Consider the following 72,089-nt stretch of genomic DNA (forward strand, 5'->3'; position numbering starts at 1 on the left):
ATTTTTCTGTTGTAAAAGCTTTCAATCATAACTGTATCTTTATGCCTTCAATTATAATACGATTAAATAAACAAAGTCTTCAACAACTGTAGTTAATATGTAGGTTTTGTATTTATTGCTAATTGAAGTACAATCAAGTTAAAAAATAATTATTCTTAACTTTTGCTTTTATAAGAGTATTAGATAGAATTATTCATGTTATTTTGTGTAGTGTATAGATCTGTTAGTTAATAAAAAAAAAATTACTTCTAAATTATGAGAAAAAGTAAGATTAAAGCAAATTTGTAAATAAATTAAAATTGTAAAAAATGGAATATCAGACAAAAATGTTTACATATAAAAATTTTCGTTTTTTAATATTTTAAAGTCTAATACGGCTTGAATAAATATTTTTATCTGTTTTTTTATGTCATTTGTAGCATATCAATCAAAAAAAAAACAAAAAATTCTGTTGCTTTTTGTGTAGCCAAAACAATTATAAAAGTTTTTTTTTTTTAACAAAGGGAATTTTTTCACAAAAAACAATAGTCTAATATTTTGCACTACATTAAGTATTTTATAAAACTATCATACTTTTTGCATCTATAAAACATTTATAACAATGAAGTTATTAAAAAAAAACTTATATTGTTTTATAAGTAGCAATGAAAAAATTTAAATAAGCTTCTATGTTAAGTAAGCAATATTTTCATCAGTAAAAAATTGTAAATTGTTTTTTTTTTGTAGCTGATTAACTTAAGTTAATGTTAGTTTACAACTTGTTAAGCTACAGTTTTTAAACTGACAAGCATTTAAGGTTTATTATAAATTGTACTGAACTTACAAAAAATTTTACTTTAAGTGCCAAGCAATAAAACGATAAAAATAAACTAGAGCTGATTCTGATTAAATACTTTTTAAATGTAAAAAAACATACAACGTTATTTTAATTATTGTGCTTTCTTTAAATCAAATTTTAACGAAAACTATTTTTTTAGTTTTTGATAAGTTAACAATCTAGAAATGGTTCTTCGGTTTGTTATGTATCAATATTTGTAATAGAGTTACATGTTAAATGTTTGAGTTTTAGTATATATCTGATAATTTACCTAAGTCAAAAAAAAAATTACTAAAGGATTCATAAGTCTTAGTGCGTTGTAACACTGACATTATTCATTTAAAACAAAACAATTTTAAAGTAAAATAAGTATCACTATTGCATAAAAGTGTATTTATTACTTATATTTAAAATTAAGTGATCAAATTATTTTACTGATTTAGTTGAACGGTTTTGTATGTAGTTTGCATTTTGAATGGGATACGCTCAGTTCCAAACCGCGCACAGTTCTCACCTAATCAATTCTGAAAACCGCTTACCAACCAAGAGTTAGGGGTAAAAGTGATAGAAAAAAACAAATAAAAAAATTTAAAAAAATTATAATAATTAAAAACTAATTTAAGAAAAAAAAATCAAGTTGGAGTTGTGCACGGATGGGAATTGTGCGCGGGTGGTAATTTTAAGTATTCCACTTTGAACACAGCGCTAAAGTACGTACTAAACCGGCAGTGCGCACTCAAGAAATTAAAGTTTTATTTTCCTACTTTAAACCTAACACAATTATGTTGGTATCAACTAAAGTATACATGTTACTGTTATACAAAAGTCCCAAAAAACAAAAACATTCACTACAAACACAGAAAAGTGTTTTAGAAGTAGTTTGTTTTTATTGTGTAATTTATTTTTAATTAAGTCATAGTGTTTTGATCTGCCTTATATTTTCTTCTACCTTTATTTAGATTACTGATGAAGTTGTTAAAAATTCTAATAAAACCAAACTAGAAAATAAATTTAAACCGTGCTGTAACGTTTGGCAACAATAGTTTTTGATCTTTCGAAGAAAAAAAAAACAATATTAATGTCACACATCAAGATACTAATGAAAATAGTCAAATGTAATAAGAAGAAATATAAAAAGAAACAAACCGTTTTACTGAAGAACAGCAAGCAGTAATTAAAGAAGAGAATGTTACACCAGATGAGGATGGTTGTTTGTATAAATAACAAAAGTTTATAAGCTACTGATATCATTGACAAAATATACACAAAAGCCTATCATTCTATAAGGATAGCTGTCTTCAGCAGAAACGCAAGAAGCTGTTGGTAAAAATAATCATGCAAAGTTTCAATCAGCTTTTAAAAATTTTCAAAATACCTTGAACTTGCTAACAACAAAAAGAGTCTGCTAGACACAAACGACAAGTTACATTAACAGACATTTTTAAATTGCATCTAATTCTAAATAAATTTGAGTTGAACTTTTCATAATATTGTTAAATATCTAAACTTTAATATCGCTTTTTTATACGCTTTTTACAATTATGTTTTAATCATTTGGTATGTAAGTTTTAATTATACCGTTTATTATATTCGTATCTAAATTTTGACATGACTTTTAAAATACTTTTTGTTTCTATTTTTTAATAATGGGTAATGCAAGTCTTAACTGCATTGTTTGTTATAACGTTAAGTAAATAAACTGTAATATTGGATTTGATACATAGTTTGGGAGTTCTTTTTTTTTTTGTGATTCTTGTATTTTTTTTCAATTTAACAAGAAAATTAATTATTAACTATAAAACTTTTGTACTACTACGTTCAGGTTATTCTTTTTTTATTTCAAAATAAAAAAAAATACATTGAACACATCGTTTTTAACTATAAAAGTGCGTGTTAAACTGATAGTGCGTACTCAAGTAATAGGTAAATCAATAAATATTTTTCAACACACAGTGCAAGTTAAACTGCTTTATGGTTATGGTGGTTTTTATTAGCTTTATCACAATTTTAAACACTTAAAAAGCGCTTAAACAAATGACACTAATAAAATGTACTTGAAATTTGAGTATGTTTTAATAATTAAATAAGAACTAAAAGATACTCCGATGGATAGTTTTTACTTAAACCTTTATCAACAAACTTTAAGATATTTTTTAAAAACAAATTAAACTAATTTTAAAGTTACTTCGAATTATTAAACTAAAAAAATCTAATATATGAATAAAAAACATGGTTAAATAGCTTTTAAAGTATTTTTTTAATAGTATAGTGCATGATATTTACGTATAAAGATAGTTTGAAAAAAGTAAAAAAAAAAAAAAATTAATACAATAAATTAAAAAATAGTAACAGGTACATATTTTAAATTTGTTTATTTTTTCTGGTTTTTAGTAAAAGTTTTTCTTTTAGTATATACAACCCAATAGCTAACAAACTATATTTTTTAATGAAAATTAAAGAACTATAAGGGGCAAGGGCTTCAATCAAATATAAACCTTTATGTCTTTACTCGAGATTTTGAATTTTCTAAATCTTTAAAGTTTACTGGGTAGCTTTTGTTTCCAATTGTGAGTTTGTGGGTAAGTTTTGAAATTTCTGTTGTCTACTTAGATTGAAATTAAAATTTGTGTTCGGGTTTACTATTAACAGTTGTAAGCTGATGTTTTTACTTTTTTAGATTTTGTTTAGTTCAATATGTGTTTTCGTCTCATTTTCTTCCACTTTTGCTTGATATATTAAACATTCTATCAGCGATTTCCTTTTTTCCATGGTCATACCAGACTGTTTTTTTCAATTGCAAGATTTATTTATATTATCTCTTGAATCTAACAACTGTTTCCTACAGATTTTTATGATGGTCATGAAACAATAATTTAATTTAGTGCTATTTTTGATTAGGTATTTATTAAGTTTATAATGGTTTTAAAAATACTTAATGATGTTATTTATTAGTTTTTCTCTACATTTGTGCTAACAGATAGTAAATAAGGAAAATCAAATCATAAGAATTTTTATTGTTTAAGTTAATGTATTTTCTTAAAAGATAAACAGTATTTTGAAGGTATAAAAGTTAGTTGGTGCGTTATGCCGATACGAAAATATTTAGTTAGCAAATCGCATCAAAACTTAAACGTTTTAAAATGATGTTTGATACCAAAGACAGGGTTTACCAAAGTGAGCGGTACCATCCCTCTAGGGGCAATTTAAGTAAGTCGGGGGGAAATAACTAGTAAAGGGGCAAAAGGGGAGAGGGCGCTTTAAAAATTTTGGGCCGTCATAAAGTTTTAAAACTTACTTTAAATATTCTTTCTTGAGTTGCAGATGAAGAGTAAAAAATAAAAAGGTTTTAGGTGTTTTTATAAGTAATTTTAAAAATTTCACTAGATATAGTTGAATTGAAGCTAAGGAGCAAAATAAAAAAGTTTTATGTGTTTTTGTTAGTATTTTTAAAACTGCCACTAAGTATTCTTGAGTTGCAGATGAAAAGCAAAAAAAAAAAAAAAAAGAAGGTCTAAGCTGTTTTCAAAGGGTAGTTATTTGAGTAGTCTTGTTAAAGAGCGCCATAGCCTTTTAAATTGTTTTAAAAGGGGCCATTTGAAAAAAGTTTAGGAAACCCTGCTTTAAGGTATACATTTTTCTATAAGGTCTTTTTGTTAGAAAGTCATGATAAAAGAATTTAAAAAATGCCTTAATACTTTATTAAAAATACTTTGCAATGAATGAGTTTAAACGTACAAAGCAGACTAATTTATCGTTAAGTGTTTTGTATAAGTAAACCAGCAAAACGAAAAGAAAAACAATACTTTAATGAACTTTTGTATAATGTAGTTTACTAAATAAAGAAAGAAAGTCGTACTCGTACGTAACGTAACTAGTAACTACTTAAGATATGCGTAGAGTAGATAGACTTTCAGGCAAAATTTTACTCATACTAATACTAACATAGTATTAATGAAAAAACTTAATAAATTTTTAAGAAATTTAAAGTTTTAAAAGTTAAATTGTTTATAAGTTAAGTTAAAAAAAAAATATTTTAGATGTTATAGTAAGCTAGTGTCCATTGTTAAATATTTAAGTTTAACAATGGACATCTTCAACGCCACCTTGTAGAGAATTTTAAATAAAACATCCCCTGTTGCAGCTGCACACTAAATGTTCTGGGTAACTGTAGTAAACAATAACAAAAACAAACTTAAACAATTTAAAAATGGACTTATAATATGATAAATTCTTCCTAAATGATAAAAAATGCAAAACTTATTGTAATGGTTTGATATATTAAACTCTTTATTTTTGAGATAATTTAAGTTGTGTTTACGCTCCTCCACTTTAAGAAGGACATCTAGACCACCTCAGGCAGGTTTAATTTGATAATTTATAACTAAAATTCAGTTATGGTAGGTTTTAACTGTAGAGAGAAGAGGAAGTCTGATGTTTTTCTACCATAAAAAATATAAATGTATGCATTATATTAATTAATTATACAAACTATATAACTGATTATGTTTATTATATATTTAATCTTTTCTTTATAAATCTTACAGATTACATTATTACAAAATTATTATCATAAAAAACATTTTATGTAGTAACTGTAAAAATTAATTTGTAATTAGAAACTTATGGAAAAATTATTTTTGTACTTTTTCACCAAAAATTAGACAAGTTAATATCATTAAGTTACCTTTTGGTGACTTTAGCTAGTTTTTTTAATAATCACAGCTCTGTTTTAATTTTTCCATATTAAATTTAAAATAATAATGCTAAGAGTAAATACTTAACAAAGATGTTAAATATAAAAATAAACTCCTAGGGAATTATTTCTTATTTAACAATTATACATAGTTTAAATAAGTGGTAGATAAAATAAACACTAATTAGATTTAAACACAATGTTTTTATAGTTTTAAGTTTTTTTTTATGACTTTTGAAAAAGTGTAGTTGTTTTTTTACTGGACAAAATCAGACTAGTCAAAGCATTCTAACACTAATTCTTATTAGTTATGGTTGAAATTTTGCAGACATGTATTTAATGTACAGTTATGAGCTCTTTTGTAATTTATTGTTCTCTATTATGTTAATCAAGATTTTTAAAAATCTGAACTTTATCTGAAAAGTACCTATATTTGCTTTTTCAAAATATAAGCCAAATTAAAAACACTCTAACACAAAAAAATATTTATAGAAACAGTTCAATTTTTGCAAATATGTTGTTAAATGTACAGTCATGAACCCAGTCGTGTAAATAGTATATTAAAATTTTTATAACTACCTACACTTTCTCTTAAAAAACCATCTGTATTTGCTTTTTTAAAGTATAAGCCATTACTAAAGTACTCTACCTTAATTAATTCTTCACAAAAACAACTCAAATTTTGCAGAAGTATTATTAAATATAACTGTACATTCTTGAAATCTTTTATTTTTTATTGTTCTAACTAATAAATGTTATTGGCCATTTGAACTAAACCTTTAAAAACACCTATATTTGTCCAGTCTGATTTTGTCAACTGAAAAAACAACTATTACTGAAGGTAATTAACTTTGAATTTGAAATGTTAAAAAGATATGTACCAAATTCTTAATAGAACATAAACAATTTAAATAGAATTTTAGATTCAGCAAGTAAGTAAAGTTTTAAGAGAAAAATCCTATTTATTCAATTAGATTTTTCAGAACTTTTTCAGTCAAAAGTTTTCAAACAACTAAAAATCTATCTCCTTGTATATTTTTGAAATATAAGATACCAAACTCGCCAATAAATATTTTTTCATGTTTTAAATGTTATAACTTTAAAGCAATTTGTTGGAAGTTTTTTATACAGAAGCTTTTGTATACTTTAATTTCAAGTTAAGGAAATAAAAGTTAATTTCTGTATTTTCTTAAGTAATAGTAAAAATATTTAGTGATGGAACTATTAATTAAAATAAAATACTATTTCTTTTGTCGACCTTTAAGAGTTTTTTGAATTAATTTTACTTAAAAGTTCTACATGTTTTGTTTTTGTATTAGATGCCTGTGAATATTAAACACCTGTACACAAAATTTATGCTACTTTAAAAAATTGAAGTTGAAGTGAACTACATAAAATTTAATATTTTTAAACCTTATGGTATTTAAATTTCCTTGAAACATTAAATATTTTTAGTTTTTGATAAAAATAAAAAGTTAATTAATCAAGTTAAAATGTCACTTAAGTAATTGTGTGGTTAATAGAACTGTATTAGTTAAAATGACATAATAGTGTTAAGTTTTAATAATGAGAATTTGATAGTGAAAAGAGCAGATAAACTTTATATCTAAAAAAATGGATAATAACAATTCTCTTGGTATCTAGTTTGTTTATCTTTGTGTATGATTAAAGAATACAGTCTCTTGCATTGTGTTTTTCAGTATTTATTTTTTTTATGTTTAGCTGACTTGTTTTTGTAAGTGGTTTTTAAGTTTAAAAAGTTTTTATATGAAAAGTAATTATTTATCTACCTTATTTTAAAGAAAATTATATTAAAAAGTTGTAATTATGATAATTAAAAGTACAAACATTGGTTAATTATTGGTAATAATATGTTTAATTGTTAATTTTTGTTGTTTTAATTTATGCATGCAATTGCTAACAATTATACAACTTATAAGTATATCAGGGTTATCAAACACTCAGGCTACTCAGGATTACTTAGGCTAGTTTGTAGTTTTTAAAAAACTTAGCCTGACTGAGATTAGTTTGAATATTTTTCCTAAATATCAGGCTTGTTTTTTATAGTTTTAATTTTTCTTTTTCCTTGAAACTGTGTATTTATTAAACCACATTTTGTTAATTTCTTATTTTTAGTTATATAAACTTGATTGATTAATATTAATTTTTGTTAGCTTTTCCAGCATACTATTTTTTTCAATTTTCTCATAAATTCAAGCTGGCTCAGGGTAAGTTTGGTGTAACTTAGGCTAGTTTTTTGCTTAAAAGATTGGTAACCCTGGTGTATATTCATAGCTTCTAATCAAACTTTTACATTTTGTTTGATAAAAACAATTTTAGGTTTAGATATAATAATGTTTGATGAACTTTTAAAGTACATATATGAACAAAATCAAGAATTGGTAAAAGAATCAAAAATGGAAACAGATGAAAATTCAACAAATGTGATTGTCACAAATGTACCTAAAAAACTGTTTACTAACGAGGAAGTCAAACAAGCATTTAGAGACCTTTTTAAACGTTATACACCGGAAAACTTTGTATTTCTACCCAGTTTCAAACGAGTAAGAGTATCATTCAGAACTCCTATAGACAGCCAAAATGCCATAAAAGAGCTTCAAGACTGCTGTTTTCATTCAATGCAGCTGAAGCTGCTTTCTTTGAAGACAATTGCTTTTGGCAAAAGTAACCAAAGTTTGAGACCTCCAACGCCAGAAAAACAGTTTTTGATTTCCCCTCCTGCTTCTCCACCTGTGGGCTGGGAGCAAGTTAGGGAGGACAAGCCGGTTGTGAACTTGGATCTTTTGGTTGCAGTTGCTGAACTGAAGCCTGGCATGAGGCACGAGCTTCAGCCTGCAACCGTTTCAACTCCGCAAGTTGTTGTGGATATATGCGAGGAAAGTCCTTTTGTTGGAAGGGGCCATGGGTTGAAAATTCCACAAACTAAACGCCCCAATAATAAGTAACGAGTTTCTTTGGTTTTGACTGACTAAATTAAGACTGCTTAGTAATGTTGAATCAAAAGAAGTTTATTTTTATGTTTACAAGCAAAAAAAGTGCATTGTAAGTGATAATAATCACAAATTTAAGTTTTAGGATTGTTTATACACTACAAGTCCCACAAAAATTTAACAATATCTTATGTAAGGCGAATTTTTTTTTATTTTATTAAAGTAAAAAAAAGACAAAAATACATTTTTATATTGAAACATGTTTAAGTTATATGTAAAGTTTTTCCTTCTGTTTTTTTTAAGAAAACTCATAAATTCAAAAATTAACTTTGTAAATACATGTTGATTTGTAAAAGAAAATTGCCACAACTTTTTTATTGTAACATAACATTATAAGTTTTTTTATTATTTTAAAGTTAAGTAAAGATGTTGTTTTAAGTTAAAGTTTAGAAAGTTTCTGTAACAAAACTGTAAAAGTTGCATGCCGCTATATTTTGAAAACTCTAGTTTTTATTTAAAAGCATAAATAAAAAAAAACTGCTGCTAATTAAAAAGACTAGTTAAATAATTTCTGTTTTTACATGACATCTTTTGTTAGTTTTAAGAATTGGAAGCACTTAAATCTATGTTAGTTTTTAATGTTGTGAAAACTTGAGAAAAACTCTTAGAATACTTAGAAGAGTACTTTCATTAATTTTATTTTGATAAATACAAAATAGTTAATTTTTGTTGTTTTTCTGCATCTTATTAGTTTTTTACATTTAAAAGTATTTAATTAAACAATTAAGAAACTGTTTCACTTAAAAATTTAATTTTTCAAATAAAGCAAACTATTACAAAAGATAAAGTTGTTTTACTATTGTAAATCTGAAAATAGTAGTATACAAGACTTTGAAAGTTTGTGTTTCATGTTTGTAAAATGTACTCTGTAAAGAACTTTTCATAAGTTTTAAGTTGAAATATTTTTAACAGTTTTTGCTAAATAAAATATACATTTAAGGGTTAGAAAACAGTTGTTACTTTTTTTGACAGTTGTGTATTAAAGTATATCTTCCATAAGTTTATAGTTCAGTTGTTGTATTTTTTTCACTAGAGTTAAAAAGAAACAGCATGGCTTCGGAAGATACAGAACTACTGGTAAGACTTTGTGTAAAAATACAAATTATATATATATAAGTTAAATATAAAGGTATAAATGTAAATTTATCATATCTTTATAAGAATGAGTAAATCTAAATTGTTTTTAGTTTTTTGTTCGGAAGATTAAAACTTTATTCAAAAAAATCTCATTGTTTACAGAAACTTAAGTACTGAAAAAAACATTTTAAAAAGTATATGCCTTAAATGTATAAGCTTTAGAAAAATATTCTACAATTTTTTGCAGTTTATAAAGTTAATGAGTTATGTATACTTTATTCTTTTTGTATAAACAACTTCATAATTTACAAGCTATTTCCCTAGGATCTCTATGATTTTTTTACAACTTTAACTGAATAAAAAAGTTAACGCACTAACATTCAATAAAATTGCAGCTATAGAAGTCTATCTAGTTAACAAAGAAAATTTTGACAAAGTAGAGCCAAAAAATTACTTTTAGTTGTTGAATAATATATTTTTGACTAAAAAAAAAATTGATTGTAATTATAAATTTAATTATAATAAAATATTTTTGCAGATTTTATTATAACCTAAAGTAAATTTAACATACTTAACAAATAAAAACTTATTTTTTCGTAAATTTATAACTTCTAAAAAATTGCTTAGAAAATTTAAAATTTTTTGTTTTTAATTACCACATACAAACCTTAATAAATTGTAACATTGCGTCTAACATAAGTAAGTATTCCATGAAGATTTTTATTATTTTTCAGGGTACACTTAACTACTTCATGCTTGAAGGTTACTTCAGACGTGTACAATCAACTGTAGCTGAAGCAAATAAAAGACTAGGATTCGATCCAGTTTTAACTTTATATAAGGGTCTAAGCTTATTGAATGAAAGTAAGTTATGCGCATTTTTAAGTACTTTTTCTATCTTATATAAAATGTTTTAGACTGTTCAGAAAAAATTAAAAACACTACTAATGTGTGTTTAATCTCGAAGCAGTATACTTTTTAAGTAATAATCATTGATGTTTCTATAAAAGAAGTATTACAAATATTACTAGCCAAAAGAAATTGTTAAATCTATAATAATGTTTCTAGTTATACAAATTTATTTTTGAATTTTAATGTTGTTATTATATTTTGAACGTAGTTTAGGTTTTTAGTTTAATTTTTATAAAGTATTTTAATTTTTCTCATTGACATGCAATTTTATAGGTCAACCACAAGACTGTATAAGAGAAGTTAGTTCGGTGAAAGATAAAAGTGTTGTAGATGTAGCTAAATACGTTCTTTTAATTCAAGCCCATAAAAGATGTCAAAATGTAGGCGAGTACTTTTATTTATTTTTATAACTTTTTTAGTTAAATTTTTACTAACTATATAACTAATTTGAGAATTTTTTGCATTTTATGAAGTTTTTTATTTACAGTTTGAACAAAGAATTTTTTTCTTTGAAATTTACATAAGTTTTACTATCAATATGTCTTCTGATATTAAGATGTCATTGCTTCACTTATGAAGTTGGTTTTAGCATATGTTAAACTAATAGTTATTAGTGTATAAAAGTTAAAAATAAAGTAAAAATAATCAGTTAAAAACACTAAAATGTTCTAAAAATTTTTTAACTGTGCATATTAGTACAGACGGTTTGTTACTCTTTTCGAAGTTTATAGTAATCATAACTGACTTTTAGTAAAACTTTAAAAAATTACTTTTTTAAAGTAAAACCCTTGTTTTGTTTTCTATCGATAATGATTTTCTTATTAGGTTCAACAAAAATAAAATACTTGGATTTATTATTTTTCAAGAGCTTTTATTTATGTTTCTATGTTATATTAGGCAACCAAGTTTTCAAAACAAAATGTTTCAAAAATTATTAAATTGGTAAATTTTATTTTGGTTTAAAGTACTTTGATTTACATTTTGTAGTTTTAATGTTGTTTTCGACTGTTATAAACTTTTTACCAAAATTATATGTAATTATGATATTTACATGCACCTTAAAATAAATTCAGTTGCTAACAAAGTATTTAGATTTTAGACCTTTAACTAAAAACTAAACTAAAATTAAGAATATTAATTTCAAAATCGTAAATAAACCATTGTATTTATTAATGTTCAAATACATTACATAAGTATTACACATTACCATTTTAAAATTCTGCAGACATAGAGATAGCTTTTTCAAATTAATTAAAACTCTGTAAATAACTCTGGGATAAGTTTAACAAACCAAGTACTCTGAAAATTTTGTCACTAAAAATATACAAAACAGTTTTACCTTATAAAATTGAGTATTTAGACTTTTCATAGAATGATTTTTTATAAACTATAGTAATCAGCTAGTTGATGTTGCAGACAGAGAGAGAGTGGGACAGTTGGATGCTCGTTTGAAGGAGATCCGCCGCAAGTCTTCGGATGTTCAGATTTATTTTGCAGCCGTCGTGTACTGGCATGTTGGCAACTACAAGCACGCTCTTGAGTATGCCGACCGTCTCATCAAAAATAATGAAAATTTCAAACAAGTGAGTATAGATATCAGTGTCATGTCAGTTATATGATTAGTGTTTATTTTTAGTTGATAGTTCGGCTTAAATTAGGTTCTTGTTTCTTTAAGTTAGTTTTAGAGTTTTGAAATATTATTATTATTTAAATATATAGAGAGTTAAATACATGATTAGGTATTTTGTTATAATTTATTTTTTACTAATGACTGTATACTTGTATAGATGTGATGAAGTCACTATTAGATCTAAAAAAGATCTCAAATTTTTATTTGAAATGGAGTAACTTTTCGAAGCTTCAGAGTGGTAACAAAAATAACATTGTATGACTTTATTTAACTAAATATAAGTCCAATTTAAATTGAATAAATAGCTAAATAACTTTTATTGAAAGTTATAGAAATATCTTTTTAAATGTGTGAGAATTAAAAAAAAAAATCTTCTTAATTTAGTTAGTATATGTTTTTGTTGTGAAGTATGAGATGAAACATTTACAGTGAATGACATTTTCCGATTAACAAGGTGATATACTATAAAAAAATATATACTTCTAAAATCAAATAGCAATATATCCATAGCTTTAAAATATCAAAAAATAATTTATTTCGTTTTTTTTTCTATGCTCCAACAAGTAGAAATTAATCATGAATTTTTTAATGACAATTCATGCTCTTATTATGTTTGATCTTACTTTTATTTCGTTAATGTTTGAAATTTGTTTTACTATTTTTAGAAATAACTTTTGTTTTTGAATTTTTAAGCTAGTTTTACACTTTTTTATAGGGTATTATCTTAAAAGCATGGATAGAAATAACTTCTGCGAAAGAACCTTACAACAAAGATACAGCTAAAAAGTATATAAATTCCATTAAGAAAAGTGGAAAAGCATTTGATCAAGGTCTTGTTGAAAATAAAGATCCATTTGGGTTGATTGGAAGAGCAAGGTATTTAGTTCGGAATCTAAGATAAACTTAAAGTTAAATTAAAGTAATCAAAGTCAGGTTTTGTGTAAAAGTATAGTAAAAAAATCCTAAAGTTAATTAACATTTGAAAAATTTTAAGTTGTTATTGAAATGAACTTAATAAAAGATTTCATATAAATTGTAGTTACAATTTTATAAGAAAATTGTTATTGTCATGCTATTTTTATTTAACTTTTATGCTCTGTCAAAGTCTTGCATTTCTACTTGAAATAAAATTATTCTTTTTGTAAGATTTTTTAAATGTACAATAAAAGTGTATTAAGTTTTATTATAAAAAACCTTAAGTTTGTCAAATTTCGTATTTTTTTATTTATTTGATAATAAATTACCTTTTTTTATTAGTTTTCCATTTGTTAGATTTTTGGATTTCTGTAGTTGGCTAACTTGATGATTATATTTGTATAAGTTTACTATATAATGGTTTGCTTGTATATATATATGTTTATTTTTTAATACCTGCTAATACTCTTAGAAGTGAAACATTTTCATACTAAATAAACTCAACTAAACATTAATAATGTAGTTTTTGCTCACTATTTTATGCTAGAGCTCTTTAAATTTGTCCAGTAACTCAGTCTAAAAATGTATATACACTAACATGTACTTTTGTGATGATTGAAATTTTCCATTTTAAAACATTATGCAAATTTTGCTTTGTGTAACATGTTAAGTATTTTTATAAAAGATTGCACTACTGTTTTGAACAGTTTTTAGCTGTATAACATTTTGAAACATAATAACTAAGCCTAAACAAAAAAGTACAATAACTTTTGAATAACTAATTAACTCGCTAAGCCCGCAAAGTTGTTATTTACCCTTTTATAAAAGTTAAAACAAAAACTAGATTCTAAAAATACATACACAAAACGATGAAAGTGATAACTTTTGAAAATAATGACTTTTTAGCACGAACTACCTGATTGTTAAAAAAAAGAATTTTATAAACTTTAATTTTAATTTCGACAAAATATGTTTAAAATTTTTAAACTAAATTTAAACATACTATTATCACAACTTATGAGTAGGTGTTTGATCCGTGCAAAAAAGTTTTCTCCCGCCATGGAATCGACCAATCAAGTGATAGTGTCCTTTCCTGATTTCGTACCTGCTCATGCGGAACGAATGAGGTGTTATCTCGCTCTCTTGAACTGGGATCAGATGCTGGATTCGGCAAACAGGTTGGTTTTTTATTAGTTTTCACTAGTTAATGTCAGCTTGATGAAAATATAAAGTTCAGTAGACATTTGAGAACCTACAATCTATAAGTAGTACTACTTCTTAAAGAATTAACCTTGTATTTTGTGAAATTGTTTGTAAATGAATTTTATTAATAGTAAGTGCAGAAAATTTCAGACTTGACATGGAAGTATGTTAACATAAATCGAGTGTTGATCAGCTATAAATTAACTAGAAATAATTTAAGTAATTAACACCAAAACTTATGAATTGTTATTTGGTAAACTTTTTAAAATGAAGTTTGCTTATTTTAGTGAATATTCAAAAACAAACTTAAAATACTTCTCCAATGCATAAGTAATTTAAGTTGTTAAGGTCGTAACTAAATAAGGTTTTCTGATTACTTTTTTAGTTATTTTTAAATTTAAAACTAAAAGTACTTATGGTTTTAGTTTGTCTTCAAAATAAGTCTACTAACATTTGTTATTTTTTTTTTATTATTAGTTATAATTTTTTAGTTACTAATGAAAATATATTTCAATACTAGTTTAAAAATTTTGTATAAAGTTTTTTTGCTCAATAAGGGTAAAAATAAAAACAAAATCAATTTGTAATGTATTAGATTTTAACTTTACTGAGCCACAAATAGCACAAAGCTTCACATAATAAAAGCATGAAAGTTTATAGACAAAACTTAAATGGGATTATACTACGGTGAACAGAGTGGGTTAGCAAGACTTTTATAAATGTAATCTCATATACCGATTCACTTACAACTTTTTGTACGTCATTCTGCTCGCTTTAATGACGTCATATTAGCGAATTTACTAGCTGCACAGATTTTTCGTCGCCATTAGCCCAAGTTAGTGAATTTCTCGTTGGATCTTAAAACTTAATTTGCTTGTACATAGCTGAATAATGCAGATGTAAGCTTTCCTTCGCCTTACATTTTAGTTGTTTATCCAATGCAAATTAGGTAGCTTGTGTTTTTTCCGAAACACAGAAGCTAGATAAAGGTATTAGAAAACAAAAAAAAAGAACAGTTATAGTATAACTGCTAATAAATTTTACAAATACATTTGTCAACAAAGCCTTTTGAATAAATATGTTTCATATTTTTTAGGTTACTAAACATGACGACACAATATCCAGAGGCATTGATACTTATTACTTTGCACACAATAACCCAAGCTGGAGACTACAACTTGGCTGTTGATAAACTTAGTGAACTAAACCAAGTTTGTTTTTGTTCCATAGTATTTTTTCAATTACTCCTTTAACGACTTAAAATTTAAACTTTTTTAAATTTTAGTTGTCTGTTTTTAGTTTTGAAATTAGTGAAGTAAAAGTTTATTTTATGAGAAAAACACAAAGTTTTTTTTTGTTCTAAGGTGAAAAAAAAAAGTTTATTTTAGAGATGTAAATAATTTTAAATATATTTATAAACCAGTAAAACTGTTTGGTTGTACAGGTAAGCTCTAGAACAGAAACTGTGCTTGTTGTTGTAATAAAAAAACATATTTCAATAGTTAAATACAAAGCACTTTGTCTAATAAAAATTTAAATTTTAAGGCAATAGATAGATTTGAGCCAATGAATTCCAAGTTGTACTACGACTGCGGAAAGTTATTTGCAACACTTGTAAGTTTAATACTATTTACAACACAATTCATGTATTATATTTAAATTTATTTATACTCAAGGTTTATATGATGCATTAATAAGTATTAAAATTCAGTTTGAAATAATATAAATGTTTTGCATAAACTTTGCTTCGTTTAGATTTATATAATGTATTAAAAGTTTTTGGTTTAAGTTTAGTAAAAGTAGTTGTTTGAATCACAGGAAAATTATTTATTTAGCTTAGAAACTTGAATAAAAATTTTAAAAATAAAAATATTTCAAGACTTTTGTGATTATAGTGATTTTTAGCCTCGTTGAGGAATAATTGTTTCCATTAGTTGGTTTGAATGTTAAAATGACCAGTACTTTGCCATTGTGTTGCTTTTATAACATTGTACCCATGTTGAATTTCATTTTCTATTTCTATTTTATGTAAGGGACTTTTTAATGTTACGCTTTAAATTATTTCTGTTTGACGGCACTAATATAGAATATGGATAGAAGTAAATTTAAAGTTGTTAAAGTTGCAATATTAAAGTACATACAATTTTTTGGTTAGAATGTATTTGAAGTTCTTTTAAAAGGACTTCAGATGCGTGTGTGTTATATCATTACACTAATTTAATAAAATATATTAGTTGATTAAATATAATCGAAGACTTTACTGACTACAATATTAAAACTTTGAAAAGTAGCTCGTCAACGATTTATAGGAATTAAGTTTTGTGCTTTGTAATAATCATTAAAACTATTTTTTCTGCTTCTAAAATATTTCGATCTTGATATTTATGTTTTTAATTAAAACAGCTTTTTGCTGATAATGTAAGCTGAAGTTTGTCATTTTAATTTAATTTTTATTGATATGAGTTTTAAAAATACGAATAAGTTATTTTTTTAATTTTTTTATTTCCTTTTTTACTTGTAAGTTTATAATAGCTTCTAAAAGGTATTCCAACCCATTTTTAAATAAGCTACTAATCCTTGTAGGTATGTTAAGCTGTTTTCCATGTAGTTATATTTTGTGGTTTTCATCTTATAAGTTCAGGCACCTAAAAGTGTTTATTTTACAATAACAATGTTTAATTTTGAAGTACTTTACGTGAAAAATGTTAAAAATTGAAGTTTTTAGTGACAAACAGAAGTATCACATAGTATGTTATATTTCTTTGATTTTACCCTTTAGGTTATCTGTAATTTACTCGCGCAACTTCTTAACAGCTTAATGAAGTTTTAGCTGATGAATTTGTCATTTATACGTTTAAAAACACTACTTTAGAAAAGTAAGCCATTTCATTTATATATTTAAAATAAACACAGTTGTTTTAAAATAGAAACAGTTATCAGTGTTAATACTAACAAAATCTAACTTATTGTAAGCGTTGTTATTGTATTTTAGTTTTAAGTAATATTAAGAAAAATTATTTTGCATTAAATTAATCAAACAAGTAAATAGTTTTTTTTTTCAAACTTTGAGTATAAAATTGGCTAACAGGCCGGCAAGAACATGCATATATTGAAGTTAACTTCCAGTATGATCAGTCATGCCATGTCAATAGAACCTAAAGTTAAGTACAATATTGAGTTAGCTAAACAGCTCTTTTTAATGGTTCGTCAAACTTCTGCAATATCTCAATGATTTACATAAACAAAGTATTTTTATTTATTAAACTTCGGATTGTTCTTTTTGAGAAGAAACGATTGGAAGTTTATATATAATATTAATCTGTTTAAATATAATTTAGTTTTGGTTAAAAAATTCAGCTAGTGTAAGCTTGTAGAATAAAAATATACACAATTTTTTTGTTTAAATGTTATTGATTTTTAAACTTAGTTTTACCAGATTTGTTATTAAATTTAAAGAATATTAATCTCTTAGTAATTAAATTTTCTGAAAATTTAAAAATACTCTCTGATAAATGAATAAAATGCTTACTGTACATAAAAAATAAAATTATTTTTTTATATAAAAAGTTGCACAAGTCATATATAAACTAAACGATAAAGTATATAGTATTTAAATAAACACATATATACAACTTGTTAACTTTTATCTATACATCTGTGGAACTTTAACAAAACTTGCAACTACTCTAATGCACTATAACATCAGTAAAAAGTTAAAAAAAGTAGATTTACAACTTTGTCAAGTTATACTGCACTGTTTACGTAGTAACTTTTTTTACTTCACAAGCTAAATGTGTAGTTTTTAACTTATTTCAAGAAGCCGCTGTTGTTTCGTTTTTCAATTATTCTGTCTATTTTAATCCAAACTATCCAAGGGCAAGTACAAGGAAGCTGACGGTGAGTACAGGAGGTGCATGGAGCTCGATGAGACGAGCGTCAGCTCCATGCTCGGGTCGCTCTACTGTCAGCTGCACATGAAACACAACTTGCAAGACATGAACGACCAGCTAGAGTTTCTCAACGAAGTGGCTAAAAACGACAACATTGAGTCTGTTAGTTTGCACTGTATTCAAACAAGTTTTTTTTTTGGTAATTTTTTTTAAATAAGATTATATACTTAGCTTGTGTTCATACTGAAAAAAAAACAAATCAGTTTGTATTGTGTCAGGTACAATTTTTCGCTTCTTTTCATTCTTTAAACTTAAGATAACACTTTTAGGAATTGTGCTTGTTGAGGGCCATGCACGGTAGATTGAGCGGCAGCGACTCCATGGCGATGGTGGATTTGCTGGAAAGATGCACGAAACTTCACTTCACCAGCACCACACAGCTCCACATGAGCACCAACTACATGCAGGCGTTCGACCTCTCCTTTTGCATGATGCTCGTCAATGAGCTTTTCAATCATGTGCCTTCTCAGGTAAATTAAGTCGTCGTTGTGCGTTTGACTCTTCGTATCTCAGAGAATTTTAGACTTTAGAGTGATTATAATAAGCTGCCAGCTAAATAAATACGCTACTTATAAATAGTATATCCTCCAATTAAAACAATGTGTTTGGTTAAAATCAACTATATAGCATAACTAAGTAGGTTTTTGTTTTTTAAAAAAGTGTCTTTTATCTATTTAATCTTACGACAGCCGCTTAATTCTGGTGAAACTCCATCAACAGCTCTGAAATGTTGCGATCAAATTTTAACTACAATTAACAAAATTGCTCCAGGAATTCACCAAGCGCTTTTCTACAGAGCTAAAACGCTATTTATATCAGGTTTGATTAGTAATACGTTGTACAGCTGTTTTTTTTATTTAAAATAAAGTTTTAGAAAGTAGATATAATATTTATTTAAAAATACTATTTTAAAATTAATTTTTTGTTTCTGTTTTAAAGAGGTTGTTATATTTATTGTTTAATAAATTTTCAGTCTTTAAGTTATAAAAAAAATACTCAAATATTGTTTAACTTTATGGAGGCAGTAATAAGTAAACAAAATAGCTGTATTAATACAGGTTTTGTTTTTGTCTTAAACAAGCTCCACTTTTCACAGGTGATATGGACAGCGCGGGACTGATATTGGACAAATGTTTGGAAACCGACGTCACATACGCACCAGCTCACCTCCTGAAGGCTGACATCCACTTGCAGAAAGGAAACCTGTCCATGGTTGGAAAGTACCTCGACACTGCTCTCAGCTACAACTTTCAGGTTTGATTTTAAATTGAAATAAAGTGATAAAAAATTATTTTTTAAGTAGTTTTTTTTTAATAAATTTTTTAATAATTATGGCTTTTAATAACTTTTTATTTGTCCTTATAAATTGTTGTTTATTAACTTGATTGCAGTATTTAGATAAAAAAATAAAACATGAGATTATAAATATATTTTAAGCCTTATCATACTTTTTTAGTTTTATTTCAAAGTTAAACGCTCTAAATAGTTTTGTTGAAAAATTTCAGAGTTTTTTTTTTGTTTCAAACTCTTCATACTATATAGCGTTGGCAAACTAACTCTTATCAATGCTAACTTTACACGTTAAAACCTTTTAAACTTTTTTATTAGGATTTTATTTGAATAATTTAATTTTTGCTTTTTTTCAAATTCTTCACACTGCACAGCGTTGGTTAACTAACTCTTATTTATAGAACTTTGAATTTTATGTATTTCACAAAAAAAAACCCACAGATAAGGGAGCACCCAAAGTACCACTTGCTGAAAAGTCGCACGAGCCTGCACGCTGGCAACGAGCACGAAGCCATCACCACTCTGAAGATGGCCATGAACTTGCCGGGCGTGAGAACGCGGCACGAGAAAGCGCAAGTTGAGAGCGGCGACCGGCTCGATATTTTCCTGCTCCTCGTGCACGCGCTGCTGAAGAACGAACAAATAGTTGGTTTCTTGTTTTAGTTTGAAAAACGGTCGGATAACATTTAAGACACAAATGTTTTGGGCTTATTAGTTGTTACATACCTAGAAATAAAGATGTGTAAGCAAACTGTTCCGACTTTTAATGAACACATAGTTGGTTTTTTGTATTAGTTTGAGAGTTTATGAAATACATATTTTAATATTCTGGTTGTTGCAAACATAGTAATGTTGATGTAATTTGTCGTGGTTTTCTAGATTTTTATACGTATTGTCTTCAACTTTCGTTATTTTATCGTACTAGAAGTAACAACAAATAGCTAGTTTTTGGTTTTTGTTTGAGAGTTTGGTTAAAAGTAGTCAGGTAACGTTTAGAAAAAAGATACTTTTGGCTTTTAAGTTGTTACATAGCTAGAATTAATGGCGTGTGAACAAATTGTTTCGACTTTTAATATTTTTCATTACATTGTAAAAGATGGTAATTTTATATTATATAAGAAAAATGGTTTTTACGCATTTGTTTTTATGTATAAAAAATTTGTGTAGTCCAATTTTGTAAAGTTACTGTTGAATTTTTATACATTTTTCATTTAAGTAGAAAATATAGTTTGTTATAAACTATTTTTTTCTTTTATGTTTAAAAAAAATACTTTGGGTGAAAATGTTAAAAAGTCATTCTATTTATCTTAACTCTGATCTTAATTTTGTTTTTAAGAGACTTACTGTTATTCTAATGCTACTACGGTAACTTCAAAATACTTTTTAATAACAAGTTTTAATGCAGTCATGTTTAAATTTGTTTTGTTTAACAAATATATGTTTCGCAGCATGAAGCAGCGAAGGTGATGCAAGATGCTCTCAATTCATTCAGAGGAACACCAGAAGAAGTTTGTATTTTATTACCGTGAATATCTGTTTGCTTAAACACATAATGAACTTTTTCCTCAAAAGCTGATTTTGCAGTCAAAACAGTCTTACTAGTTGTTTTTTATGTAATTTTACTTTTATTTCATTCCAAAATTAAGTCAACATAATTTCTAGTCGATTTTGCACAATATTTAATGCCAATGAGTTATTTTTACTAATGATAATATAATAATTATCAGTTTAAAATGAATGTTGTAAGTAACTGGTATCCAGGTGCGAGTGCAGATAGCTAATTCTGAACTGTCGGTTAAACGAGGTGATATAGAATCTGCGCTGTCCACACTGCGAACAATAAAACCCAACCAACCTTACTACGTGCAAGCCAAACAGAAAATGGCAGCAATATTTCTCCAGTACAGAAAAGATAAGCAGTTGTTCACGAGTTGTTACAGGTGAGTAATTGTTTTGACAGTTTACTTAATAAATTAATTTATTAGTTTAATACACAACAATTTTTTAGCATCCGTTGTTTTTAAATTGAATCTTAATTATTTTGCTCATCAAGTAAGGTTGTCGAATGTTTTTATAACTCATATTTTATTTTTTTATTTATTTATAAAAAACGAGTGGCAACCCTGTTATTACATAACTTACCATAATACAGCCTAACCTTGAACTAGTTTAGTCATTACATAGATTTTAAAATAAAGAAACCAAATACTTGCATGATTTCGTTTTACTGTCCATTCCTACCTGACAGAAGTTTTCGTTAGTCTAATAAAATTTAATATACTGCAAAGTTACTGTTACCAACGAACTAGATGTAGTTTTAGCTGACAGTAAGCGCTATTCGTGAAACTAAACAAGATCTGTGTAAAGCTTTGGCTTGGAATCACTCGTTTAAAACTATAGTGTTAGTGGATCTTTAAAGGTTAAAACGAGAGAGGAAGAAGCATTATAAAATTTGCTATTTGCTAAAACATAGTGGTATTACGGAAACAGGATCATCCTTTTCCTAAAGTTAACCTAAACAAAACTTAGAAGATTAAATTCGAGGCCTGTAGTGTAAAATCTCTAAAACGAACTGTGCGAACACCTTTTTTACTACAAAACTATATAGAAATATATTAGAAAAGTTTTCTCTTCGTTGAATTTTGTTTTCGAAAAAAAAAAGACATAAAGAATACTTTTAAAATCAGTGAATAGAGACCATTGGAATGGAGGAAACTTTTCGTTCCTAAACCGATGAATTAACATCTGGCGGCATATTGGGTGAAGATTTTGTGGTGACTTCAAGAAAAAAATAAGTTATATAAACTATACGACGTAAAGTTTTATTTAATTTAACTTTATATAGAAGAAAATGAAGAGTCGGCGCATTACTTGTAAACTGGATATTGTATCGCTAAATTAATGTATTGACGAGCTCCAAGTTTTCAAGCACATTTTTAGAATGTCGGTTAGCCTCGAAAGTCTAGTACTTACCATAAGGGTCTTAGAAATATAAGAATACAATGTATACCAGGTCGTATGGTTGTAGCGGGAAAATAAATTTGCCTTCTCTGTCGAGTTTTGAAAATTCAGGACTGTCAGTTTATCTGCACGCTGTAATGAAACTAACATTTCATTTTAGTATTTTAAAGCTTGTGAATAAATATGGAATTTTTTGTAACAATAAAAGCTTTTCCAAAACATTTTTCATTATTTTCAAAACAAGCTTTTCCAAAACAATTTTTATAACTCTTAAAACAATTTTCTAAAACAATAAACAATATTGTTTACTTAAAGGAGTTACATTTATTTCACTGCTTATAAAACGGAATTTTAATTGCATTTACTTGCAGTAGCAGTAGCAGTTTCGGCAGAGCATTCGGCAAGTGTGCTTTAAGTTAAGATGCATTTTAAGCACGTTAGGTTTAAGAACTAATGTTTTCTTGTGTGTTTAACTTTAGTTCTCATATAGTGTGATGTAATTGTATCTTTATGTTGTTTAGTTTATGTAAATAAAATAAAAGTGTTGTTTTGATTGTTGTATTAATATACTTTAATAATCCATATTACCCCTTTAACATCTTTGTAACGAGACAACGCGACTAAAACGTATGAGTAACTACCACTTATCCGTCACGAAAGTACGGCTGCGGTAAACAGTTCATCCAAAAAGTTTCACACGATAAATAAAATACATTCTTCATGTCAAGCTCAGTACTGGAAAGTACAGCAAACTTGGTGCTCCAAAATACTTCTATTATATATCTCACCCTTCATTTCCCATATTCACAAAAAGTTAATAAGTATTTTTTTATATGCAGGTATTGAATTTTTTGAATATTTTGATATTGCTTTTAATATATAATTATTAAAGTCTCATAAACAGCAGTATTAAACTGTTAATGTTTTCCAGACTTAAATACTGATTACAAGAACGTTAACGAAGATATATTATAGGTATGATACGAAAAAAGGCTATAAGCTACAATGGGTTAATTAGATTTTTTTTTGTTTTACTAATAAATGATAGTTATTAAAATAATATGGATCAATTCAATGTAAAAAAGAGTATAAACGTTATTGAATGATTTGGTTTATCTCAAAATGTTTATGTTTTCCCTGCATAGAGTTTCGTCCAACTAGTGCCAACTAGAAAGACTGAGATGTTATTTTATTTAAACGCTTTAAAATTTGACCGCTAGCTGGCGCTAAAGTAACATGGTTAAATTATATTTGATAAATGAAATACAAATTAAGCTACTCACAAACTCTTGTTTGTAACTTTTCTCTAAATTTACTTAGATACCAAACAAAATAGTTTATTAAGTTATCAATAAATAAACAGTTAATACTTTTTACGCATGTATAGTACAAGAAAATAATTGTTATAAACAGAGAACTGCACGACAAAAATCCATCGATTCACACTGCTATGCTGTTAGGCGATGCTTACATGAAAGTTAATCAGGTACTTACAACTTATAATATATCAATTGTAGTTTTAAATGCTATCAAATTAGTTGAATCAATCTTGTGTCGGAATTCTTAACATTTCAATCTCTGTTTGCTTTCAAGTTTAACAACAACATTAAACGAACTTGTAACATACCTTCAGTAAGCTTTTTACAAATATTTACTTTTCGATTACCCAATATTTATCATACCCGCTGCTGATTTATTGTTAGCACCGTACGTTACGTGTTTGATCTTTTAAAACCTAATAGATAAAGTGTTTATCTGTTATGTACCTTTAAAAACACATTTCAAGCTTATTAATTAGTTGCTTTTTATTGTGCAATTTTTTCAGCCGAACGATGCGGTCAAGGTGTATGAAAATGCTCTTCGTAAAAACCCAAAAGACGGTGAGTTAGCGAAGAAAATCGGTCAAGTTCTCACGACCACTCACGATTTCAAAAAGGTGTTGCTCGAAAATATATATTAGTTGTAAATTTGTGATATTAGGCGTTTTCTGAAGATTGTAAGTTTTTTTAAATATTGAAGCTCTTAAGTTTTTAAACTAAAGTTGTTTTGTCTTGCTCTTTTAGTTTACACAAAGCTTAGATAAAATTCAAACACACTATTTTTATTAAAAGTAAGTTATAATTAGTCCAAGCTGTTATTATGGCGTGAGGAAAAGTATTACAAGTTATGTTCCTTAAAATTCTAGCGATGAATTGTTCTTAGAAAATTTATTGTTTGTTATGTCAACTTAGTTTTGAAAAGGCATCTGAAATCAGCTTGTTGTGATTGTTTAGTTGTCTGCGCTACTAAATATTAGTTAATGACTGCAAACAAACCATTAGGAACAATTTTGATTACATTTTTTTTTCCACTTTGCTTGTAATGTTGCACTTCACGATGAAAATTGCAGCTTAAATGCCCTGCTAATTAAAACTCGGTCAACGGTGAACGAATTTGCGCTTTGTTCCCCGTTACGTTCTTTTGTGTTGTATTTATGTTTCAAACTCCATTACGTTCTGGATTTGTTTGTCGTTATAAAACTTCGCCAGAAGTAGTTTAGACAAAACTCACTTTTGATTTATGTTGATTTTTTTCATAAATATCGCGTAAAAATAAGTTGCTTTCTTGTGAAATTTTTGGCGCTCGTCGTCTTTGTTACAGTTTGTCACACGGAAGCTGGACAAAGCGCGCAAACATGTGACTTCTCCAACACGCATTTCGCTCCACTGTTTGAACAAACAAACAGTTTGATACAAACATCGCTTCTGCGGCCAATTTGTCTTTGTCCTTCAACAATTTCGCTACTGCGTCTGTAGACGGGTGAACTCGTTTGGCCCGTCTGTAATAAATATTGACTTTGCCGCTTGCATTTCTGACTACGTGATAAAACGCATTCATTTGTTTTTTTTGTTTTTTTTAATTTGTTAATGGCATATGTCACGTAGTTTAAGTTAAAATTTTTGGTTAAAATCTTGTTGTTTAAGAATAAATCCTTTTTTTATCTGAAATTTAAAATCTGTTTAAAGTACTTCTCTTATTTTAATGTTTTTGTTTCAGGCCATCACTTACTACGAAACTGCAATTAAGAACGGTCAAAAATGGCTCCGTTTTGAGTTGGCGCATCTTCTGATCAAACTGAAAAATTACAGCAAGGCCGAAAGAGTTTTGCAAGCTGTGAGTGTATATTAGTTCAAAAGTTATTTTATTTTTATATTAAGCAGATAGCTAAACGACAAAACAAACCTTTATATTTTTGGTGTTAAATTTAAGCGTAAACTAATTTTAAATTGCTTGCTGAAGGGCGCACTTAAGAATATTTCATTACCGAACTTAAACTTTATTTTAAGTTTTTGTATAATTTGCGTGTAGTTGTGTATTGTATGCGATAAGTTTATTTAATAAAGTTACAACCAGTTTTGTTTAATTCTTTTTTTTAATCTAAAGCAGTAAATTTTTAAACTTTTAGAAAATGATATCATTAAAAAGAAAAATATCTAAAATTAAACCATTTGAAAACACATTTAGTGCTCTTTTAATCACAATACAATAGAACTGTAATTTCTACATCAAAGTTCTCATTTGTTTATTGAGTTTGTACGCGAAATGAAACCAAAACGCCTGAAGTGCTTGTATTTTCGCCGCAACAACTGAAAGTGTTGACCGCTAAGCCAGCAAGTGAACACACAGTGTCTGGGCGGCTGTAAAAATCAGCCGTTTTAAGTCTACCATTTGAACGAGTTCGGCAGGATAGCGCTCAAAATTGAACCCGTGGAGGTTACTCGGGTTCGCCAGATTACAAAAGACGAAAACATTCGAATACACACTTTTTAAAGCGAGCGAGAGCTGTTTGCGGCGCGCAATAAACACGCAAACTTCAAACCGAACAAGTCCGAATGTGCCTGGCGGAATTGGAAAATTATTTTAAATTTGCGGGCTAGACACGTCAAAAAGTTTCAACTGCTTTCATTTCAAGTGTCTTTCGTTCAAGAGAGCGCTGTGTGTTTTTTTTTCAAAAAGCTCATTGACTGCCGATGATGCTCGTTTCACCCAGTTGTTACAAAACCGTCGCGTTTCCATGGCGACGGCTTATCGCGTCGCTCGAACGTTTAATTGTGTTTTTCGCTCAGGTTTTAGGTTACTTGAAGCATAAGTTGGTGATGATGTCATTGAAGCATTGAAATTTTTTAGTTACTGTGTACTGAATATTATTTTTTGCTGTTTCAAGTATTTTGTTTATTATCATTTAGGTTGGAATTTTATCTGTCATGTATCTTATAACTTTTAAAGTATCACTTTTTTATTGCCGTTTAATGAAAAACTAGATTGTGTAAACAATAATTCACCGTAATTTTTAAACTTGAACTTATTATTCTCTTGCTTTGTTTGTTTAGTTCTAATCAAATATTAACAAAAAGTTTTGTTTGTTTGTATAAAGGAAATAAGCTAAACTCGAATACTCTTTGAAATATAGAATGACTAGACGAAAATGTTTCTCCAATTTACTAGATTGTTTTGTAAATTTGATAGATACTTATGTAGCCTATAGCAAAATATATATTTTATCAAGAAAATTTGTGTTTATTTTAAAGAAAATAAAACTAACCATATACAATAACTCTTCTCCAAACTTCATCGGTGTCATATAATAAAACTGTAAGCTTAGAACTTATTTCCCATTCCTATGAAATATTAGTTGCATTTAAAAAAGTATTCAAAAAGTTATTAAGTTATTAAGATCCACAAATGTTATATACAATTTAATAAAGTTAGTTTTATCGTGTTCAGATGAAAATTGTGTCTTGTTCTGATAACATTTCAGATAACACTTTACCTAATTGCCTCCACGCAAAATGTTGTTTTTACGAAAGTAATGATGAATGAGCGTAGCTCTTCAAATAAAAACAACTATTCAATCATACTCCAGCCGAGTTCTGTTTTACTACAGTGTGCTTACCACTTCTCACTAGAGAGCTTGCGAAAATAAAATACGTATGAATATTATTCAAGTCAAGTACAGTTTAATGTAACAAAATAAAAATACACAAATTTTAGATTCTATTTATGTATCTTAAATTTTCCATAGAGTGGTACTGCTTACTATCACTTATGCAACTATTTTGTTTAATGGTTAAACAAAGTTTAATCTAATTAAGAAAAATTTAATGTTTACACATATATAGAACAACTGAAAACAACAATCGATTTTAACCTACTTTGACTTTTTTACATAACCTTGTTATTTTATCAATTAATTGGTGTTTCATAACTGTTACTTTTTGCGATCGTAGTAAGAAATTGAAAATGCGAAAGCCACATTAGACATTACGTTTGAGAAATATTAGCCGTTCAGGTTTATACGTACGTGTTGAAACAATACTTTACTACCTTTGAAGCGGTAACCTAGTTATCTTACTTTATAATAAATGAAAAAGTTGTTTTTGATTTGAAATAAAATTATTTAATTTACAAAAATAAAGGTACAATTGTATCTGTCGGCCTTTGTTTTTATACGTAGAGGTAGAGTAAGAAGACTTTTAATTTTTTTGTTTCATCTAAAACATAACAGTATCATTAAAATAATCATTGTAAATTTGATGTTTAATCGTTGCAACTTTAAAATTAATTAAGTAGCAAGTTTATATTACTTATATAATGTACCAACTGTTAATAAACATTAAATACACTTATTAATATTTTATTTTATACTATAACTCTGAATTTAATTATTAAAGAAGTGTTTATTTATGAAATATCTTAGTTTTTAAAATACTAAATTATTGCTAGTACTGTTGTAATAATAAATGTTATATACTATTCCTAATACATTTATTTAGGGCAGGGGTCGACAACCTTATGTAAGCAACCGCCGAGATCTAATAAAGATGTCTTTCGCAAACCGAATTTGATTTAAAAAAATCTTTTAAATAATAAGCAATAATATTAAAAATCTTTAGTAGAAAATACTTAACAAGCAAAATGGTAATGAAGTTCTAATAAGCACTACTGTTTACTCTAGAGTCAAAGTCAAATTAAGAGCGCAATTGTAAATGTAAATATAAAAAGATTGTTTGGTTGACACAATTTTATTTTAGCTAAAAGTTCAGTTGCGGGCAATATTTTTACAAACTTATCTTTACTTAAGGGTATTGAAGGAGAACAAAATGACTTTCTAGATATAATTGTGTTTTTAAAAAGGTAAAACATAAAAAAGCATAGTAATTTTGGTTTATTTTTTTTTTTAAAACTTATCTTTTGGTATATAAGTTTTGATCTACGTTTGATTTGTTATCTCTTTAAAACACGATTAGTTTTATATGTTTCATTTTAAGTTTCAATTCATAAATTTAGATTAAATGATACTTTAAGTTATTTTGTTAATTACAAAACACCACTTTTTCCTTCACAAGACAGTATAACATCGTCGTTTAAACTCTTAATAAAGTTCAGGTTAAAGTATAATATTTTAAGATGAAATTTTTAACTCTCGGACTTTTAAAAGTCAATTTATCACCAAATTCAAAACAATATATTTAAAAGCATGTTGGAATAAAACATACAAATTATTTTGAAAACCTCCAAATCTTCATTGTTTAATAAAAAATAATGTTGCAGGAAACAGCGAATGAAGAAGAAGATCAAAGGTCGCAACTGGATAAGAACATCAGTGAGGCGCGAAGATTGGTGTTGCTAGCCACTTTGTACAGGGACACACAGAGACCCCAGGAAGAAATGCAAGCTCTCAATAGGGCCAGGGAAGTTCAAGTTAGTGTGTTTTGTTCGTAATGAAATCATAAACATAAGGTAGATAAATTTAAAGGTTATTTTTAAATTGTAACATACCATCATATATATCAATACAAATATAGTATTATTGTTTGTTTTTATCTATTTTCTTATTGGTACCTTATTTTCTTCTTTTTGAGTCCAATGTTTTGCTGTTATAAGTAAAGTTTACAAAAAAAGGGAGCAATTCTTTATGCCAGACTTGCTTATCTTTTTGATGTTAAGGGAATCTTTTTAGTTTAAGAATTAAAATAATTTTTGTCGTTATTTTTTGTCCAAAATACACCTCTAAAAATTTGTAATTTCATTCATGAATATTAAAATGTTCTATGTATTATCACCTTTTTAAAACAGTCATGATTGATAATTACTATATGCTCCGATAAAGTTTATTATGAAACTTACAGAAAGGATTAAAAAAAAGTAAATGAGTGTTTTAGTTTTCTCACATAAACATCTGTTTTAAAACGTTTATCATTTCAAACGCGATTACTTTTACCAAAAAGGATACATCAAGATAAGAGAAAGCTCTAAAGTATTCCAACTGAAACAATTTCGTTTTAAATAGTCTCACACTTTGATAAACTTTTATCAGGCTTTTCGCTTTATCACAAGTTCGCTTTTTCCATATTATCACCACTTATCGGGACTGCAGTTTTATTATAGAAGTTTATCTGATACAAAGTTGCGAAAAACTGATAAATTTTGAACTTTATGTAGCTTCCTTTATTTAGTGACTTTTGTTTTAAAGACGTCACAATGTTCAAATTATTTTCTCTTTTTTTTTTCGAAAATTTAATATGATATCTTGTTTAAAAAATAATCAATTTTATCGATATTTTTCTGTTATTTAAAATATTTATTTTTAGCAAATAAAGTATTTTATCACTTTTTGATTAGTATGTTTACTCACTTCCGCATCTTTGATAGGCTTTAAAAAAATACAAATAATTTTAAAGAACCTGATATTTTTAAAATAACATTACTAACTTTTATACCTTGTGTTTTTTATTTTATTTTACATTTAATTTTATTTTGAACTGAATTTAGATTGGATAAATAATACCCACATTTTTGTAGTAAAACCGTTGTAAACTAATAACACTTAACACATATTTATTCATTGTTTCTGTGGACTGCTTTAATTTTTTAGCTCTTCGTACCAGCTTTTGTTGAATAAATTAAAATTCTAAAAGTCTATTTGTTTTGTCTTTGGAAAAAGCAAAAAAAAAAAAAGAATAACATAATAAAATAAGTTTAGACAAAGCATCAAATTTGATATCAATACCTCTTGAAGTATTTATATATACTGCAACTTATAAAAACACTTTCAAAGGCGCGCGTTCTGAAAAGAGCCCAGATAGAGCAGCCGGACAAAGTGGAGAAGGAGAAGGTTCAGGCGGGTCAGTTGTGCTGCCAACTGGCCAACTACTACAAGCAGGTGGAGAACAACCTGCACAACTCCATCAAGTATTTGAAGGAAGCGCTAGTGTACACCCCCAAAGATACCAAGGTGGTTAGAGTTATAAGTGTGTGTAAAAAATAATTGATTTGTTGTTTATAGTATGTCTTTAGTGATAAATATTTCTACTTTGTTTAAAACAATTTATACTGTTTTAATTTTATTAGTTAGTTGCGTTTTTAGTAGAATATATTTTACAGTTCCTTATGTAGAATGCTAAGTTTTCGATATTTTTATGAGTCATTTCACACTTTGTTTGATTGAATGTCCGAAGTCAATTCAGTTTACTAATAATTTTTATTTCCAATTTTTTTATTTATTTTACATGTCGAATTTAATGATTAAAAAAAAACTAAAAGTTAAACAAATGTACATAAAGTAAATAGTAAAATAAAAGTCATGTTTTTGGCCATAATTAAAGTTTTTTAAATTTATAAAAATAAAACAACATTTTGTTACTTCAGTTTTCATTAAAATTTTTCTATATTTCCTAAAATACGATTTCTGATATTAAATTACAATTTTCGTACTCCATTTTACAGTAATGTTTTAATCATGATTTTTTTAATCCATTTGTTTTTGTTTCCCGCAAACATTACCTAAACTAAATTAAATCTATACTTGTTGCTAAGATAGCTAGGCTTTTCCATCAACCTTATCGTTTTGATACTTTAGTAATTTAATTTGTTTTCTAATTAATATCACGATGACCGTTTGGTGACTCCGACACTTACAGTCACGAAGTTAATCAATTTCAAAGTAAATATAAAAAGTATCGAGTTTTAACAACACATGTTGTGTTTTCTGTTAAGCTTTCAAAGACAGTTTTTTTTTCAGTCAAACCGTTCCATTATTTGAAAACTGCATAAAAATTTTATTCGGTGTGCAAAACTTTTTGCAGCACTTTTTTTAGTCGCTTGTAAATATTTTCTTTGTTTAACTTTACAGATACTGCTCGACCTTGCGAGGATAGAACTGCAAGCGGGCAACACCGAAAATTGCCAGCAGTACTGCCATCAGGTGCTGAAAATAAAAGATGACAGCAACGACCAAGCTTCCATGGCTAGTTTTATATGAGTATTGTATTGTTACTTGATGTGGTGCATTCATTGCTTCCGCACACCATTGTCACGAATTTAAGGTACAATGTATAGATTTAGACAACAGAGGATGTCGAGCTATTTCTCTATTATATGAGCGACCCATATATAGATTAAAAGCAACATTTTTTGAAACGTTTAATCTTTGATTAACTTTTCGGTTAGAGCCAGTTTAGTTGAAACTTTCCTGTAAAAATTTATGAAGGAACTCAAAGATTCAAATAAATATTTATCACCTCCCACGTTTTTTAAATTATAAACTTGTTTTCCAGAAATATTTTTAAAAATATAAAATTTTTGATTATAACATGGTTCTGTCTATTTTTAAAAATACCTTTAGTTTTTTTCTATAGAAAGTATGTGATAACTTAGATAATTTTACATAACAAGATAATTATATACAAACCAAAATACAAATGTTTTATTGCTTTGAACAATAAAAATATTTCTGTATATAAAAAGTGTATGGAAGTTTTCTAAAGTTTAGAATCAATTTAGAAATTTTAAATTATAACTAGGTTTACAGTTAAACACTTTTTTTGTTTTTAATAAGAAAATGTTTCAAATATTTTAAATACATGGTTTATCATTTTTTGTTCACTTTATCGTAGTAAACTAGTCAAAAATATAAACTGTAGACTATTTGAAACAATATCCACTCTAAACATTTTGAGATAAACTCTACCGATTTAGAAAAAAAAAAACATATAACTTGTGCATTAAATTTTAAGATAATAAATATAAAAACTTTTGTATAGATGCTAGCGGATGTGATGTTCAACAAAAAAGAATACAGACAAGCAATTTTTCATTACGAGAAGTTACTTGAATCTAAACCAGACCACTATGAGGTAAGACTTTAGTAGCTTTCGGAGTCAATATTCGTGTTTGACTTACGATCGCTCAGAAAAAAAAAACATTTTCTATGACTATTTTAAAACTTAAATTCACTTTTAGTTTAAACTACATAGTGAGTTAACTTACTAATTCATGCCATCACTTAGACTAAAAACCAGAGTAAAGATAAGAGTTCTGTTTGTGTTTAAAAATTTAAACTTTTCATGTTGTTACTACAATTGTTTCAAAATAACTGCGGTCCGCAAAAGATTTTTTTTATACAGTAGTACTTTTACTAGAAAAATTGGCCCACTACTAATAAATGGCTGCCGACCCCTGACTTACATTAATTGTAAGTGTGTAAGTGAAATAAGTAAAGCTTCTTTTTGTGTTAATTAAAACTAAGTTTGTTTAGTGAATTTTGTTAATAAAATTTTTGAATAAAAAATCATTAAATGCGTTTATAAAGGTCAACAAGGTAGAATAGCTTATGAATTACTACTCGTTTTACACCTTATTTGTTTTCAAGCTTCCTCAACTTTACTCATGCTTTGATGTAGTCCCACTTACATTGTACTCTAGTTTTTATTTTTAAACTTTAACTGTGTGGGCTTAGTCAAAAATTTAGCATTGTAGGAGTTTCTATAAAGTTGAACTTTGTTAAGTAAAAAAAAAAAAATTATTATGACAAAAAAAAAGATTTTTTTATATATTTAAAATATATATATATCATTGACTATAAACATTAAACTAAAAATGTTTAAATTATAATCGAAGTTACGTAATTTCAAAAATGAAAAAAAAGTGTTTAAAATTTATAATTTTCATTAAAACTAGTTATATTTTTAAAAATTTGATAACACTTTATTATTTATTTACACCACTCTTTTCGGTTCAACTGCTGAATTTGTTTTTTGTGCTCCTCAGTTCTTAGATTTTGTTAACATACTTCAACCTATAATTTCCCATAATAAAGGGAGTTTAATTTTACAAAGTTTTATTAATGCTACAAAGCATTGTTTAAACTGCTCTAAAAGACATAAATATTTTAGCAAACAACACTAACTTGGGTTTTAAAAAGATTAATCAAAGTATTAAGTTTCTACAACTATAATATACTTCATTTAGTTTACAACTTTTTGTCATTATTGATGACTAAAGTTATAAATTACAACTTGATAATGACTTTTGATACAATTTTAAAGTAAAATATAAAATGATGCCATTAAGATAAATTATTAATTTTTGGTAAGGACAGATAATATCACATTTATAAGAAAAATATGTTGTTGTTTTAGCATATAAACTATTTTTTTAATTCTTGAAAAGTCGAATGCAATCTTAAAATCTGAACCAAACCAAAGTTAGTTCTCTACGCATGCTTATTTTAAATAAACAAGTTACTATCCATTAAAAGGCGATGGCGAGATTGATCGGTCTCCTGCGAAGAGGCGGCAGGCTCAAGGACGTGGAAAGTTTTCTGCAAAGTGCGGAGGACAGGTGCGGAAAAGCCAAGTGTGAGATGCAAGCAGGCTTCCAGTATTGCAAAGGAATATACAACTGGTTCGTTTGAATGGAGGCCTGTTGTTTGTCAGCACATTGCTGTGCCTAGTCGTTTTTTCACTAGAAAAAATTAGGCTGGACAAGTATGGTTGTTTTTAAATGTAAAGATCAGACGGTCGTTAAATTTTTAATACATCGGTTAGAACAATAAAAAATAAACGGGTTCATGAATGTACAGTACATTTAAAAATATATCAGCAAAATTTGAACTGTTTTTGTAAAGATTTATTTGTGCTAGAGCGGTTTGTCTAGTTTGATTTTGTCCAGTGAAAAAACGACTACGTGCTTGCACTGTGTTCTTTATCAGTACATTTTTTTAGTTATTTTCCATTTATTTTTCTTAGTAACAAAAATCAAACTAAACTACTAAAAATTTTTTTTTTCAAAGTAATCAAAACTACAAACACTAACAGTTTTAAAATTCGCTCAGAAAACTTTCCAAATGTTCAATTGTTAAAGTTTATACACGCAGGTACTGTGGGAGGGCGGGCGAAGCGCTGAAACTGCTCAACAGAAGCCGCATGGATTCGGAGTGGAGTGAGAAGGCTCTCGAGATCATGATCAGAATTTGCCTCAATCCCGATCAACAGACGCTGGGTGGCGAAGTTTTCGAGAGTCTTCAGCAGCAATCCAAGTTTGCCATAGTTTTATTTCCATCTGTTTTAAAGACATATAAAGCTTATTTTGACGTATTTTTGGTTTTTTAGTTAAACACTAATAAGTTATTCCATATCAAAATTTACTTGTTCGCGAATTTTCTTACTGTTCCTGTTTAATTTTTCAAGTAGTTATGTAACAGCTATTAATAATAAACTTGCTAACTAAAACTATCCATAAGTTAATTTATGCTAGTGTTTTGATTTAAATGGTTTTATAGAGTTTTACTTTTATTATTTCAACGTTTTGTAGTTTAATCAAAACAAATTTTTTTTTATATATAGTGTTAAAAATGTCTTGGTAGATAATTACGCTGTGTTTATAACATTAAAAATATTGTTTACTTTGAGACATTTTGTTAACAGTAAAAGTTTAAAATAGCTTTTTTAAACTATGGAAAATAGTATTTTGTTGAAAATTTTTTGAACTTAGTATGTTCTTTCACGTCATTTGCAATTAACGTTTTAATTTTTTAGTAACATTAAAAAAAAAAACTAATCAAGGACTAAAATTTTGAATAATACTGAGGATTTTTTTATAACTTTTTATTGTGTAAAAACTAAAATATTCACTAAGCTTTTTGAATTCAAGTTGTAGCAGCTAAAAATAATGTGGATTATAAAACCTTCATTCGCGCTGTAAATCGAATTCAATTAAATGTGGTAACAAAGTATATCGATCTCAGAGGCTTAACTCAATTCAAAGTTTACAAAAAAAAACCACCCTAAACAGTTCCAATAAAGCGAACCGACACTTATTTTTGTCGCCGCATTAGTGCACGCAGAAGAACGTGAAGCAGCGTTCGACGAAGTCCGCAACTCGGTGTTTTTCGCGTCACGCTCTAATGAGCAAGCAGACGGAATTGTTGTTTGTTTTGTCGTCTGCCGCTCTTCACTGCATTTTTGCGCGTCTCTCCGCTCGTCGACGTTCGACGCGCAAGGTGACATTGACGACCGGGTCACTTTTTGAATCAACTCGCTGAGTTTTTGTTTGTTTTGCGTTTAAGGAGACTTTGCTGGAATTTTTGTAAAAGCTGTGTTTTTTTGATTTGGTAAAAATTTTTGTTTAGTAAATGTTGAACTGACCAATTTACAGTATGTTAACTTTAACTTTTTAATGAAAACAAGTTTTAGTTAAAGTTTATAAAAATGTACAGTCTATTAGAATAAGTTTTTATACTTAAAAAATAAACTTCTTTTTAAAAATATAAGCGATGGCCTTTATGCTACTTTTCGATTATTGTTTTATAAATACAAAAAAAACATCAGTATAATTTAGGTTGCTCATCATTTATATCGTTTATTTTAATAAAAAACTACCTTTGTTTTTAAGTGCTTGTATTCGTTTTTGTTTTATAAGGTATGAAAAATATTAACCTTGATTATTTAACAGTTTTGGTTTTGTTACAAATTTTAATAAATAAAATATGCGTTTTATTATACGTTACCTCTTTTTTTTCGTATGTAGTTCTGTACACAGTTTAAAACTCCATGAGTTTACTTAGTGATATTTTAAATTTAAAAGTGTCTTAGGTTTTTTATGTAATCTGTAGTTCAACTTTTTTTCGTATCATATTTCTGCACAGTATTTTTTTGTAGATATAGTAAGCGTCAGTTTTTTTGTTTTTCTTGTGCCTTTAAAATATATTAAATTCTTTGTAAATGTCATTTAGCAATCGCCCTAGATGTTGCTTGCTATAAAACAATTTTAAATTACCATTATCTACCATTAAAGTCCATTTTATTCTAAATCAATAAGGTTTAATACGTTTAATAAAACAACCTTTATGACAAATTATGATGTACCTTGAAATTGTAAATGTTTTCAAGTTTTATATAATATAACTTTTAGAAATTTATAGTTAATACCTTATAAATTAATAAATCAGTCTCATGTTTTTAAAACTTCTAATCAAACTAGTTGCAGTTTTATTTTCTTTATTTTTTTTAAATTTCTGCTACATCTAGACTTTATATATTCTTAAATAAATTTGTAAATATTTAAAAAAAAATCAAGGAAAAACAGCAAAATGTATCGCAACTGCTTAACTATGCATCAATTATGTTTTCATAATCATTTGACAGCAACGAGAGACCTGAAACAAACACTGCGTTGTCTACAGCAGAGAGGCTTGTGAAAGAGTTTCAATCAAACGAAGACCCTTTCAAAGCCGAAGTTCTGCAAAACCTGGTTCTTGCAGCGTCCAAGAGCAAACCCAGCGCAGAGCGAGCTCTCAACAATTTTGTTGAAATTGGACAGAAAAAGGTTGTTTTATTTTTAGTTTTTAATTTAGCACCCTTTGATAAACTATTCTATATTTGTTTAGTGTGTATTCTATTGGTGACTTTTATTTATTAGTATACCATTAAAGCAGTTTTATGATTATTTTTACTATACTTGTGTTTATATACACTCATATATGCAAAATAAAAGCTTTTTTTGTTAAATAGCTGGAAACTTTTGACATTTTACGTATTTACAAATTTTCACATAATATATAATAATTTTAACTTAGGGATAGAGCAATTTATATAGGTTATAAATTGAAAATAAGTTTTCCAAACTACTCTCTCAGACTAACAAACTCGATTATAAAATTTTTTAACAAATTAAAAGTCTTTAAAAAAGTTTCTCGTTTTCAAAATACAACTTTTAAAAATTATCTTGCAAAAAAGCACGTTGCAATGAGGAAGTGTTGTCGACATATGAGTTGCGTGGCTGAGCTAAATGAAGTCACTCACATTGTTGCCACTGCCATTGTTACTCACCTCGTTAAATCTGCATTTAAATTTGCATAAAACTTCCTTTACATTGGAAAGTTACCTTAATCTTGCCCCTTGTTTTGATTTTTAGTCATACTAAGTTTAAGCTAATTGTTAAGTGATGAAAAATTACTTTCGGCTTAACTTGAGTTTAAACAAGTTTATTTGTAATTTTTGTTAAATGCACTCTAATGATTTTTGCAACTCATTTAGAGAGATTATGTTCCTGCTTTACTCGGAATGGCGATTGCTTATCAGATGATCAAACAAACTCCAAAAGCTAGAAACCAGCTAAAGCGAATATCTAAAGTAATTTTTCTCTACTTTGTAGTTTTTCCTCATACAACAGAGGTATTCGTTGTTTATAAGAAAGTTTACAAGCGCTTAAAGTTTATCATACTTTTTTTTTGATTTTTTAGCATTTTCAAATGTTTTTTGTATGCTTTTAATTTAAAAACTAATTGAAACACTATCATAAACTGAAACCAGAACACCAAAGAACCCTTTTTAAAGTTACCAAATTTATTAAAATGCATTTTGTTGTACTTATATTCAACCAGGTTTATATTAAAATTAAATGTGTTTGTTTTAAGAATTATACTTTTTTTGCTTTGTTTATACGCATGAGTAGCATAAAACTATTTGTCTCTTGGAAGTAATTAAAATATGCTAGTTTATTATCAAAACTTAAATAATACCTATTTTAAAAACCAGCTAAAAGTTCTTTTTTCTAAACAAGTTTAATTTTACGTAAAACTAAAGAATTTTTTTTCTAAATGTTTAATTTTCACTATAAAAAGTTACAAATTAAATCTTAACTTGTGACAAAACTATTTGTTTATTTAATTATGAAACAAATATATTTTATACAATATGTCATCAAACTTCAAGATGCAGTGGAGTCACGAGGACGCTGAAGACTTCGAAGCCGCGTGGCTCCTTCTCAGCGACTTGTACATAAGCGCGGGTAAGTACGACGTTGCAACCGACCTGCTCAAAAAGTGCCTCGAACATAACAAGGTTGCGAATTGTTGTTTGTTTCTTTAGTGTTGCAAAAAGTATGCTCTAACTGCGAGTTTTATACACTCAGTTTTTATGTTTTTGTTTGTGTATTGGTACTGTTTGATATTTTTGTAAGCAAAGAATTAAATTTCAAGTAACTGTTTATTGTTAGGTAAAATCTACTTAATGCCTTTGTTTTGTTAATTTATTTATAGAAACTTGTTAGAACGATATTTGTTTTATTTTTATTTAGCAACCCAACACTCGTTTAAGTTTTAAATAATAATGATTACATTTACACTAAAGAGTTGCTGCAAAGCTTACGAGTACTTGGGATTCATTTACGAGAAAGAGCAATCTTACAAAGATGCGGCCTCTCACTATGAAACAGCTTGGCAGTACAGTGGACAGAACAACCCTGTGATTGGTAAGTATATAAAATGCTCTAAGACTTTATTATTCTGATCGTTTTTTTACGCGTCATAATCTATCCTTATCATAAATAAAATTATGATATACGTTAAAATTTATGTAAAATTTTTGAATCCTTTTAGTAAAAGTTTCTGTCAATTAGCTTTACATGTGTGCTTTAAATATTTTGTTTCCAAGTTTGTGTTTCATATTTAATTTAAAACAATTGAAAAATTTTCATTTGTTTTTAAAAGTGATATTTATAATTACGAAACTATATGCAAAAATTAGTTAAATGATAGTTTATTTGCTAATGTTTAGTTAAAAATCCTCAGTAATTGAGTTCAAAGTAGTAGTTTACTATTTATGCTTTTTAATTGAATTATATATCGCCTCCCTTTATATAAAAGCTATTTTCCGAAAATTATCTAGAACAAAAAGCTATAATTTTAGTTTTTTACTGTAATAATTTGTGTAAGGAATGTAGGATCTAAACTGTTTTAAATCTGAAATTCATAAAATTTTTTATTACAATACCATCATTTTGCTGTTAGAATTTCTACAAGTTCAAATATAAGTATGGTTCAAAGTTTACAACTCAATAGGTACTTACAGTTTAAGGAGAAATTTTAAAGACTTAAAAACTACTTCAATCAAATTTTAATTTTCCTATAGCATTCAAATAATATTCTTCAAGTTTTAACAGTTATGTATAAATTAAGAAAAAATAAGTTATGTTATACATAAACATCCTTTTTAAACGTAAAATAGTTATAAACTATCTATTGTCTAAAGTTTTAGTTTAAAGTTTTGAAAGTTCAATTCATAACATTTAAATGAGTCCGAAATTTAAAATGTTTTAGCCTTAAAGATATATAATAATATGTTTTAAATCATTTTCCTGAAATCTGAGACATTGAACGCAAAAAACAACTCTATATTGCTAGCAAAAAATATTAATAAAGTAACAGAAAAAGTTGTATTAGTTATCTTTTTAAGTTAAAAGTTATTTATTGCTTTTATTTTTTAATCAAAGTAGACGTGTGTTCATCAAATGTTGCTAGCTTTTTTTAGATTGTAAAAAGTTTTTGTACAAAAAAAATTAATTGAAATGTAAAAAATCATGTTATTACGTTAGCAGCCTTTTACTAAACATTTAATTGGATTAGTTTCAAGTTTGTATACGATTTAAATTGTGTCACCAAAGTGCTTATTATCAGGTATAAAAACATTCGTTTAAAAATTATAATTTCCTTTTTTATTGTGACGTAACCAATTAGTAGTCAATTACGTTGCGGTGAAACTTGACTTTTAATTTTAAGTATTGTTATTTTACTATCATAATTCAATAGAACAATAAATTAATTGAGTAATAATAATAACGGTTTTATAAATATTATTGTTCTACAAATAACTATGAAACGTGTGTAAGTATTTTTGAATTTTAGCATTTTTGTAATAGTTCTTATTCAACTATTTTTTTAAAAATTATATCAGTATGTACTGTGAACACTAAAATAAATTTCTAAAAAAGGACTGTAAAACTGTTGTTTTTATTTATGAAATTGCGTACAGCTTTTTAGTAAAATAACCGATACTAAATCATAGTTTTATTACTTGTGTTTTAAACACAAATAAGTTAAAAGTTTCATAAACAACCAAGTTTATGTAATTTTTACAGAACTTTTAAGAAAAATAGTTTTAAATGTTTTTATTTAACTTTTAAACTATTTTTTATCAGGTTACAAGCTGGCATTTAATTATTTAAAAGCAAAAAAGCACATAGAGGCCATCAATGTGTCCAATAAAGTGCTCAAAATTTACCCGGACTACCCTAAAATGAAGAAAGAAATACTAGAAAAAGCAAGACTCTCTTTGAGAACTTAATTTTTTCTTAATCAAAATAATTTGACAACTGTGATTTTATATTCATTTTGGTACAATTTTTTACTACTAACACATTTTTTATTGATACTGTGAGTTGGTACACTTAATTCATATTTATTTTTCGTGAAAACCTTTTGTTTTGCTCATTGATTAACTTTTTTTAATAAAAAATAACAAATTTTTTTGTTTTTATATACAAGTAGACAAAAATTATTTGGTTAAAAATTTAACGGTCTATAAGTAATAGACTTTACGATATTCAAGTAAGAAACTTTAATCCAAACAGTTATAATTAAACTTTTTATTAATTAAAGTTTGTAACTTTATCAGTAACCTAAAATATATTATAATTTTTATGCAAACTAAAGTCTAAGCCAGGGTTTCTTAAACTTTTTTTTTAAATTTTCCTTCTTGAAGAAATTAAAAAGGCTATTGCCCCCTCAAACAAGACTACCATTTAAAACACCTAAGAGCTTTTTTTTTTGCTCTTCATCTGCAACTCAAGAATATCTAATGTAAGGTTCAAAATTACTAATAAAAACACCTAAGACCTTTTTTTGCTCTTCATCTGCAATTCAAGAATATCTAGTGTAAGTTTCAAAATTTTAAAATCGCCAAAATTTTTTAAATCGCCCCCCCCCCCTTTCGCCCCTTTACTAATTATTGCCCTCAAACTTACTAAAATCGCCTCCAGGGGGGCGGTACCGCCCACTTTTAAAAACCTTGGTCTAAGCTGACTTTTAACTTACAATAAATATACACTTTGCTTAAATTTTTATTGAAGTCTATACACGAGAAAATTAACTTTTGAATACGCAATTGTAAACAGGCTCTTTAAATACATTATCTGATAATAATATACGTTTATACGACCTTAAAGATTTCTAGTAATATGTTTCTTTACTACTATATTTTTCATATTCTTTTATAATACAAGCATACATGGAGCATTAGTTTTCTTCTCTACTTCGAAAAAGTACAAAGTCTTGGATAATAAAGTATCATGAAAAAATCATTTCAAGTTAGTGTTTTTCTTTGCCAACAAACAACCATTGTTTGCTTTAATGTTTTTTCGCAATAAATTGTTAGTATTTGAGAAAATGTAACACCTACTTAGTCTCGAAAAGGTTTTAAACAAACAAAAAAAAAGAAATATTTTACGTTTTTGTTCGACTTTATGCGTTTAAGCAAAATAAAAAAGCAGCAGAAAAGTTAAGTACCTAAAATATTGTAAGTTTTTTTTATTATTTTAACAGTTGAAATCTTTGTTTATTATAAAACAAATCTTCAATTATTTTAATTATATTTTGCAGTTATTACGAAAAAATTACTTTTTCATAACTGGTATAAAAACAAATAATATGGGATAGTCCAAAACAATAGAGTTTTAGGAACATATAGTTTGTAAACACATGTATAAACACTAATAGTTTTTTTAAAGTTTTAGTCATAAAGACATACAAGAGAACCGGCAAACTATATTTGGGATTTAAGAGATAACAACACAGGCTGAAAAATTAAATGGGAAATACTAAATAGGGAAAATCAAGATTTAATACTAAATTTGGCTGCAGACTTTATAACTTTGAAAAATAATCGAAATTGATAAATCAGACAAGACTATAACACTAAACAATAAAAGCGAAAGACAAAATATATGCATTCATTACCAAAAATTATTTTAAGCAAAATTATACCTAATAAATTTAAACAAAAGTATATTTAAGCTGCGCTGAGAAAATGTCAAAGTATTTTTCTAATATAATAAGTTAAAGTATCCTTTCCATACTTTTCAAAATTTTTAATAGCAGTTACTTTAACTTTTTCCAAATGCAAAAATTCTTAACCAATAACAAAAGTAAAATCAGTGAATTTTTCAAACTTAAATTTCTGCACAAAAACCTTCGTTATACTACGTAATAAAATTTATATAAATTTTAAATTATAATTTTCTGCAAAATATATTTTATAAACTAAACCTTTACTGAGGATTATGTGAGATATAAATATCTCATATATGAAACAGCTGTATTAAACTGTTATTTATTATATAATTAAATATATATATATAAGTATTTAAATAAAGTATAGTAAACGACAGTTTTTTACAATTGTTTCATATATTAGCTAGAAATATATTCTTATATACTTCTATCGCACGTATGAAACAATTGTAAAAAAAAAACTGTCGTTTATTATATAATTAAATGTTTAGCTACAATTTTATTTGTCGAGCAATATTGACAAACACTTTCAAAAATATATATTATCATTTATGAAGCAATACTAAAACTGACATATCAATAACCTTTATATAAAGTTTTCAGAATCGTGGGAAGGATTTATACTAGACTCCTAGAGCTTATGTAACTCCTAGAAAAACGGAGTACAAAAAAAATAAAGTCATGATTTGTTTTGGAGAATACTTTGCTAAAACTCTAGTTGCTTTGCTAATAAGGTCTTACTCATAAGTAATGATAAGTATCAGTTCTTAAATCAAATTTTTTCAAAGGGATATAACTTTCAAAAACACCTTTCAAAAACACCTTTCAAAGCAAAATTAACTAATAAAGCTATTTTGATCTATTTTGTTTAGTTGATGCATTTTCAAAAGTACCCACTGATTACAAGTACCTTTATGTTTAATTAATTCTGAAAGTTTTATCGTTTATCACATGATGAAAGTTTACAAAATCTTATCGCAAGATAGAATACTTGATGAATTTTCAACAAAACTTTTTAATGCCTACTACTACTGATACTTTTTGAAATATCATTACAAAAGTGTTTATAATTCTAATGCTACAGCTAATTGTTGTGCTGAAAAGATTTGCACAACTCATTTTTCGGTCTAGCTCAAAATTTATGTTTTATGTAGTAATTTATCTGTTATGGCTGTAAAATAAAATCATAGTTTTCAGATTTTAAACAATACTTTTTAGCTGATTTTTTAAAACAAGTTTTACATACATTTAATTCAAACTTTATATAGTAAATTATATTTTAAAAAGGTCTACAAGGCTTTTATTTTAAACTCTTTATTATGTCTTGAAGTACTTTTCTTTGAATTATAATTTTTTATATATAGTAAATGATAAAGACAAAAAATCACAAATAACGGTTGACAAATACCATAAGGACGATTTTGGAAACTTAAATATTATAATACAGTAAAAACTTACTTATTAAAATTTTCGCATGAAGCATAAACTTTTTAGAAATATTTAATTTTTTTTAAACAGTTTTTTACTGACTTCGTTTTTTAGTTATCTAAAATTTTTAAGCCATTAATACCAATTCGGTTTAAAATCGTTTAAACAAAATTTAAGTTTTATGTAACAAGCCTTTTCCTTTTTGTTAAACTAAATGAAATCATACAAAAGCTTTCTTTGAACCGTTTCCTTACTTAAATGTATGTTACATGATTCATATCAGAAAGCACATACTAATTCTGATTTAAGAAACTTTTTTAGTGTATAAAAATTAGACTCATTATACGTTTTTATTTTAATAATTATGTAGCGCATTTTAGAAAAGTAGAATTAAGAGTTTTAGAAAGCTTTGTTTCGTTAGTCTAAAAAAAAAGTCTTAAAATTTTTAATCTAATTCAAGGTTATAAAGTTTTTTTTGAGATTCAAAATCATATAAAGTTTGATGGTAAACGTCAAAGCGTGTGTGTCTTTAGAACGTGATTAACAAGTGTTATCCTTGTGCAGTTGGCATTTTTCTTTCACCACAGAACAGCCAGATGTATTATCGGTAGTGTACTAACAATAAAAAGTCTTTCCAGCTTAGTTCTTTGAAATTTTTATACAAAAAAAAAAGGTTAAGCAAAAATGCAGCAAAGTTCTGCTGAGGATATAGAAAAGGAAGTTAAGTTTTGAATTTCATGCTGTCATTCAAAAAGCGCATACTTTTTTAACGTTTTATTTTATTAACCTACTAATAAGTTTATTGTTTTTTGACCTACTTTGTCTTTTTTTTTCTCTACGTGTTGCTGTTTGTCATAATGGTTGTGCGTAAAACAATTTTGTTTTATAATCTTAAGTTTTAAGTAATTCATACTTAACTGTACAAGACGTTATTTTATTTGTTTAAAATGTACTTTACTGAAAATTGTACAAAACTTATTCAGAACTGTATTGTTTGAATTTTTTTTTAATACGCATAAAAAGAAATAAGTTCAGTGAACTACTTTTAAACTCGTCGACTTTTTATTTTGATTTTATCTACTAATAATTTTATTCACTAGCTTTGTTTAATAATTAAACATTTGTTAAAATTTACTTAACTTTTTACCATGAACCTTTACATTTCTTTTTTTTTCTTATCTTAATATAAAACAATTTTAAACAACACTTTAAAAGCTTTTAAACTAAACCTTGTTACAAAAACACTTAAACCCTGCGCTTTATATAAAACACGAGACAGCAAAATTTTGATTTAATAAGTTAGCTACTTGCGTAAATTTTACTAAATTATCAAAGTTTTACTAAATTTTACTAAATTACGTAAATTTTACTAAATTATCAAAAGAATTACAAGAATTTACAGTTTAAGTGAACTAAATCGGTCTTGTAAATGTAACGCGAAGAAATAAACAACACTAACAGTGTAACGATTCAAAGTTACTACAAATGCTGCTTAAACTTGTTTGCGTCAACTTAACTTTGCTCGACAGTTAAAATTACATTAGATGTAAACTTTACTTTTAAAAATGTTTTGCGCCGAACGTTTTAATTCAAAGTCTAGACGTCTGCAATTTAATTACACCAAATAAATCGACCAGATAAAAACTTTAAAGCGTCACGATTGGCAGAAGCGCAAAACCCGAAGCTCGAGCATTGAATCCACTGAACTCGCGGGTCAAAAAAACTTCTCATTTTGTATCAAGATCCGACAAAAGATTAAAACTCGATCGAAGGCCGACATGCGACGTGAACTAGTTCAATTTGCGGTAGGTGGCCTTTGCCAGTGAAAAAAGCGTCTCTCACGCGCTCGCAACGGCGAGCAAGGCAGAGAGAAAAAGGAGCGAGTGAACGAATAAACGGGCAAGCTGTATTGGTTGGCTGCGCATTTGTGAGAGCGTTGGTGTGCAAACGCGAACGCTGTAGAAAGGAAAAACAGAAAAAAGCAGGCGACTGCTGAATAGCAGCCGTCCCGTGAGCTGATTGTTATTTCGTCTGAGCGGCGCATTTCTGAGCGTCTGCTGCTCTCCCAAGTCTTTTCATGTGTTGCCTGTTTTCGTTTTCGAGGACAGATATTTGAGGTGCGATGTGTTTTAGGCAGTCCAGTCTTCTGAACTCAATTTATAGTAGAATAATTTGTTTATAGACTTTAGAAGAACTTGTTTTAGTTTTTTCTATTCTTTAAACTACTAAATAGCTAGAACTTACTTTAAGCTTTGAAGCTTTTGTTTTTTTAAATTAGTTTTTGGTATGAACAACTAAAAACGTAGACACAAGCTAGTAAAAGGTTTATATATACATACACAAAGTAAGCACATTTGTTTTTTGACTGAAAGCCTAACTTAAAATGAAAACAAACAACATACTACACACAGCGCGCCTCACAGCAAATTAGGGCTGGCGTGTTATTTAGCTGGCCAATACTTTGCTCCCCTTATTCTCTTCGTTCAAAGTTTAAATTTGTGGTACTTTCATTCAAAGAGAGCGACCGGTCAGTCGTTCTGCCGACTGAATGAAGGCAGCTCTCGGGGGAGATTAAGTTAACTAGCTGGCTTATTGGAGGCAGCTTTGGATGGCCGACTTTATCGTCTCAATTGCACGAGAGATTGTCTGCAGCGCTGTGTGACTTTCATTGAACTACATCGACTCCACGGGCAGCTTGTTGTTTTCGAGCGAAATTTTCTGTTTATTTTACTTTCAACACGCTGCCCACCGCAACGCAAAGCAGCGGTGAGAAAGATTGAAAAGATCGCTGCTTTTTTTTCTTATCGTTCGTGTACACATTGTATGTAGGTCGCCGAAACTCAGTCAGGCTAGACGACTTGCAGATCGTGTCGGTTCAGTAGAAGCCAGTTGTGGCAACTAGAGACGAAGTTTTGTTAAAAAATTTAATTTGTTATTATTTTAACTATTATTTTTATTTAAGTTTTAAGAAATGTTCAAGAGTTTTATGTTTTGGTTTAAGAACTTTTGTAGCTAGGGTCCAATTAGGTTAAATCTTTTTAAGTGTTTTATAATGTAATTTAGTCTTTTTTCGATAGTGTTTTGTAAGTCTATTTTATTTATTTTTAAAGTTTTTAGTTTAACTTTAAAAAGTTATTTTTTGAAAAAACTAAATATATGGTGTAAAACGAAGTTTTAAACTTTATACTATGTAACATAGCAAAGTGACTAATAGACGTATAGTTGTGTATTGCTTATTTAGAAAATTACATTTTAAAGGAAGTAAAGTAACGTGAGCTTATAGTTTATTTTTTTATGATACTCGTTTGAACTCATTTAAACTACATTTTATGCGTATAAATTTAATTACTAAAACTGAAAACTAATCATATGTCACTTAGGTATTAAAATAAGCAGTAAAATTTAATTGTATAATAATTTGTAATTCGACCATATGATTAAAATAAGTTTATTTATTTAAAAGTTCAAACACGTAGCACAAATTGTTTGCTGTTTAACAATTACTTTATTGAAAATTACCAAAAAACATATACTACTAAACTTGTTTTACGTGACAAAAGTTTATTAAACGCTGCAACAGATACAATTCTAAAGTAATGAGTGTGATAGTGAGTTCTGTCGGGCAGGATCTAGGCATACCGTTCGACCCGACCAGAGTTCCGAAAGATCCGTTTGATTCTGCTGGAAGCCTCCACGCCGTGCACGTACCCGGCTCCACTCAGTGGTGCAAAGTATGTTGATGAAATAAACTAATTTTGTGTTAATCTTATTTTCAATGTTTAAGCTTTGAAATTTGTTACAGACGCATGGGATGGAAGTGGTGCCTAATTGCTACCCTGACGCAAAAATTCCGTACCCGCTGATATCTGCCTTGCTGTGCAGAGACACAGGCCACAACTTGCTCAAAACTTCACTCTGCAACAAAAAGATCGCCTGCTTCATGATAGGCGGGGAGCTGAGACTATGCCTGCCTCAGGTTTGGTTTTGCGATATAATAACTTACAACGTTTTTTACTATAAAACAAAAACAAAAAAGTTGTTAATGCATTTTCTAATTAAACTAATTTATTCGCACTTTAAACAGGTTCTCAACAGTGTCATGAGCAATTACAACATGAAAGACATGGGCCGAGCTTTCTCCAAACTGCAAATTAACTGCAACCAGTGCAGCCCGAAGATGGTGGAGCAACTGACGACAAACAACGTTCTTCCTCAAAACACCGGAATGTGCTCTCTTATATGCAGAAGCGACTGCGAACGACTTCTGTCCCTCTTCAACAAAGACAGCTATCGCAAAACTGAGGTTTGAATTGACGAACCTTTAAAACTTTTTACACGTGTAAACTAGTCTAATTCTATGATTTTAGAAACATTTTTGTTTTTTTATAAAAAATTGTTCTAAAAAGATAAACTTACAGACGAGGCAGTACTCAATGAGAGGTCTAAAAGTGGCTCACACTAACTTTTCAGAAGAAACTATTGGTGAGTTTTACGCTGAATTATACTCGAGCGAGGATTCAAAATGCATCAAATGTTTGAGAAGGAACTGTAACGGGATCTTCACTCCCCGGGAGTTCTGCATACACTATCATGGGTTAATATATGACATAAATCTTTGCTACACTTAAGAATTTGGTTATATTGATTTGAAATATAATAAAGCTAAATTTACAAAAACTTGAACAAACTATATTATAAAGTCGTGTTTGTCAGTTTGATTTAACTAAACTTGTTATAAGTTATACTTAAATATATAAACAAATAATTGAAAATATTTTTAGCGAACAAGCCTGTGATAAAGTTTGTCACTGGGGATTCCATTTGAACGATTGGCGGAACTACGTAACGATTCCGTTAGATACGCCAATCGATCGGCTTGAGGAGGCAAGACATCACTTGAACGAGTTGAAAGATCGCTTTCCGAAAAATACCGAAGTATCGTATCAATCATTCGTCTTCAGAGAAATGCCAGTTCAACGAGTAAGGCCACTTTAACTACTGCATACTCATTTGTATACGAAACTAAGTTAAAAAAGATACTATTTTTACATTGAAAAAATACTTGTTTAAAATAAAGTTTAAACTAAAGTCTGGTAAACCATTGTAAATGTGCGTTTTTTTATTTTTAAAAAAATTTACTTTTTTGAAAGGCTTAACATTTTATTCAACTCCATTTATAAATGCTTTTTTTTTTTTTGATTTCTTTAATATGAAAAATTTTAAACGCAAATTATTTTTTTTGATATTTATAATAATATAATATACAATTTATTTTGATGATCACATACAAAAAAAACATAACCTGTAAAATGTACGCAATTATGGCATTGAAAAAAGCTTATCATTCGCTTTGACGTAACATAACTTATAAAAAAAACAAAATAATTTTTTTGCAGTCGAATGGTAGACACTTTCATTTTCCATAAAATTAGTAATAAGACGTAAAGTCACGTCATAATAATCATATTTGTTATGTACTACAACAAATGTACAATTCTAGTCAAAACTAAGTTTTATTTTCATACAAAACTCATTATGATAAATGCTAGAAAGATTTTTTAGAGTTTCAGCTTTGAAAATTTTAATAAATAGTTTGTTAACTATGACAAAAATATAGTTTGATAAATTAGTTAATAAAAACTTTAAATTAAAAAACATTACCTGACCCACATACACAAGTAAAGGATCTATACTTTTTGAAAAGTTGCTCTTTTCAACATTAAAGCCGCGGCTCATCAAAGTGCTTTTTGATGTTAATGCAAAAGATTAAAGTCAGCAGAACTGCAACAAAAAAGAACTGCATGACACTGAACAGACGTCAAAAAGCTGCAGACTGGACGCAAAAGTCAAGAGCTCATTGTGACGTCACAAAATAAGTTTAACCGATATTTTACGGCTTTTTCTTTATTATTCCCGGTTTTGAGGCAGCACGCGGCGCAGGCAGCGAATTGTTCATTAAATATTTATGCAAATAGCAGTCGGAGCTGGTAAAGAATAAAGCGCGGCTGACTTCTATGCTTGGAAGAAATAAACGAGGTCGTAAATTTAGGCTGTTCGAAACAAACAAAAGTTGACAGTCCAAAGTTTTATTGGAAGCAAACAAGGATTTTGGCTCACCGAGTTTGTTTGATCAAAACTGCTTTTTAAACATACTGCTATCTGAAGTTTTACCTAGAGTTCCTTTAAAACTCACACAGCATTTAACTTAATTCTAGTTAAAGCTTTATTCAAGATTTTTTTTCTTAATAACTAGTTTTGGGTATAAGATTGGCTGGCAATTTTGTTTTAAAATCCAAAGCAAATGTTTTCTTGGAACGTTTGTTTGTTGTCACGGTGTGAAAAACGCTTAGCAGAAAAACAAAATGTAGCGCACCGCTGTTTCCCTTCCTATTCAACCTTAAGCTGCAAAGTGTTTCTGCGTAAACAAAAACGCTACTTGCTAATTGAGTGAATTACTGTTCGCAATGCGTGTCCGCTCAATTGCAATTACTCGTTAAATTGCATTCTTTCTGGAACTTGTTTAGCTCACAACGATGTGAAAAGCTTATTACTCAGCCGCGCGCTACATGACAATCACGAAAGATCAAGTCTCGTCTCGATTTGGAATTTTTTATAAGTCAAAAGCTGACGAGATTAACGTCTTTTGCCAAGTGGCTTTGTGAAACTTTAGATTATTAAACTAATGTATTTTGAAAAATATAAGTTTGTTAAAGTTTTAGTAAATTTCGTTTTTAAGAACTTAATTTATTTTTTTATAAACACCTTAATTACACCACTGACTTTGAGTAATGATAACTTTAAGCATTATTTTTTTTGTTCTTTTCTGTACTTCAGATAGCGTTTCGTTTTTAGTTCACTGCTACTTTAGTAAGGCACACAAAACTAATAACGAACAAAAATCGATAAAAAGAGCCTGACGCGACAACGACACGACAGTAGAGTAGGAAAACAAGGCAAATCCCATGAGAGGCAAATGTGACCTGAATAAGTTGCGTGCTGCAAGACTTGAAAATTTTGACTTTACTGTTGTGTGAGCTTTTTTAGAACACTTATCAAAACTTTTGTTCATGTAAATGTTTTAAATTTATTTAAGTTGTTTCAATAGTTTAATAGGAAAAGAAAATAAGTAAAGTTTTGTTTAACTTTTTTACGAAATACCTTAAATTTCTGGAAGTTTATAAATCTTTATTAAACTATATCTTTTATAAAACTAGTAGAAGCACAAGTTTGGTACGCAAATGTGTGTGCGGCCTTTGTCACAGAAAAAATTCGACCTTTGGAAAAACTCGCAGTATTAAAATTTGCCGATCGGTAAACTTTACGCATGCTGGCTTGGCGCGCGGGGAATTCTTTTCATGGAAAAGGCAGCAACAGCTAAAGATTTGCATACTACTACATTAAGCGTCATGCTCGCTAATTCGTATTATGCTCGTTAGGCATTACGAAACTAATAGAGATAGTCGTTTGCTATTAATAAAGCGACAGCTTTGTTAGCTCACATGTTTGTTTATAACAGACCATGTGCTGCTGACTGTATACACGTGTTGAGCGCTCGATGTTTTGTTTTTGTTAGTTATTAAAATGCCCACGTTTACTTTGAATAAACATTTAAGTATTAACAAAAATCACGACAAATGTAATTATCAATAAACACAGTTTTCAGAATATAAAAATACTTAAATTTACAAGAATTGTTTTCTTTGAATTTAAACCAGTGAAATTTTGTCATGATATTTTAATTGAAAGCAAAATACCAAAAAACGTAACAACTTTCTAGTAAACAGTTATATTAAGATAAAATTTAAACAACAACAATTAAAGCAAGTAAATTAAAAATGTATTGTTTTTTTTTTTACAGCAAAACCTGAACGCTGCTCACGCGGCCGAAGCTCACCGGAAACGAATCGAGCAGCAGCAGAAGCCGAAGACGCTCACGGAGGCCGAGGTGGAGCGTCTGTGCCTCAGCAAGATCCTGCTCGGAGGCACCGACGTCCAGGACATAATCGCCTCGTACCTGCAGCAGAACAAGAGGATCCCAACGAACGCCAACCGAGCGCTGGACTCGCTCGTGCTTCGAGGAGCCGCAGCTGCAAGTTAGTTTGCTTTCAGATAACGCCCGACCAGCATGACTCATTTCAGCGTTCGCTTCTCTCTTTCGTTTCGCCCGCGCGTAGTTGGCGCGGAGAAATAGGTCATTGACCGGATTACTCATGGCTTTTGAAAAAGAAAATTTGGCCTCTCCATCAAAAAAAAGGCCGTCTCGACTAGCTACGCCTCTTTGTATGTTTTATGAGATCGCCTTGTTTTCGCATGTCGATGGCACGGAACTTTGATAAGGCTTTTTTTTACTTCTTTATGAGTCACTTTTTCTGCTTTGCTCGAGTCGCGTCAAGTTTGAAATCGGCTAAAGCTTAACAAAGTTTTTTGAGCGTCTGGTAGTATGTTTAAAGTATTTTAAAACCGATTCTGCTTTTCAGCGTTATTTATTGAATATTTAGCGTTAAAAACTTTAATAAAATCTTAAGCAATGTTTTAATTAATTAGTTAAGTGCATAACTAAAGTATCTTTATTCAAAAAGGTTCAAAAGCGAAAGAAGCCAAGCACCATTTGACGCATCAAAACCCCTACCTGGCTTACAACCAGCAGCAAACGTCCTTCCAGCCGCAGTTACCGGCTGAATTGAGGCTTCATGCCGCCAACTTACAAGCCCAGCAGCCCGCTATTCAGTCGGGCAGCAACCAGGTTACCAACGAAGCTCTTGCCAGCTTGCTCAGCTTAAAAAGCAGCCTGGACAGCCAGAGAAACTTTTACCCGTGAGTTGACTTACCGTTACTGCTGATTTAGTCAAACGCTTGGTTTATTCCATTCGTTGTTTACAAGTCTTAAGCTAATTTAAAGCTAGGTTAACCGAACATGTTATGTTTATAATATAAAAGATACGCGTAAAATAATCAAAAGTAACCTTGTGCAGTTTATAATAATTCGAAATATAAGCTTTCTACTAACTCAAAATAGTGTTACAGTTTATATTTACTAGTATACAAATATTTTCAAAATAGTTTTTTTTATTTTTTTAAGTATACGGATTTTACTTCTTATACTTTTTAATCTAAAAACTGTACATAGTTTACAATTTTTATCTTAAAGTCAAGATTTTTACCTTTACTACAAAACTTATACAAATAGAAAAACAAAAAAAACTTCAGCTTGTCATCATACGCCGCCCATACAAACACATCGAACTCGGTGGCTTCCTTGGTAGCTGCACTGCAGTCACCCACTTCCCAGTTGCACGCCCTGCAAAATCACACCATGCTGCAAAATCTGCCTTGGTAAGTGATTTGCGTACAAGTTTGGCAACTTCACAATATTTACAGTTTTGAACTTATTTTTAAGTATGTATTTTTTAGAAAACTTATATTAAATTTTTGTTTAATGTCTAGTTGTGCATAATTTGCAATTATCAAAACGTTTAAAAAGTATAAACTTTAAAAATCTAAAAAATTATTTTCTATCAATTTTCTGTAATTTTAAAAACAGAATTGTTAAGTAGTCAACTAAGTAACACGAGTTAGCTTTTGAAGCTACTTGTTTTCATTTTTCTGCGTAAACTAACCACACAGAGTGACCAACTACCGTTATGCCTTGTGTTAACAAGCATAACCAACTTATGACGCATACTTCTTTAGCACAGTATTGATTAACTACTCTTAATATTTTTACAAGGTTTTTTTTCCAAACTTTTCTTCTATTTTATTTTAATTAAACTGAACATTAATTACTAAACAGTGATAAAGGTTTACGTACATTATTTTACAACTGAGAATTTATTTAAGATCAACATTATTATAAACTATACCAAAAACTTTTTCATCATCGAAAATTAAAGCCTTATAACTAACGCAGGCTTTCAAACCCGCTCACTTCGCAAACTCAGCAGCTTGCCGCGTTGAAGCAAGCTTCAGTCCAATCCTCGCAGCTGAGGGTGCCCATGATCGACAGCAACAGCGCCTTGTCGCCGCAGCACCACGGTGGCAAGTTCGCTTTTCCGCTGCAAAATTCAATCATCACAAGCAACGTGAACAACAAAAACGAAGTCGAGAAGACGGCCGGTTCCCACTGCAACCTTCATAACAGATTTAAAAGTAAGTTTGAAATACTATTAAAAATTAACGAAGGGCAGCTTGTATTTTTTAACATGATAGTTAAGTTTAATTAACTAAACATAAACACAAACTAGCTTAATTTATCACCAAAATTTTAAACTGTGATTTTTTTTTAAACTAGCAAAAAGTTTATAAAAGTCAGCTACCAGCAGTAAATTTGAAAATAAAACTCAACAGATTTTTTATTTTTAATTATCATTATTTTTCCACAGACGGAGCTACAACGGCCTCCAACATGAGCGACTACCAAGCAGTGACAGCAACAAACCCGCAGCTGACCCATTTGCTGCAGCAGCGCGACCAGACGCACGTTGTCAAGCCGACCCCGTACCATGCCAACCAGACACGAGTGTTTTTCAAGCACGCCACTCACCCGTCTTCGGACAAAAACAACTCAATGAACATTATGTTGTCCAAGCCGGCGTTAACGTCCAATACTGACTCTCTTGACGCCCTCGAAAAACAGCTGTTGACCCAAGGTAATTACTGTCTTTGTAAAAAGTTGTAGCTTAAGCAACTCCACCTTCTAAAAAGTATGTTAACACTGTAAACGCTAAATAACAAGCATTTGAAAATTGTTTCAACTATTCTCACCAGGTCATGACTTTTCAACTAGCAGAAAGCATAAAACAGCGCCACCGAATGGCATTCAACCGACAGAAAAAAGGTTCCGGCCCCATGTACGCAACGCGGCTTCAGTCCGGGAAAAAACTCCTGATAAGTGCGACGAGTCCGTTCTGAACCTTTCGACCACCAGCCGGCCCTTGCTCGTGTCCAGGGTCAGGTACGTGCTGGAGGGTTCGTGCCCGGACGAAAAGGAAGAGTACATTTTGGAGGAGAACGGAGACGGCGGGGACACTGGCGTGAAAGTGCTGGTGGGTAAAACGGTCGTTTGCGAGTGCAAGGTCGTCCCGAGCCACATTGAGGCAGTCAAGCATGTGAGTTTGAACATCCAAGTTCTTCAAATCTGACTTAAAAACTCTTAAACTTGATACAACTTAAAAATCCATATTAAACACACTGAAAAACAAACCTAAATAATTGATTGTTAAGCTGTTTGTTTGCAAAAACCTCTTTTTTATTTGTGTTGATTGTTTTAATGTTTCAATTAAAAACTTAAAACCTTATAGTTTCTCGAATCGATGTCGCAAGTGAGCTCCAGCGAAGAAGTAGAAGTTCCTGCCGGATTCGTGTCTAACGCATTCAGAGAGCTTCTCTCTTCACTTGATGTTCAAGTTTCATATCCTTCAACTAACTGCAAAGTAAGTTTTTAAGCCTAATAACGTTTATTTTTGCTCATATTTATTAAAGTTTTGCATTCTACTTATTTACTTAGCTAAAACTTTTTCTTTTTAAGCAGTTGTTTACTACTTGCAGTGTTAGCCTAGAACTTTTGCTTCCTTTATTTTTGAATAAAAGTTTTTTTAGTTTTGCAGAGTTATTGAATTTTAAAGATTATAAGATTTTTCAAAAGTATGTTAAACTTAATTTTTTAGTTATATTATTTTAAAATTATCATACATGTAACATTTAAACATTGATTATTTACTACATAGTTACTTTATGTTAAAAGTATAAAAATTATTAAGTCTTATTTCTTACATATAAAAAACTGTTTAAACTTTTAAGAGTTTTAATATAAAAGCATCTAATTTTTTTGACAATAAAACGATTTTTCTAAGTTAAGTACATTTTTTAATAAACTTATACTACTCTCAACCATTTAAATCTGTAAAAACTTTGAAACTTTTGAGAAAAGTGTTTTTTATATACTTTTTGTATTAACAAGCCTTACAAATATAAACAGCTTCCATTAAAGAAACAACAGCGAATGTTCCAAAGACACAGACTCTCAGAAAGCAGGTAAATTATGTTTTAGTTTAAACCCTGAAGTTTAACTAAATAAGGCTTTTTATTTCTTAGTAAAAATTAAATGTTTGTTTTTCATATAAATTATAAAGAAATTTGACTGCTAAAAACAAATAAATCTTATTTAATTTTTAAAACTCATAACTCTTACATAAGAAGTTCACAAAAATCAAAACGTAACAAAAATACCCTAAATTCCCCTAGAGTTCAAGCAACCTTTTTAAGCTTTATACTCTCTGCATAAAGTAAAAAATCAATATATTTCTACGCACGAGTTTTATGATGCATTTTGTATCTTTCGATCAAAAACTACCGATTGTTAAGTAAGTAAACTTTTGATCAGAAATTTAAATTAACTTTTATTTAATTTTGAAATTATCATTTACAGACAAGATAATAACTTCGAAGAAAGTCAAAATTCTATGATAATAACACTTAGAAAAGAAAACCAAGCACTTAAAAAGCTTCTATTTCAAAAACATACGAAAGAAAAAGTGATTGAAGCAATTAAAGTAGTTTTTTTTTTCTATATCTGATGCAAACATTAAAAAAAGTAGTTATGTATAAGTAACTGTGGTGTACGACTCGATGACCGATAAGTATACCAGGTCATTAGACTAAACTTTTTAGAGCTTTTTTATTGTTCAATACACAATATTAATATATAGTAATGAATATGAGACTTGGAAACTATTTTTAATCCTCCTTTTATCAAACAAAGTAATAACCCACAACTTTTTTCAGGAAAAAGAGGAAACAAACAACGATGACGTAGTAGACTTGTCATCAACTTCTTCAATAGCGAAAGCAACGCTGAACGGAGCTAAATCTTCAGATCAAATAAAAACTGAATGCAGAAACTCTTCACCCAGGGCAAACTCTGCTCCGCTAATTTCCGATGTTTCAACTAATAGCTGATTAAATTTCACCCCATAACTTTCAAAAAGAAAAGTTTTCTAATATATACAGTTTTATTTTAAAGTTTCTAACCTCTTCGACATACAGTAAGTATAGTGATTAAGTTTTTTTAAACAAAATTGTTAAACTTACTTGTTTTTGCTAAATGACTTAATCATTAAATAATTTAAAGTTAAAGTTACTAAAATCTTATAGTTTTTTTTCGTATTATAGTTTTATAGTAAAGGTTTTTTTTAAGTACTCTTTCGTTTAGTATAATATTTTTGCTTACTTTAGCAGTCTTTACAACACTCTGGCTGCTACATATCTTTATTGCTTTGATATAAAATGTAACAAATACTTTATTACATTTAACGTTCTTACCTCTGCTTGTAGCCAGTGGTGCCATTCTTCATAAAAGTTTAAAGTTAGCCTTTTTATAAACAAACACTATTAAAAATTTTGAAATTAAAAACTTTGTTTAAATACCTCCATAGATAATTTTTTTTTTTATACTCTACCTGAAAAAAGTTTTAGAATAACAACTTCTCTTCATTCTTTGCTGAGTAGTAAATCTTGTTTGTATATGTTATGTAAGATGTTTTCATCAAAGTCTACCGTTTTAAAAGCAACATCTAAAAATCACCTTACTTCCATCTAGTGATTGAAAAAACTGTTTCTGTCGGACCAATCTTACAAAAAATATTTTTTGTAAATTATGTAGTTAAATTTTTTAATGTTTCAAATACTCTACCTCAAGCAGTATTTGCTGCTGAGTTTTTTTTAACAGAAAATTAGTTTTTAAATGGTCTTTTTCCGATAGGCCTCAACTTACTTGATTCAATTCATTAAAGTTAAGTAGCTGTCAAAATATTTTTGACTAAATCATTTTGATATTTGTAACCTTTGTTTTAATATTTTATGACTTCTATTAAAAATAAATATACACTTTTGATTTGTATAGCTTATATAAATAGTTTATATATATGTATGTATAGCTTATATAAAATGTATAGAGTATTATTAAGGTATTAAAAAGATTTTTTTTTCAGCTCGTTTTGTTGTGCTAAACTATTTTTGCAAAATAAACTTTGAAAATTTTATTTTGTTAAGGAAACAAAGACTTCAAAATAAAAAAAATAAAAATCTATTTAAATTATGTAATTAGAAACTAATGCAACAACTATGCGTAAAATTGCATAAGTTAAGGTATTAATAACATCTAAGAATGCTACATAAGTTAAATAATAAAACAGTAGATAAATACATTTAAACACATAGCAAATGATTTGTAAAAACTAGTAAATACTAATTTTCAATTCTAGCAGTAGATTAAATGTTTCATTAATGCTTATTAACAAGCCTTACTAATTTTTGATATAACTTATTAACACATTTCTATTATAATTTTATTCATACTATCCATAAACTATTTTACTAGTTTTGATTAGTTATTTGTTCAAATATAGTTGATAAACTTAAGGTAAACCTAAATGTCTCCACAATTGTTTTTCAGAATTATAACTGAGGATCTCATATATTAACTGATTCAAACATTGTTTTATAAATATAATGTTCATTAATGGATGGGTTCTTTTTTTCCTTAGATTTAACTTGAGAACTTTTAATGTTACTCTTGAAAATAATAAAATTACACAAAAAACTGCAAATACTAAAAAGTTAAATAACTAACAAAATAAGTAACAAAATAACAGTAAACGATGTAAAAATACCATAAGTCAAAATAATAGCTTTTTGATTTGAACAAGGACTCTCAATTAATATATTTCCAATAAAATTTTGAATTAATAACTAGTTTTTAATAATAACACTCTTTGTAAACATTAGAAAAATATAAAAATTCTACTTATTTTAAATACTTAAAAAGTTAATCTGAAAAAGCTAAACTTTTTTTCTGTTAAAAATATTTTAACGACTTTTAAACCTGTGATATTTGGAAAACTTACCAAACGTTGGCTTGTCGTTACTTTAATGACTAAACTTTTCTTCAACTGCAAGTTTTATTTGTAACGTACTTAGACAAATTGCTGTCTAAGGTTTATCTGCAAAGATCATGTTAATTTAAAAAATCAAACTTGGTTTTTAATTTATTTATTTCTTTGTAAAAAAGATGGCAAAAAACAAAATTAATTTTTTACAGTTAGGTGTTTAAAAAAAAAAAGAATGAAGAATATATTTTTATTTTTTAAAATTTATCTAAATATACTTTTTAAACTTAAGCTCTGCATCTATAATAGTTTTTTTAGTATCTAATTTATACAAAATAGCTCTTTAATCTTAAACTTGTATATCTTTAAAAATTATAATTCAAGTGTTTTTTCTATGAAAGTATATACTTAGTATTACATATAATGTTTTAATTATGTATTTCTTAACAATAAAGTAAAGTTATAACACTTATAGTGTTTGTTTTTTTTTTACCTTTTAAAAGTACAACTTAACATGGATATGCTAACTGCGGCCCGCAGGCCACACGCAGCAAATAAAAGATAAAAGTACTGCCCGCAAGCATTTTTTATTCTTATAAATGGAATTGTAATATCTATTATAGATTCTGAAATAAATAAAAATATAAAAAAATAACGGGTATAATCGACAGGAGTTTTGAAATTTAAAAGTGACGTTGTAAACAAAACTACAACTGCGACTTACAAATTGTTTTTATTCAAATTTTACCTGCAACTACTTAAAGCCTGCCTAAGAAGTTAGAACATAGTTGCATAAACCAAGAACAGTTAATTTTGATATTGCAAATGTTAAGGTTTGCTTAGCTTGTATAGTCATGCTTCTATTCAAAAAAATCAATTAAAAAAAATTGGTTTTAGAATTTCTAACCTTAGAAAATCTTTTTTAAATTAAACTGTTCGATAAATAAATTTAACCTTGACTTTGAAAATTAAGCTTAATTTAAACTTTTTCTTTAACAAGAAAAAAGTTTGGTATCTGCATATAAGTTGTTGATTAAAAAATATAAAACTAAGATATTATGTATTTAGACATATGCACACATTGTTTTCTTAAAACCAAACGTAGTAACTTTTTTCAAATGTGTTTTTTCTCTGCTTTTTGATAAACTGACTGAAGATTTACATCCCTTAAAGTATTGTTTCAGGTTAAACATAGTGAATGTGTACTGTGCATTACACACATTTACAACACAAACATAATATATTTAATGTGTTTGTTTATATTGTATGATATATACTTTATTATAGTTTGATAACAATAAAATAATAAAAATATTTAGTATAAAATGTATACATAGACATTATGAGACTGTTAATACAATCTCACACAAGAATTTTAATAAACATATATATTTAGTTTAAACTTGTTGGTTATTAACACTTACTATTTTTTTAATTCAAAAACATCTGACTCTCATATTTCTTAAGAGAAGGGCTTAAGATTGAGGTCATTTTTTCCAAGGCTAACTAAAAAATTAGTAAATAAGACAAAACAAAATCTAATTAACAATATTTTGAAATTATACTTTAAACAAGATCACTATTTGAAATTTCTAATAGCAGCCAAAAATTAGTTGTTTGAAGGTTTGTACGATTTTTTAAAGTGTATATCTGTAAACTATATTAGAACCGTTTAGGTTTTTATGCATAAATAAGATTTTAAATATAATTATAGATAAGCAACATTGTTATGTGCAGTTTACTATTTTATTACACTTGAAAAGATCGTAACTTTTTTTTCCACCGAAACCTGGTAACATAAATTAAATAATAATTTTTCACATTATTACATATTGTTTATTGAATGAAAAAAACGCTCAAAATTTTTGGTCCTAAGACTTGGTGCACGAAAAACTTTCGGTTATCGTGATCGGTTATCGAGGAGTATATCTAAAAAAGTTAACACAAAATGAAATTACAATTTTTTTTAATATATATTTTTTTAAATTAATTAAACACTTTTTTTCTTTTTCTTTTTAAAGTACATAGATTTTTATTTATATAGGTATTTATGGTTTTAAAAAGCTTTTTTTTTTTTTTGGTTTTTTAAAACATTTAAACATGGTGATTTTTTTTTTTAACTTGAATTTATTTAATGTGTTAATGTTTTAAATTAAAGTTTTTTACTATAATTAATTTAAGCTTACAATATTTGTTACAGAATTAACTGTTTGTAAACTCTAAAAAGCTGAATTTATACCATTAGTATTTTCTTATTAAATCTAATTTAAAAATAATAAAAACCTATATACTTTAGAATGAAAAAGAAAAAAAGTGTTTAAATTTTTAAATAAAATATAAATTAAAAAAAATTGTAATTTAATTTTGTCTTAAATTTTTTAGATATACTCCTCGATAACCGACCTCGATAACCGAAAGTTTTTCGTGCACCAAAACTTAGGACCAAAAATTTTGAGCGTTTTTATTTGTCGTTCAATAAACGATATGTAATAATGTGAAAATTAAACATTTCATTTATATTACCAGGTTTCGGTGGCAAAATTTAAATTACTTATAAAAATTGTATATAACAAAATCAATAAACTAATATAGTAAATGAAAAAGTTTGTTGTTGATCTCTAAGTCTTTAAAGCCAACAAATGTTTTTGTATTTTAGTTTTAACATATTGTACTTTTAGTTATAAAACTTTTTATTTTCTTATCTTATTTATATTAGAGTCCTACACAGTTCACTCAAGTAAACTTAGAAAGTATGAACATTAAAGAACGCTTTTTTTACACTTCATGAAATAAGCAATTTTCACAATATCTAGTATTCTTGCATTATAAATTATTTCACACAAAACTTATATTATATGTTAATGAGAAGAGAAAAGTATTTAAGTCCAGGGGCGTATTTTACTGATTACTTGTTTCCTGAGCTACTTTTAAGAAAACTCGAATAAACGTAATAAAAAAACGATTGAATTTGGTTCTCTTTTAATATAGTGCGCTAAAAATTAATATCTATATTTTAACTTTTTGAAGTAAAGTCAATTTTTTAAAGAACTACGTCAAAATGACGTAGTTTTATATTTTTTTATAGAAAAATTGTGTATAAACTTTATAAAACATTACCTAATTTGCACAACTTGTTAAAGGAAGCTTTTCAACCAAATTTAGTCAATTGAAAGTGTTTTAAAATCAATTTTTGAGTGTTTTTACAACTAGAAGGATTTTATTTTGGAACCTTTCGACCTTATCACATGTTTATTTACAACTTATTTTTTCATCAAGTTTAAAAACTATTATTAAAGTCTGTTATTTTTTTTTTGAATACAATTCGTTTATTATTTAAGTTTGATTTCTAGCTCAATTATTTTAACTGTAACTGTTTGAATAAGTACTTTATTTGCATATCCATAAATATGATTTTCTTTTAAAAAAAAATAATTACTTACTTTGATTACTAATTAGTTTTTAGTTTCTTGTTTATACTTATTTGTGTTAACTAAAAAACATTGCTCTATTTATTGAAATGTTAATAAAATGGGTAAATTATTGCCACCGAAACCTGGTAGTAAAAAAATATTCAACTTGCACATTTTTAGTTTCATATGTATAACATATTTTTTATCAATGTAAGGCAAAACTTCTACATTGTTTATAAAAACATTACTTAGGTTTATATTTATATAATTTAACTAAAAACTAAAGAACTAGATAACTTGTTAATATTTTTATATTTTTTTACAGGTGTTTTCAAATTGTTTAAAATTTTATTTTTTATAACTACCAAAGAAAACTTTGGCAAACACGTAGTAGACAGTTATGTAGTGTTTTAAATGAATTAATCAGAAGCTACTACTGAAAATACTCTACTATTGAAAATAAGTGCAACCCCTCTGAAAAAAGCCTAGAGTAGACACGCCCTTGCTAAAGTCAACGAAGGAAAAATAATAGAATAGTATAGTTATTGATGATTGATGAAAGCTAAAAATAGTGTCAATATTTTCTATAAACCAAAAGTAATAAAATTTTACTAAAGTTTACTTAATTATAACAACAATGAAAAGTATTTAAACAGAAGCAACAAGTCTGGAAGCAAAAAATCTCCATCTGGTTTACTTGATTAGGTTAAAGTAAAAGCGATATAAAATGTATGTGAATAGTTTTTTTTGTTATTTAAGATGTTTACAACTAAGTTAGAATGTATAACTAAAGAAGTACTATTAAGTTTGTGTTTTTTGATCGAGTATTAATAACTGTGCTTGTTTCTTATGTTGTCTTTGTTTATTATAAAAAGCATTTCATAACTTTGTAACTTGCTTTTCTTAAAAAAAAAATTCTTCTTTAAATCGTAACTTAAAATTAAATTAAGCTACTATTTATCAAGTAAAGTATAACAACATAAAATAGTATTCGTTAAGAGTTTTCGTTACACACATTTAGCGAGATAAATTTTTGTTTTTATCCAAAAAAGTCCAAAAACAGTTGCATTCATGACAATATAATGTAAACAAATGAAAAATATAAATGCAAAGTTTCATGCAATTGATTGTAACAAAGGTGGAAAAAAGAACTAAATCATGCAACTTAATGGAATAAAAATACAGCATGATTTTTAAAACTCTTAAAAGTAATACTAAGCAAGGATTTAAGTTTATAAAACAAACACGTAGTTGGTTATTTTTAGTGGAAAAACATTAACACATGGCTTAGCAGTTGTATGGCTTGGTCTTGAAGAGGAAAACTAAAATAATAATAGTTAGAGATAGTAAGCTTTACACCTGTTAGTTAACACATGTACAGAATAACTCTCTCTTCCTTCTGCACGAATAAAAGTTTTACTTAGTTTAAGCAAGCTAGTCAAACCATGATATATCACTTCCATCTTTTATAATAATAAATGAAAGATATTTAAGCAAACACTATTGTTTATTAAACAACAAAAAACTGCTCAAAAAAATTAGTCCTAGAACCTAATGCACAAAAAACTTTTTGGAGAAACTGTAGTTTTGAAAAAAGAATCCTCAGCGGCTTGTAATAAGTTAAACAATCACAAAAAAGTCAATATCTGAACATAATAAGCTACTTACTACTGAGACTAAATACAAAGTTCTTAAAACAATATTTATTTATAAAACAGACTCTTTTGAAACAATTCTTTAAATTTTTGTAGTAAAAACAACCAGGGTTACCAAAAAACCTGGAATCCTTGAAAAACCTGGAATTTAAGATTTAGGTAGAAAATCAGTATTTTTGAAAAAAAAAACTTGAAAACCTGGAACTAAATTTACATATTTAATAACGAAATTTTGATAAGATACAAAATATATATACTTTTGTATTTTCATAAAAAACATGTTTATAATAGATTTACTGTATCTTTTTAATGTTGTTTTATTATTGAATATATTTTTAAAGCTTAAGTTAAGTTTTATACTAAAATGCACCTAAAGCCTTGTTTTTGATTTCTAAGCCTTCTTAAGAACTTAAAAAACTCAGGATTACTAAGGGCAGTTTAAGGTCATTCAGGACAGTTTTTTTGACTCAAAGAGTGGTAATCCTGAAAATTTAGAAACACATAAACACAAATTTATCAAAAGTACTAAAATAAACTTTTGTTCTTTTAAAACTATCTCTTTAAAAAATAAAATAATTCCCTGGGATACACCACCAAATTTAAGACAGAAGTTCTGGCCAAGTCCTATCTCAGGTCTATCATTTATAAAGTTGAAACTCGTTTAAAATCCTGTGTTGTTTTAATAAACATAGCAAACATGACCAAAGCATGTAAACCTACTTTGGTCAAACTCAAAGCCTTTAAAAGTATTCTGTATCAAACTTCATATATGTAATTCATTTTGGTGTTTCACTGCTCTCAAATAAATTTAAGAACAGATCTACGGAGTCTATAAAATATTAAAACACATTAGAAAAAAGCATGTATAATTATGTATAGTGTTTATGGGAGTAGTAACTATAAACAAACTTTATGGTTTAAAAACAAAGTTTGGAATAAAAAAATAAAATTATAAAATTGTCTCCAAAATTATACATGCTTTTTTTCTAATGTGAGTTAATATTTTATAGACTACATAGATCTGTTCTTAAATTTATTTGAGAACAGTGAAACGCCGTTGGTCGAAATAAAGTTTTGACACAAAAACATCTGTAGTATATATTCCAAAAAGCTTAGCTTATCAGGATCTCCAGGATTTAACACCTTTAAACGTTACATCTTGTAATTCATTTTGTTAATTTGGCAGATTAGTTTTTATTTAGAAAAGGTTTTTTATGGTCTAGGCCAGCATACAACAAACATACCTCACGTTTTATTTTTAAATACAAAAAGCTGGCTTCAATTTACAGTCAGCAGCACCACCTGGAGCAAATCTGACTGTGGAGATAATACTAACTACATGAAATTTTTTATAGCGTTTGATCCAATTATTATCTTAACTTTGATAAATATCTTGATGTGCTTTAATTTTAAGGATTTTATTTGTGTCCCCAAATGTGGTTGTCATCCAAAACAATACCTAAGTATTTTATACTTTCACTCTGCTCAATAACTTATTATTACTTTAGGGTAGTGTTTCCCAAACTCATTTTCATAAATTCCCCCTGGGCAGTTAAATTAAAAGAAGTTAAAAAAAAAGTCATCCTGCATTTATTAGATACTGCCCCTTTAAGAAAAATTTTCCATTTACTTATTTGTCATCTAACTAACTAATTCCTTTAGTACCCTAAAATACCCTAAATGATTGATATTGCCCAATTTGGGAAGCTCTGCTTTAAAATAAAACTTTGATCAGTTTTCTTTAAAAAGTTTTTTATAATTAAAATTTTTTAAAAGGATATTAGCTCATAAAAGTTTATCTTAGCTCAACTTAGTATTAACTTCTCTAAGCAGGAAAACTAAGTTTGTAACTCCAGTAGGCATTGTTAGCAAATAACCTTAAATTTTTCAACATTGAAGAAAATATGTCATTTGTATACAAGAAACAATAACTGGACTACACAGGAAATTATAATTTAATTTGCATCTATAGTTTTAAGAACTAGAACAAACTATTTATTTCATTATGTTGATGTTTTCTTTTTTATTATACTCTTTTTAATTTTTTTTTTAAGTAATTTAAACATTGAGTCTGTTGTTTTATATCTTTTAAAATTTGATAAAAGTATGTTAAGGTTAAGGCCATAGGGGGGTAGAAACCATTTTTTTAACAAAAATAACATATAGACTTATATTATAGTAAATTTCATAATCTTTCAAATGCTTTTTTTAGATTTTAAAAATATTAAGTAACTTTTTTTTTATGACCGGTTATATAAAGGGTTGTCGGAAGCATCTTTTTGGAAGCAACCGAAGCAGAGAAAATCAGTTTTTTTTTTTTTAATTTAAAACATAACATCTAATTATTCTACTTTATTTAAATAAAACTCTAATAAAATTATAATAAATATTAAATAATAAATTATACAATTAATCGTTTAAAATTTAAGTAAAACAAACTATTGACTAACTGGTAAACAGATTATCCAAATGTAAGCAATTCAAAACCAACAACTTTTAAAACAACTTTAACATTCTGCCAACTTTAAATCGTAAAGAAGTTTTAGAATTTTTAGTTTATGCAAAATGGTTATGACGTAATGATAAGTTATCAAAATTATACGATTCTAGAATTCACTAAATACAAATACATTTGCGCCTAAACAAGTTATAAATTCAAGTTTATCTTTCCTTTATTTAGAACTTTTGTTACTTCTTCTGTCTGCTGTTACTTCGTGTTTACTTTATAAATTTTGTTGTTGATTAAGGCTTAAGAAAGAAAATACAAATACTTTAGATTAAAATGTAAGCAAAACTTATGTATAATAAAATAAATAATTAATAAACAACGCCATTTAAATATATTGATGTTGATTACATAAACTTATGCCAAAATTTTACAAAAAAAAAATCATAAAAAAATTTACCAAAACTTTAAAGCTGTTTTTCTCGAGTTTTTAAAAACGGGCTTTAAAATCTATCTTCTCCTTCATTTTTCAAGCAATCTTCTTCAAATTTTCAGGAAATGTTCCTTACATTAAGAGAAAAAAACGTTATTTGTGAATTTTAATAATTTTAAAAAATAAAAGTTTTATGACAAAAAAAAAAGGTATTTTTACTTGAAATTTTTTGAAGTCACAAATAACCTTTTTTTGTTATTGTATAAAGAATAGACTGTGAAAGTTTGAAGAAGATTGCTTAAAAAAGGAGATAGATTTTGAATGCATTAGTCTTTTTTCGCCGTTTTAGTTTTTCCTTCCCCATAAGGAACCTGTTATGCGGCCCGACTTTGGCCGGTCATATCTCAAAAACTAATTCGAATTTTTAAAAACAGTAAAAAGCAACTTGAAGCTTAGTAAAAACTCTATAAAATAAGATCAACTTGTAAAAAACATGGCCTACCCCCCTATGGCCTTAATATTATTAATATTAAAAGAATTTGTTTTAAGTCCTTAAAAACTTTATCTAAACTTTTACACACTAAAGATTTAATCTTAAGAAAAGAAGATAAAATAAGTATAAAATAAAAAAAGTATGTAGAAAATTTCTAAATTGTGTTTATAAATATGAACCATTTAAGATGTTTAAGAACCTCAGCAGACAAACCATACTTAACACTGTATAAAGAGTTGTAAAAGTTTGGATCAAAAACAAAAGTGTGTACTCTAAATGTTTAGAAAGCTTGTACTGTTTTATTTATATTAGTAAATGCTTAAAAAGCACTTAGTACATTGTCAAAAAAAAAGCAAAGAATAGTTTTAAAGCAAGCTTTTTTTTTATTACAACAATTTTAATAAAATATGACTTCTTTGAAAGAAAGAAGCTTTCTTTACATAAGAATATAAAAGAAATGTGTTTCATTAAAAATAATGTTATAAAACAAAAGCATGCTTTGAACTTATTGCTTCGTAGTATTTAATTTGGCAGTCTGTTTCAAAGCTTTTATAGGTATTTGTTTTATACTCCACACATATGTTGTAAAGTTTTCATATTTTTTATTATGTATGATTTCTTTAATCTGTTTCACAAACTGAACACGTTAGTAATATTAATCCTATGTCTTAAGCTAATGTGGTTTGAAGAGATCAAAGATTAAAAAAAGCATTAGCTTTATATGAAAGTTTATAGCATGAAGTGTAGTTCAATAACTTAAGGCATAAAAATTTGTTCAACTTTTAATTAATAGAAAACTTTTTATAAAAAATATTGTTAATAGTTTTCATTTAGACAGCAAGTTTTTTAAATTTTCTAGAAATCTGTTTAATCACAATTCTATCTTTGACTATGTTTTTAAGCTAAGACTCTAAGTTTGTAGAAAGATTAATAAGCTCATGTTGAATAAAAAGTATTCTAAAAAAAAACACTCCAAAAAAATAAAAAGTTTGATTTTGTTTTTAACTTTTCATGTTAAAGAAAAATGTACTAAATAAATAATTTTTAAAATGTTGGAAGAAAAGTTGTAAATGAAAATAAAATCTTTATAAAATAATAACTATTTCCTGTTTAAATTGTAACTTTAATAAGTTATCTGTGCACAACTTTCTAGTTTAAAACTTTATCTTAAATTTAACTTTGAATTTTATAATCATCGGTTTCATTTGTGTTGCTTGGGTGCACAGTTTTTGTAATAACAACCTTAAAACATTAGATCAACATTGTAAAAAATAAAGATCTGCTAGTAAACACAAATAAAGAATAACATTATGAAAAATAAATTAGAGCTAAGATAAAAAACTTAATTTAAGGTTAGCTTGCAAAAACAACAATGAACCCTTTACAATCTTAAATTTCTACAATTATTTGAAATTTACTACAGTTGCTTATTATCTACAATTTTTTTTTCTGATGTCATTAATTTTATAAGATAATTATTTGTAATTTACAGACTTGAAATATTGACTATAATGTCAGTAGTAGACCGAAACTATAACAGCTTAAATAATTATAAAGTAGAAAAGAAGATAGGTAGAGGACAGTTCAGCACAGTGTATAGAGCATTGTACCTACCAGAAAACAGGCATGTTGCTCTAAAACAAGTACCTGTTAGTTAATTTGTAATATTTAAAACATTATTAAAGTTATATTACTGTGTTCATTTTTTTAAACCAAAATAATAAAATAAAAGTCAACTTAACCTCATTTTTGTTATTAAGTAAAAATATTTATCTGAATTTTCCCAATCTAATTTTTGTTCTATTACCTTACTGAAATATTCTTTTTAAGTTTTTAAATTGTGTTTTTTTATCTTTAACACAATAATTAATTATTATTGCTTAATTTTTTTACTTCTAAGCTTTAAGATTTTTATTTTATTGTTGTTTTTTATTTTGAAATCTTAAAATGTAGTTATTAAAAAACCAGTATAAGTTTTTAGTTGTATACTACCTATGTAACTAGCTTACTTTATAATTACTAGTAAGTAGACTCGGTCTATATATTTTTTTATAACTCATTAAACTTTTCTTATCCCTGCAATTATTGTTATCTTTTTTTATTTTATCTGTTTATAACTGCCACAAAACAATGCTTTGCTAGCTTAAAGTACAATTAAAACTAGCTATATAATTTCAAATAAGTACTTTTCACATAACAGCAATTGGTTCCTAAAAAATATGATTTTTTTCTATACTTTTTCACAGCTAATCTTTATCAGTCTAATTATTTGCCTACATATTTTATTGCTTATTTAGTTTGGTTTAAATACTAATAATTACATTCGAAAAAAAATTTACTAAAGCAAATATTTTTTTCTATTGGGATGGTTTATTTAAAATAGTTTGTAGATAGTTCTAGACTAAAACTACAAAATATTATTTTATTAATTAAGATCATAGAGTCGTTCATAAAATATCTTTACTGAAATTAAAATTATTTATATTTTAAAGCTTAAATATCGTTTTGTAAATAAAAAACTAACATTTATAGTAAAATTTGTAAAATTTCTGTTGTAAAAATTTATTAAATGCAATTTAGTTGTCTCAAGTTCCTATAAAATTAAAAAAAATACTATAAAAGTAATTCATAGTTTTCTAAGCTAAGGACCTAAAACTGTCAGAACAGTTTTCTATCATATTTTAGTTAAAACATGTTACAAAACTTAAAACAAAATATAAAATTAAGAATTTTAAGATTTGATTAGAAACTGGTTTAACTTTACAACTTTACTCCTATAAAAAATAAATTTGTCATTTGTTACTATTTAATTAAATAAAGCACAGATAAATTTTAAAAAAACAATTGCTTGCGAAGTGAAAGAAATGGTCAATGAAATACAACTTTTTTTATGAATAAAATAGAGTTAAATATGAGGTTTTTGTTAGCTGATCCATTAAACGTTTAACATTGTTCCTTTGTAGCTGGTTTTATTTATAGTTTAGAAAATATAAGTGGTACAATATATTTAAATTATCTAATTGAAGCCTGCAAAATAAGAACAATTTGTAAAGAAGTAATTACTTTTACATGGTCTTAAAAAATTTAAAGCTGTAGCAAAAAGTATAAAAATATTTTATAAACAATATAGGCTAAGCATCAGTTCAAAACTTTGTTTTCCAATTTAGTAAACTTTACTGAAAGTTTCATTTTTGCATGATAGTAGTAGTTAATTGTAAATCAATAAAATAATTTATTTGGTTTATACTTTTTCTGATAATGTTATTAAGTACTAACAAAATTGTTTTAAATTTAAAAATATCAATGCTAGAGACATTGATATATTAATTTTGTATGGTTAGAACACATCTAAAAAAAGATAATTACTCTACAAACTTTGTTAATTTTAGATCTTTGAAATGATGGATGCAAAAGCAAGACAAGACTGTATTAAAGAAATAGATTTACTTAAAGTAAGTATTTTAAGAGTAAATGCTGTACACAATTCAGTCTTAAAACTTTAACCGTATAAGTTTGTAATGTTAATAGAAAAAAATAGATATCTTAGTTCTTGTATAAAAATTTATGACGTATCTTTATTTCTAGTATGTTTGAATTCAATTTAGCCTTTTTAAATTAAATTGTTACCAGAAAGTTACTTTTTGAATAGTTTTTTATAAAGATTTATTTTTTAACAGTTTCATGTTTAATTGTAAAAATAAAAAAATTATCTTAGTTAAACTACTAATAATCAACTCTAGATAGATTTTAATCTATTTTAAAAGTTTTACAATATGTCGAACTATTTTATGACTGATCTTGTAATAAAGTTTAATTTCTTATATTATATGATGTTTAGAGTTGTTTTGAAATATCTTTAAATGTTAAGTTTGTTTTAAATTACTACTTAACATAAAATCAGTAGTGTTGACAACCAATTTTTTTGCTTAAACTGTAAAAAGTATATTTATTTTAAGCAACTGAACCACAGCAATGTCATATGCTACTTGGCATCTTTTGTTGAAAACAACGAACTGAATATAGTACTAGAGCTCGCAGATGCGGGAGATCTTAGTAGAATGATCAAGGTTTTATTTGAACTTCATATATTTTTAACGAAACAAAATGCAGCATACTTTTGTTATTTTTTTTTTAATTAGTTCATTTTAATCATCAAAAAATTTGACTTCAAAAGTTTGTAAGCTGTTATTAAAAAAAATATATATGGTAAATTTTATCTATGTTTCCTTCAATTATTTTTAAATTGAAAAATTAAAGATTAATTAAAACATTATTTTATATAAAGTTATTTACTTGTACAGCATTTCAAAAATCAGAAAAGACTAATTCCGGAAAGAACGATTTGGAAATATTTTGTGCAACTAGCTTCTGCAGTAGAACATATGCATTCCAGACGGTTTGTTTTGATAAGTTTTGAGAGGTTTTTGTTTAAACTATATTTTTGAAAGCACTAAAGTAAATTAAATAAGCTATCTTTGTTTTTTAAGTAAAATGTTTTTTTATTCAAACTGTTTATATATAATGCTTTCAGAAAAATTCTTTAAATAGTTGTTTTTTTTTAAAGAAAATATACAAGCTTATTAATAAGTAATGAGTTAAACTTACGTGTTAACGGTGAAGCATGAGTTTTTGTCAATTTGAATTTTTAATGTAAATTGCTCTTTTTGAATTATTCAGTAGATTGCATAAAAATTAGGATTCCATTGTTTACCTGTT

The 72,089-nt window shown here is 27.4% G+C and overlaps 5 protein-coding genes across 6 annotated transcripts in view; all 5 read left to right on the plus strand.

The window, feature by feature from the left end:
• The window catches only part of LOC145846215 (solute carrier family 25 member 36-like), a 4,648-nt gene extending 4,643 nt beyond the window's left edge, over nucleotides 1-5 (plus strand). Inside the window, exon 7 of the mRNA XM_082953125.1 lies at nucleotides 1-5. This exon is cut by the window's left edge and continues 287 nt beyond it. The gene's annotated coding sequence lies outside the window, so the exon portion shown is untranslated.
• Nucleotides 6-7,866: 7,861 nt separating this feature from the next.
• LOC145829589 (calcipressin-1-like) lies at nucleotides 7,867-8,821 on the plus strand. Its single transcript, XM_082937432.1, has one exon. It carries the CDS (start codon nucleotides 7,928-7,930, stop codon nucleotides 8,474-8,476), a length of 549 nt encoding a protein of 182 aa, XP_082793558.1. The 5' UTR covers nucleotides 7,867-7,927; the 3' UTR covers nucleotides 8,477-8,821.
• Nucleotides 8,822-9,466: 645 nt separating this feature from the next.
• Nucleotides 9,467-41,076, plus strand: LOC145849130 (tetratricopeptide repeat protein 21B-like). The gene is made up of 30 exons (XM_082954223.1): nucleotides 9,467-9,598; nucleotides 10,333-10,462; nucleotides 10,784-10,894; nucleotides 11,927-12,093; nucleotides 12,856-13,016; nucleotides 14,081-14,233; nucleotides 15,355-15,469; nucleotides 15,804-15,872; nucleotides 17,347-17,460; nucleotides 18,134-18,310; nucleotides 18,478-18,678; nucleotides 18,898-19,027; nucleotides 19,305-19,462; nucleotides 19,940-20,143; nucleotides 20,947-21,006; nucleotides 21,260-21,438; nucleotides 23,873-23,945; nucleotides 24,285-24,395; nucleotides 25,496-25,612; nucleotides 29,051-29,200; nucleotides 30,558-30,734; nucleotides 31,632-31,745; nucleotides 32,542-32,634; nucleotides 34,038-34,183; nucleotides 34,656-34,817; nucleotides 36,925-37,105; nucleotides 37,816-37,911; nucleotides 38,494-38,622; nucleotides 38,911-39,031; nucleotides 40,757-41,076. Exons 1-30 carry the CDS (start codon nucleotides 9,572-9,574, stop codon nucleotides 40,900-40,902), a joined length of 3,972 nt encoding a protein of 1,323 aa, XP_082810349.1. The 5' UTR covers nucleotides 9,467-9,571; the 3' UTR covers nucleotides 40,903-41,076.
• A 6,526-nt stretch (nucleotides 41,077-47,602) lies between these two features.
• Nucleotides 47,603-57,935, plus strand: LOC145829716 (uncharacterized). Of its 2 annotated transcripts, XM_082937581.1 has the most exons (15): nucleotides 47,603-47,785; nucleotides 47,857-48,030; nucleotides 48,139-48,357; nucleotides 48,473-48,648; nucleotides 48,836-49,034; nucleotides 51,913-52,147; nucleotides 52,634-52,868; nucleotides 53,262-53,387; nucleotides 53,962-54,200; nucleotides 54,434-54,700; nucleotides 54,819-55,159; nucleotides 55,352-55,483; nucleotides 56,029-56,084; nucleotides 56,479-56,602; nucleotides 56,835-57,935. In XM_082937581.1, exons 1-15 carry the CDS (start codon nucleotides 47,651-47,653, stop codon nucleotides 57,006-57,008), a joined length of 2,832 nt encoding a protein of 943 aa, XP_082793707.1. In that variant the 5' UTR covers nucleotides 47,603-47,650; the 3' UTR covers nucleotides 57,009-57,935. The 2 variants fall into 2 exon arrangements, with proteins under 2 accessions (XP_082793707.1, XP_082793717.1); XM_082937591.1 differs by lacking the exon at nucleotides 56,479-56,602 and having other exon boundaries at nucleotides 56,835-56,985.
• A 10,934-nt stretch (nucleotides 57,936-68,869) lies between these two features.
• Nucleotides 68,870-72,089, plus strand: part of LOC145849225 (serine/threonine-protein kinase Nek7-like) — an 8,985-nt gene continuing 5,765 nt past the window's right edge. The window contains exons 1-4 of the mRNA XM_082954363.1: nucleotides 68,870-69,022; nucleotides 70,763-70,825; nucleotides 71,330-71,440; nucleotides 71,675-71,769. Coding sequence (XP_082810489.1) covers nucleotides 68,885-69,022; nucleotides 70,763-70,825; nucleotides 71,330-71,440; nucleotides 71,675-71,769 — 407 coding nt within the window. The 5' untranslated portion in view covers nucleotides 68,870-68,884. The remainder of the gene's footprint in view (nucleotides 69,023-70,762; nucleotides 70,826-71,329; nucleotides 71,441-71,674; nucleotides 71,770-72,089) is intronic.

This window comes from Thalia democratica, chromosome 1, assembly GCF_965202585.1.
Source record: "Thalia democratica chromosome 1, ktThaDemo2.hap1.1, whole genome shotgun sequence".
NCBI lineage: Eukaryota > Metazoa > Chordata > Thaliacea > Salpida > Salpidae > Thalia > Thalia democratica.

Bases quoted from the DNA above. Each gene is read 5' to 3' on its own strand.
- LOC145829589 (XM_082937432.1), top strand. From the start codon at position 7,928: ATGGAAACAGATGAAAATTCAACAAATGTGATTGTCACAAATGTACCT.
- LOC145849130 (XM_082954223.1), top strand. From the start codon at position 9,572: ATGGCTTCGGAAGATACAGAACTACTG. The intron at 10,895-11,926 runs GCGAGTACTTTT...TTGATGTTGCAG, and splicing joins TAAAAGATGTCAAAATGTAG to ACAGAGAGAGAGTGGGACAG. The intron at 20,144-20,946 runs GTTGGTTTCTTG...TATGTTTCGCAG, and splicing joins TGCTGAAGAACGAACAAATA to CATGAAGCAGCGAAGGTGAT.
- LOC145829716 (XM_082937581.1), top strand. From the start codon at position 47,651: ATGAGTGTGATAGTGAGTTCTGTCGGGCAGGATCTAGGCATACCGTTC. The intron at 54,201-54,433 runs GTAAGTTTGAAA...ATTTTTCCACAG, and splicing joins CCTTCATAACAGATTTAAAA to ACGGAGCTACAACGGCCTCC. The intron at 55,160-55,351 runs GTGAGTTTGAAC...AAAACCTTATAG, and splicing joins ACATTGAGGCAGTCAAGCAT to TTTCTCGAATCGATGTCGCA.